General features: G+C 37.6%; 3 protein-coding genes across 3 annotated transcripts; 2 read left to right on the top strand and 1 right to left on the bottom strand.

Moving 5' to 3' along the window:
* The first annotated feature begins 24,775 nt into the window (after positions 1-24,775).
* LOC141634412 (protein WEAK CHLOROPLAST MOVEMENT UNDER BLUE LIGHT 1-like) lies at positions 24,776-29,072 on the top strand. Its single transcript, XM_074446593.1, has 4 exons — positions 24,776-25,185; positions 25,378-25,514; positions 26,050-26,309; positions 26,880-29,072. Exons 1-4 carry the CDS (start codon positions 25,112-25,114, stop codon positions 28,851-28,853), a joined length of 2,445 nt encoding a protein of 814 aa, XP_074302694.1. The 5' UTR covers positions 24,776-25,111; the 3' UTR covers positions 28,854-29,072.
* A 1,293-nt stretch (positions 29,073-30,365) lies between these two features.
* On the bottom strand, positions 30,366-30,613 carry LOC141630023 (uncharacterized). The gene has a single exon (XM_074442916.1). It carries the CDS (start codon positions 30,603-30,605, stop codon positions 30,366-30,368), a length of 240 nt encoding a protein of 79 aa, XP_074299017.1. The 5' UTR covers positions 30,606-30,613.
* Positions 30,614-58,074: 27,461 nt separating this feature from the next.
* Positions 58,075-64,741, top strand: LOC141632045 (polyadenylate-binding protein 2-like). The gene is made up of 6 exons (XM_074444634.1): positions 58,075-58,300; positions 58,427-58,529; positions 59,933-60,000; positions 62,725-62,916; positions 63,115-63,239; positions 64,504-64,741. Exons 1-6 carry the CDS (start codon positions 58,196-58,198, stop codon positions 64,550-64,552), a joined length of 642 nt encoding a protein of 213 aa, XP_074300735.1. The 5' UTR covers positions 58,075-58,195; the 3' UTR covers positions 64,553-64,741.
* Positions 64,742-72,089: the final 7,348 nt, after the last annotated feature.

Below are 72,089 nucleotides of genomic sequence, written 5' to 3'. Positions count from 1 at the left end.
TTGTCTATGCTTCTAGGCAATTGAAACCTTATGAGGAGAACTATCCGACACGTGATATAGAGTTGGGTGCAGTTGTGTTTGCTCTCAAGATTTGGAGGCACTACCTTTATGGAGCGATCTTTAAAGTGTTTTCAGATCACAAGAGTCTCAAGTATATCTTTACTCAAAAGGAGCTGAACATGAGATAAAGGAGGTGGATGGAGCTGATAGGAGACTATGACATGGATATCATATACCATGAAGGAAAAGCAAACGTGGTTGCCGATGCATTGAGCATGAAGAGTGTGCATTCTCTATGCACAGCTATGTCTTCGATGAGGTTGAGATATGAGGTGGGGAAGATGGGGATACATGTGATATAAAAAGGGGATGCTAGAGGGAACTTGACAGTGAAGCCAGACCTTTATGATGATATTCCCATGAAGCAGGCTCTTGACCCTAAGATTGAGGAGTGGAGAGCTGGAGTAGAGAAAGGGACAGTGTCTCGGTTCTCTATTCATACAGATGGGAGTGTTCGGTTTGATGGGAGATGGTGTGTTCCTAGTGATGAGGAGTTGAAAAAGATAACCATGACAGAGGCTTATTGCACACCGTATTCAGTACATCCAGGTGGTGACAAGTTGTATAAAGATTTGAAGAAGACTTTCTGGTGGCCTGGGATAAAGAGGGAAATAGCTGAGTTCATGGCACGATGTTTGACATGTCAGAGAGTTAATGGAGAGCAACGATGACCACAGGGTAAGATTCAGTCTCTTGAGGTACCTGAGTGGAAATGGGAATCCATCTCTATGGACTTTATAGTGGGTTTACCGAGGAGCCAATAGGGTAATAACATGATATGGGTGATAGTCGACCGTTTGACTAAGTCAGCTCACTTTATTCCTATGAAATATACATGGAGTAAGGTTCAGTTGGCTAATGGGTACAGGAAACATGTAGTGAGGTTACATGGAGTCCCTAAGGACATTGTGTCAGATCGGGATACGAGGTTTATTTCTCGGTTTTGGCAAGAGTTGCAGGGGATGATGAGAACTACCTTGAAGATGAGTACTACTTTTCATCCTGCAACAGATAGGCAGACAGAGATAACTATCAAGACCTTGGAGGATATGTTGCGAGCTTGTGTGATGGAGTTTGGTGGTAGCTGGGAGGATAGGTTGGATCTGATCGAGTTTTCTTATAACAACAGCTACCATACGAGTATTGGGATGTCACCGTTTGAGGCTTTGTATGGGAGGAGGTGTAGGAGTCCGATTTGCTGGGATGATAGAGCTAAGGCAGTGGTTTTAGGACCACAGATGGTACAGGAGATAATAGAACCGGTAAAGGTGATTCGACAAAAGATGAAAGCGGCCCCGAATCGACAAAAGAGTTATGCAGACCTACATCGCCGGGACATAGAGTTTCAGGTTGGGGACAAGGTTCTTCTGAAAGTATCTCGTATGCGTGGGGTTATGAGGTTTGGTAAGAAAGGGAAGGTGAGCTAGAAGTTCATCGGACCATATGAGATTTTGGATCGTGTGGGAGAGGTTGCTTACCGGTTAGCGTTACCAGCAGCTTTGGATCGTGTGCATAATATGTTCCATGTGTCTCAGTTACGGAAATATGTGAGTGATCCCTCCCATGTGCTAGAGGTGGAAAACGTAGAGTTGGATGAGTCCTTGTCTTATCTTGAGGTGCCAAAACATATTCTGGATCGCAAGGTTCGGAAAACTAGGTCCGGGGAAACGGTGTTGCTTAAGGTTCTATGGTCTAATCATGAGGTTGAGGAAGCGACCTGGGAGGCGGAAGAGGCTATGAGGGAGCGGTATCCGTCTCTTTTTGATCAGGTATGTGTGGTTACGGGGACGTAACCATGTTTCTTTTAGGGGGGTAGGAGATGGTCGCATAAGGTTTTTGGTATGGTTTATGTTAGTTTTTGGTACAGTTAGTAGTTGCTTTGAGTCGGTCTGAGTTGTGGTTGGGAGTTTTGTCTTGAGTTTTTGGTTGTGTTGTTGTGTCGTGGTTAAGTTAGTATGTTTTGTTTTTTAGTATGGGTTCAACTTCGGGGACGAAGTTCTTTTTAAATAGGGAAGACTGTAATACTACGGTTGTCTATGCTTTTGGGTACTCTATCGAGTGGGGTTTACTTTGTCGAGTAAGTGAGTTTAGACTTCGAAACAGTGTACTGCTGATGGGTACTCGATCGAGTAAGTCGGTTCTACGGGTTATTTCCGCCGGGTTTTGTTAGCAATGCGAGAATGATATATAAAGTATTCCGTAAGTTTCTTTTTTTAGTTTTTATCTTTTCTAAAACGTCACAAGAGAAAAACAAGTTATGTTGCTTTCGTCTTCGCGTTGCTATCAAATCCTAAGGGCTAAAGTTGTCGGATCGTCGTGTTCTTTATGCCGTTGAGTTCGTCGAATTGTGGGTAAGATTCTTGTATAGTTTTTATGCCTTTTCGTTGATTTTGTTTAAAGCCCTAATTGGGTATTTTGGGGGATTTTGGGAGTATGATGTGTATTAGATAGTAATTGTATGGTTATGTGATTATAGAAGGTGGTTTCGTAGAGGAGCATTATTGAATAGCTGATTTGTGACGATTTGGTGAATTGCTTATTCTAGGTAGGGTTTCCCTACTCGGTTATTGATTACATAGTTTGGTTGGTGAATTGTTGTTGGTTGTTTACTGTTGTTGATCTTTATCATATTGGTAATTGTTATTGTATAATGTGGTTGGTTGTGTTTGTCTATGTTTGTCTGTGGTTCGCGAGGCGTGTCCTCGGCTGAGTGGAGTCACTTGCGGGAGTGGCTTCACGCCCTTGATCCGCCCTCTGTGGAACCCGCCACAAAAGGGGATGTCCACATTAATGAACATGGGTTTCGCTCGAATTAGATGAGCGGGGATTTGGTGGGTACGGCTGCGATCCTCCATGGGCGGCGTGGAATATCTGTTGCGATGGGTATTCTGGTAGGACTATACACTTCAGTGTGTAGTCAGGTTTGTGGAGATATAATGAAGTTGGGAGTTGTGTGTGTTGTATCTTGTGTATCTTGTTTTATGTAATCAGTAACTGACCCCGTTTAAATGTTTTGAAAATTGTGGTGATCCATTCGGGGATGGTGAGCAGTTATTGAGCAGTTATGAGATGGCTTGCGCGAGGGATAGCTGGGATGGAGTCATCACTTGTCACTAGAGTCTTCCGCTGTGTCTTGAACTTAGATTTCTTTTCAGCTGGTTTGGTTTTGGAACATTTGTATTTACTTTATAGTTTTGGTTTTGGAATTGTAATCACTTAAACTCATTTAATTAATTAAGTACATTTCTTTATGGTCTATTTGATATACATTGCCTCAGGTAACCGAGATGGTAGCACTTTCATGCATTAGGTGGTCTTGGTAATACACCTGGGGTGTTACAGCGAGAGCCTGTTAGAAGTATTCTAGGGCGAGTAGCGATCCGAGAGGACCTTTTCACTACCCTTCAGACTTATAATTGAGACTGACATATGACCCTGCCTTTGACCCGTAATAATCCATGGTGAACCGACAATCCTAGTTTTTCCTCTCTATATTTTCACATCATATATCTCTCTCTTTTAATCTTTTATTTTAATTGTTTTAGTTAGTACATCAAAACAAACAAACCCCAATTGTTACTTAGACGGACTTGATTTAGCAGATAGAACACATTTCAGTCTCCCTGTGGATACGATCCCAACTTCCGTAGCTATATTAGTTAGAGATCAGTTGGTTATTTTTGATAGGGTTGCGACAGCCGTGTCATATGAATCGTTTGACTCGAAAATTTGTGAAAAGGTAGGATAACTACTCAACTCGTTTTTTTGTGTGGAATTGGATGGATTAATGGATGTGGAATTATTATTGTTGAATTATTATTGGATGGGATCATTTATATTAGCATGTTATTTTATTGGTTATCCTCAGTCTCAGACTGGGACGACAATGAGTTATGAGATATCCTAAGTCTCGGACTGGGACGACATTTGTGTTTATCCTCTGGCCAAGAGTTGCGGGACGACGGTGTGGTGGAGCCTCGTTCAGGGACCGGGACGACTATACGCTATTGATGGATGGTTGATGATGGTACTTATTCCACATAATTGCATTTGCTATTTTTTTATGTTATTGCTGCATAGTTATTCTACTAAACCGTTTGGTTGACAGTGTATTATGTAAACACTTGTGACTGACATGTACTTGAGATTAGCTGACTTGGGAGCATTGGGACGTAAGCCAGACCTGGACTGTAACTGTTGTCTAGATCACTTTAGTTTGACTTAACATTGTTTATGTAATTTTATTTATTTCCGCTGCATAGTAAATTGTATTATTATAGTTTAATTTAATCAGTTTGACAATTGTAATATGACCTTTTATGGTTATTTTACATAAAGTACTTTGGTTTGTTATCTTTGTTATTCACTGCCTCGGGAAACCGAGATGATAATTGTCCAATTTATTTGGGAATGTCTTGCTAAAGGCTCACGAATAAATTGGGGTGTTACATCATGAGTATTGCCGTTCATGACATTGGTTTAATTATATTTATTTCTATTTTGCTTAAAATGTTAAACACAAATGCTTAATTGAGATACTTGTATATCATTATTTCTTGCTTAAGACCGTCTTAAGTAAGACAGTTCTCACGCCTACTTAAATAGAGGAAAATAAATGGAGGATGTGAAAGGTCGTAAGTTAAGACAATTTTAAACACACTAACTGCATCTGTATATCATACTATATAATCTATTTTATAAATCAAAAATTATTATGGAAGGTCGCCTTACACAAGAATTTTTGTAAAACGGGTTTTGTAATCGCTTGTTAAGAGTGTGATTTTCTTAAGCTAATATAATACTTCTTCCATTTTTTTAACTTTCCATTTGCTTTTTGAAGCTCAAAGTTTAAGAATTTTGATCGTAAATATGTTGAAGAATAAAAAATAAAAATTTTAAAAAATAAAATATTTACGCTTATTATCAAAATATCTTTTGCAAAAGATTCTTTTCGAAAAAAAAATAACATATAGATGTCGGATACTATGGTCAAAGTTCCGTATTGGAGACTCCAATAAAGGAAATGAGAAGATAAAAAGAATGTAGAGGAAGTAATTTATTTTTCACAATATTAGTAAAAAATCACCTTCCAAGACTAATTATTTATAAATAATAATGAATTTAGACATTTGTTCGTGGTTGTATATAAAATGGCAAATTTTTATTTAGAACGGTATATTTGTCTTAAGTTTAAGACGGGTTAAATATGTCATGTGAGATGAATAAGACAAAAGCACATAAGGAAAAGTAAAAAAATTTGTCTTGTATGTCCATATGAGATACTCCCTCCATTTAACTCCAAATGGTACATTTCTTTTTTCACATTTGCCAATGCACGTTTTACATCGTAAATATCTTTAGCTACACTGTTTTAAAAATTATAAAAATTTGATATTTTTAATGTACTCATAAAGACGAATAAAACAAGATCCCACATGAATATATTTTATCTTATATATTGGGAGGAAATGAGAAGATTCTTCTTACTTGTGAATAGTGTACAAAAGAAAAACATATCATTTGTGTTGGACCTTTAGTCCTAATTAATTGTTTTGATAATGACAATAATGAGTTGTATGTGAACTTAATATTATAAACATATGCGTGTAATTGTGTGCTCAAGTCTTAATATAGAAAGGAACAATTACAAAGACGCAAGCTTGAAGTTTGGACCAAGGAGGTTCAACTTCAAAGACACTTGATCGTTGTATTCAAGCAAGATCAAGATCAGAAACCTATCACGAGGCTCAAGATGAGAGACTTGTGAAGAGACGATTCGTGTACTGAAGATCTTCCGAAGATTAGATAGTATAGGTCGTCATCCGGTAATGGTTTTACTTTGTTTGATATAAAGGTTAGTAAAGTTATGAACTCACAGCTATAACTTTACTGCTAGACAAAAATGATGCGTTAATTTTTGGAAAATATATTTTAAATACTTTATCGTGATGAAAGAGTATTTATATAATTGGAATTACTTAATCAGAATTTAAATTGAATGAACTATTAGTTTGTAATACGATATGTATGTCGTCATGCAACCTAGGGTTTCGTTTAAATTCTATCTCGTTTTGTTGTGGGCTATAGAGGCCGAATGGACCCAAGGAAACCCTAGGGTTCGGCCATAGCTACCGTGAGGATCAGCCAAAGCACACGGAAGGTTCTAGAGAACCGTGTCCATCCTATCACAACCAAGAAGGATCTAGAATGTCGTCGAATTGTTGCACAAGTCGTCTAGGGTTTTCACACCTAGAAACCCTAAATCTCTAGCCTATAAATACTCTTCTTCATTCAACATTAAATAAACTTTTTGAGAAAATTATTTATTAAGGAAAAATTCTTTGTGCTTTCATTTTCATTTTATATTTTGCTTAAATAAAAGTTGCGCATCAAGTTTGTCAATCACTCGAAGAAAAATCGTTATAGGATACTAAGTACACAAGGATATTATACTCACTCATTAACGTGAGATTAGTATTTATCGTTGTACTTTTCTTATTAACGTAATAAGCAAAATTAGAGTATTTAGCGATACTCAATCTGAGTTATAATCATAGTGTTGATTATACGAGTGGGCTGATAGTTTTTGTAATCCGTGGAGAGGTACTAAAAATTATTAATCGAGAATAGTGGACGTAGGTTTCGACTTGTGAAACTGAACCACTTCAAAAATTCCGTGTCTCTCTCTATTTTATTGTTTTTGTTATTTTTATAAATTGCTTGAAATAATCAATTAGTTGGTTTTAATTCATAAAATCAAGTAATTAATTATTCATCATTTATTTCGAAAAATAGGGCTAGATTTTCAATTCACCCCCCCCCCCCCCCCTTTTCGTATTCGATCAATAGACTCCATAATTGGTATCAGAGCCTCATGCTCTTGATAACCTAACCGCTAGAGTCTGATCTTTTTTTAAGTCTATTTATCATTTTTCCGCTGCATTTAATTTTTATCAAATGGATTCCAAACACCTTAAGTGTCCTATATTCAATGGGACGAACTATGGTTTATGGAATAATATGATGACCCATTTCATTAAATGCAACGATTGGGAGTGCTAGTTGATTATCAAGAATGGTCCTAATAAGATCTTACTTGCAACTACTAATGGCACTACCGTCGAAAAGAAGGAAGTGGATTATATTGAGGCAGATTATAAAAAGGCTGAGAAGAATTCAAAAGCAATAAATTTGTTGCAAAATGGTATGATTCCAACTGAATTCGATCGTTTCTCAACTAGTTCATCTGCCAAGGAAATATGGGATGGTCTAGAATTAGCCTATGAGGGAGCCGTTGTTGTCAAAAAGCAACGTATGGCATTACTAATGCGAAAATACGAGTTGTTTGCCATGGAGCAAAACGAGTCAGTTGACAGCATGTCCTCTCGCTTTTCTAGTATCTTTAATGATTTAAAGAATTTAGGGAAAACATTTGACTCCGAGGAAATTGCTAGGAAAATTCTTAGAAGTATGTCTCGCAGATGGAGACATAAAGTGTCTGTTATAGAGGAATGTAAGGACCTAACTTCATTATCCTATCAAGAGCTACTCGGAACCCTAATGGCTCACGAGATTACTCTAAATCAGGATGATGAGGATGCTGGTACAAGCAAGAAGATGGCCTTATAAGCTGAGTCTAGCAAAAAGAATGATTCTTCAGATATTGAAGATGAAACTGCGTTGTTTGCCAAACGGTTTAGGAAAAAATTATTTAATCAAAAACAAAATAAGTCAAATAACAAAACTAAGAAAACCCCCAAGAAAACTTCTGAGTCAAAAGGGTCTTTCTCAAATCGTGGATGCTTCAATTGTGGTGATAATGATCACATGATCAAAGATTGCCCTACATGGAAGAAAATTAAAGACAAAAATCAACGTGACAAAACAAATAAGGAGTTCAAGCAAGTCATGATGGCTTATTGTTGGGGAGATTTGGACGCTAAAGATGACGAGTCCGAAGAAGAATAAGAAGTTGCCAATCTTTGCCTAAGCAACGTTAGTCTTGACCTAATCTCCGACAGCGACAATGAAAGTGATAGTTCTAATGCTGAGATGTGTCTTGTTGGAGATTCGGACTCAGATGATGATGAAGAGGTAAGTTTTCTTGAACTCAAAAAGCAAGTTAAGAAACTTTCTAAGAGTGCTTTAATGAAGTATTTTGAACAATCCCTTGATCATTGTCATGAACAAAGTCTAGAATTAAGTGACCTTAAGGAACAAATCCTAGACATTGCTGAGGAAAACCAACTTCTGAAAGCTAAAGCCAAAAAGCTCAAATCTAAAGTTACAAATGCTTCAGCTATAACTTCGGACATGACAAATGTTGAGAAAAACACTCTCGAATCTAAAGTTAAGGCTAGTGATGCTATAACTTCGGAGCTAAAACTCAACATTAAGCATCTTCAAGCTAAAGTTATAGCTAGTGATGCTAGACTTCTGAGCTGAAGAAAGTCAATGAGATTTTAAAATCTGAATTAGATGGCAAAGATAGTGTGGTTTCCGAACACAAGAAAGAAATTACATTTCTTTCTAAACAATTAGAAGAAGCCAAAGACAGTATGTCTAAACTTAAAGAGCAACATGATAATGAAAAACGTATCTTGAATGAACGTTTTGATAAATATCGTGAAGATATTAAGAAAGTTAACTCTTCCAAGGATTCGAGTGTAGATCATTCGAAATGTGAAAAAGAAATCGAGTCCTTGAAAGAATTACTCTTACATGCACGAAAAGTTCATGATAAGTGGGAAGGAAGCACAAAAGTTTTAAACTTCCTTAGCGAACAATCTGATAATAACATGAAGATGGGACTTGGTCATGAATGCTATAGCCATAGAGACCATGATAAATGCAAATCCAATCCTTTTGATCGTGATTTCAGAAAAAGAAAATATGTCAATCTTCCAGAATATTTGATTTGCAATTACTGTGGTTCTACTGGACATATTCAAGTCAATTGTGTCAAACTTGCTTTGGATAAGCAAAAGAATGTCGAATCTGTTGAATCTTGTGATTTCATAGTTGAATATGATGTCTCGACTATAGATGAATCTGACAACAATGAAGAACGTAATAATAAGTTTAGGTGGACTTATGATATGACTTTCGATTACTCATCTCTTTCTCCAAAATCAAACAAAATGAATGAGAAATAAAAACATACATTTAAGTCTAAAGTTCATAACACTAGGACAAAGCCTAGAGTATATCATGTTCTATTTCCTAGACAAAGACGAAGACAACCCTATGTTAAAGCCAAAAGAACAATAAGACAAGTATGGGTTAGAAAGGATCAAATTTACAGAGTCACTAACCATAAAGGACCCAACTTAGCTTGGGTACCTAAAAGCCTTATTTGATTCATATGCAGGAAGTGGTGAAAGAAAATAATCTATAGTATCTCGACAGTGGATGTTCGAGACACGTGACAGGAGACATAAATCTTTTTCTTTCACTAGAGCCCTTTTTTGGTGGCAAGGTCACCTTTGGAGATAACAAGAAGGGCAGAATTATTGGAGTAGGAAAAATTGGAATTTCAACCTCTCAATCAATCGAGAATGTATATCTGGTAAGTTATCTTAAACAAAACTTACTTAGTATTTCTCAATTATGTGACAAAGGTAACAAAGTTATTTTTCATGCCAATGGTTGTCGTATCATAATTGAAGGTACTAGTAATGTTCTGCTTGAGGGTCACCGTAGGAGGAATGTGTATATGATTAACTTAAATGCTGTCAATACAAATTCCTTCTCGTGTATGAAAGTAACCCTAGATGAGTCTTGCTTGTGGCATAAGAGGTTTGCACACATTAGTCCAATTATTTTAAAGAAACTTAAGACTATGGATTTATTTGAAGGCTTGCCCTCAATAAAATCCGAGCAAGAGAAAATGTGTGACTCATGTGCCCGTTGCAAACATGTTAGATTCTCATTCAAACCTAAGAGAGTAGTCAGTACTAAACGACCACTTGAGTTAGTACACATGGATTTATGTGGACCTATGAAAGTTAGAAGCCGTGGTGGATCAAAGTATATATTTGTTCTAGTCGATGATTACTCAAGGTATGTCTGGCCAATCTTTCTTTCCTCTAAAGATGAAACTTTCAACAAATTTGTGGTATTAATGAAGCTTGTTCAAAATAAATATGATAAAAAGCTTATTCCGATTCGGACGGATCACAGCACGGAATTTGATAATCGATCGTTTATAGAATTTTGTAGGGAAAATGGTGTGGGAATAACTTCTCCGCACCACGTACCCCACAACAAAATGGTGTCGTGGAATGTATGAATCAAACCCTAGAGGATATGGCTCGTACTATGTTTTTGTGTAGTGGCCTTCCTAGAAGTTTTTGGGCAGAAGCTGTTAGTAACGCATGCTATGTGCACAATAGAGCTATGATCCGTCCAATTTTAAAAAAGACTCCCTATGAACTTTTAAGAGGGAGAAAACCCAATATATCACATCTCCGTTGTTTCGGGAGCAAATGCTTTGTTCACAATAATGGAAAAGACAATTTAGGAAAATTTGACCCCCGAAGTGACGAAGCTGTTTTTCTGGGATATTCGGATCATATTAAAACTTACAAAGTATTCAATAAGAGAACCTTGCGCATAGAAGAAAGTTTTCATGTTCACTTTGATGAAGATAATGTGTTTGATAAAGTTGAACAGGAAGAAGAGGATCCAGATGAGCCCGATTTCTTTTTAGCCTGAGATGAACCATTAAATGATGATGAGAATATAGAAGGCATTAATGATGAACTAGATAACTCTTCAAACGATCCTAAGAGAAGTGATAAGGCCGTAGTTAATGATACTATCGACCCTTCTCCTAATAAGGAAAAAGATCTTGAAGTTATACCTAATGATGTTATAACTTCCGATCCAAATCATGATAATTCTGATGAAGTTAATAATACTTTTGAAGAAAACTCCGAGTCCAACTCAGGGGTAACAAATCATGATTCTTCGTCTGTAGAAGGTGCGAGTTCATCAAATAATAAGGAACCTAGAGTTCTCAAGAAGTGGAAACATCAAAGTTCCCATCCTTTGGACAAAATCCTAGGAAATCTGAAACAAGGTGTTAAAACTAGAAGGTCCTTGAATAACTTCTGCTCGTTCTTCTCTTTTTTGTCAACCATTGAACCTACCAATATCAAAGAAGCTCTTGCTGAACCCGATTGGATATTAGCTATGCAAGATGAGCTTCAACAATTCGAACGCAATAAGGTATGGTATTTAGTGCCACGACCTAGTGATCGAACTGTTATTGGTACAAGATGGGTGTTCAGAAATAAAATGGACGACGAAAGAATTATTACAAGAAACAAGGCACGACTAGTTGTCAAAGGCTACAATCAACAAGAAGGGATCGAGTACGACGAGACCTTTGCATCCGTAGCAAGACTTGAGGCTATTCGTCTCATTATCGCCTTTGTCGCTCATAAAGGGATGAAATTGTTCCAAATGGATGTTAAGACCGCGTTTCTTAATGGCTATTTGGAAGAAGAAGTTTTTGTTGAACAACCTCCCGGATTTTTAAATAGCAAGTTTCAAAACCATGTTTATAAATTAGACAAAGCCTTATATGGTTTGAAACAAGCTCCCAGAGCATGGTATGACAGGTTATCCAAGTTTTTATTACAAAATGATTTTAAAAGAGGATCTGTTGATAAGACCTTGTTCCTAAAATCCGAAGGTTCTAATTTACTTGTTGTGCAAATTTATGTAGACGATATAATATTCGGCTCTACTAATGAAAAATTGTGCAAGTATTTTTCAGATCTAATGACTTCTGAATTTGAAATGAGCATGATGGGAGAATTGAAATTCTTCCTAGGGTTGCAGATTTAACAAACAAAGGAAGGTATAAAGATTTACCAACAGAAATATATCAAGGAACTGATTCGAAAATTCGGCATGGAAAATGCAAAGTCTTATGATACACCTATGGTACCTGATAAGAAGTTAACTATAGATGAACATGGTAAGTGTGTTGATGAGACTACATATCGAGGTATGATTGGTTCACTTTTATATTTAACTGCAAGTCGTCCAGATATAATATTTAGTGTATGTGTTTGTGCGTGATTCCAATCGTGTCCTAAAGAGTCACATATGATTGCAGTTAAACGTATCTTGAGATATTTAATTGGTACATCGAATTTATACTTATGGTATCCACTTGAGTATAATTTCGATCTAGTAGGATATTCAGATGCAGATTATGCAGGATGCTCGTTAGATAGAAAGAGTACTTCAGGATTTGCTACGTTTGTTGGACCATGCATCATTACTTGGGGTTCAAAGAAGCAAAATTCTATTGCAATGTCTACCGCTGAAGCTGAATATGTATCTGCTGGACTGGTATGTTCTCAATTACTTTGGTTAAAGCAACAACTACGTGATTATGGTGTAAATGTTGGTCGTATGCCTATTATGTGTAATAATACGAGTGCTATAGTAATTTCTAAAAACCCTGCTCAGCATTCGAGGACCAAACACATAGATATTCGACACCATTTTCTACGAGATCATGTAGAGAAAGGCAACATTTCACTTGAATTTTGTAGTACCGAAAGGCAATGGGCTGACATCTTGACTAAGCCGTTAGCTAGAAAACACTTTGAGTTATTGAGATTGGAGATTGGTTTAATTGGCAATAATTGAATCCGTTATAATTATGTCTGGGAACCTGAATGACTGGCTAGGAAAGATGAAATTGTACGATTGTGTCCGTATATTTTGTTGCAAGTTTAATTATGTTAAATAATATTTATTTTACGTGTTATATCTTGCTTATGTGTATGATAATATTTTATATCTTGGATAATCACATATTGCCAAAACAAAATCGACAAAATCTATAATATATGACCTAAATATAATAAAGATATTCTCTATCTTGTTATATTCTTTCACAAATATCTATCCTTGCCATATTCTTGTAACAAACCATTCACAATCCTACCTTAAGACCAACACACAAGATTCTTTCCTTATTTTACAACAAATAGGATAACAAAAAAAAAGGAAAGTACCGGAAAAAAAAAAAAGGAGACGTGCGAAAAAAAAAGGGAAACGTGTGAAAAAAAATGCCGACAAAAAAACGGCAGGTACCAAGAAAAAAAAAGAGTCCAATATTTACCAAAACACAAATTCTCTACTTTTCCCAAAACACAAACTCTTAACCCTATTTATACCCTATTCCCTGCTTCATATTTTCCATCACTTTATTCATCTCTCTCGAGAAACCTTCACAAACCCTAACCATCAACCATGGCACATTGCCCTACAACCCGTGTTCAATCCAAGAAACTCGTTGACATTGGAAAGAAAATAACCCGATCACCAACGCGAACCGCTCGCTCTGTCACGCCACCTAAGTCGACGTCGAGGTCACCACTGCGAGACACGACCACCGACACCTCCACTTTACCTATAATTAGCAAGAAGAGAAGGTTGATTAAAGGTAAGGGAAAATTGGTTTCGGAAACTGGGGTAAGCTCGAAAACTGAGAGCTATATGCTTCAAGATGGTTCTTCACGTGTTCTTTACGCACAGCATATGGATGATTACACTAACACTGGACTGAATAATCTTCGATTAACTCAAGAAGAACGAAGGAATATCAATCAGGTTGCTCAATACCGCATTCACGCAGGACGAGTATATTCGGTTGATTGGTTAAAGCAATATAAAGCACTTGGGTTCTTTAGGAATTTTCTCAAAGATCAAGGTTGGGAGAATATTGTTGTTGTAACTGGTCCAGTCTTTCCTATTGAGGTATATCAATTTTATGCTACTGTTCAATTTAAGGAAGGAAATTTACTTGCTGTGGTTAATGAGACGACTATACGTGTCTCAATTGGTGATTTTTGCGACTTGGGTCGAGTTCCTAGAGAGGGAATCGAAATTAACCCGAGCGTAGAATGGGGAATATGTCGGCTGATGAGAGATTAGTAGTGAAACGGTATTTCAAACAAGATGCGACTTCGTCTGAAACTATTTTAACAAAGAAATTGTCGCCTTCTTTGAAATTCTTTTTGACCTTCATTTGGACTACTATTGTTCCACGCAAAGAAGGTCAAGATAAATTTGGTGTTCATGAGATGCTTATTATGAAGGCTTGGCTTCAAGGAGAAAAGGTTAGCCTACCTATGCTTGTTTTTTATAAAATTATACAAGCTAGTGTAACGGCTAAGATAGACGATCTAGCTTCTACTTTGAGTTTGCCTTATGGAAATTGGATTTCTCGTATTTTAGAGAAGAAAGGAGTTATTGGGAAGCATAGTTATGGAGTTATTGGAAGTGATGAGATGAATGATCTTTATTTAAAATATATGAAGCTTGCTATTCATGGCTTGGAATTGTGTTTTGACTCTAAAGAAGGAGAAAAAAGAAGTACTAGTAATGTGAATTTCGCAATCTTGGATTCTAAGATGGAATCAAATTTTACTAGTGTTCTTGGAAGAATTAATAAGCAAGATAAGAAATTATATGAGTTGTTTGATCTTGTTACAAATGAAAGGAGAGTTGATACTAGTGGACCGAGTGGTGTTAGCCCGGCGTGATTATACACCATGTTGTCGCGGTTAGACACGCAAGTCGAACACGCCCAAAAGGCGGTCGTGCGCACTCACTCCAAATCTACTCGAATGAGGGAAGGAATGGATAGTTTGGTTAAGTATGGAGGTGATATTTTTCAATCGGGAAAGGAAATTAGGCCTGAGATGTATGTAATATATGAAGCAGTCAAAGCTATGGCTTTAAAGATTATTAATTTTGATGCTCGCTTAGCCGCCCAAGTCGAGGTTCTTGACCACCGTCACGCCCGACTTGAAGACCTAGAGTATCGGACCCGTCCGATTTCTCGACCACCAAGCCCACGTAGCCCATGATCACCTCGCCCCAAACCCACCACAATATCCAATCTAGCCTTAGTTTTCTATTTCCTTTGCTCACAATAAAAGTCCACACTTATGGACATTAGCTTTTTCAATTCCGCATTTTATTACTTGTGTGATTGCAGGTTTTGGATATTGTTATGCTAATTAAGAACTAGATTGCATTTAATATAATATGTTTTTCATGATTATTTCTTGTCTCATGATATATTATTCTAGTTGTTTTATGTCTGTTCTCATCTTTTCAATGATGCCAGAGGGAGAATTGTTCTTATGATTTGCGACCGTCTCAAGTTGATTCTCTCAAGGCGTTCAATAGTTATAACTTTGAAAAGATTATTAGTTTCTACGCTCAACTGTTCTATAATTTGGGAAGTATTGTGTTGAGGGGGAACTAGACTTAGACACAAATCATAGGAGACTTGTCATCATCAGAAAGGGGGAATTTGTTGGACCTTTAGTCCTAATTAATTGTTTTGATAATGACATTAATGATTTGTATGTGAACTTAATATTATAAACATATGCGTATTATTGTGTGCTCAAGTCTTAATATAGAAAGGAACAATTACAAAGACGCAAGCTTGAAGTTTGGACCAAGGAGGTACAACTTCAAAGACACTTGATCGTTGTATTCAAGCAAGATCAAGATCATAAACTTATCACGAGACTCAAGATGAGAGACTTGTGAAGAGATGATTCGTGTACTGAAGATCTTCCGAAGATTAGATAGTATAGGTCGTCATCCGGTAATGGTTTTACGTTGTTTGATATAAAGGTTAGTAAAGTTATGACCTCGCAGCTATAACTTTACTGCTAGACAAAAATGATGCGTTAATTTTTGGAAAATATATTTTAAATACTTTATAGTGATGAAAGAGTATTTATATAATTGGAATTATTTAATCATAATTTAAATTGAATGAACTATTGGTTTATAATACGATATGTATGTCGTCATGCAACCTAGGGTTTCGTTTAAATTCTATCTCGTTTTGTTGTGGGCTATGGAGGCCAAATGGACCCAAGGAAACCCTAGGGTTCGGCCATAGCTACCGTGAGGATCGGCCAAAGCACACAGAAGGTTCTAGAGAACCGTGTCCATCCTATCACAACCAAGAAGGATCTAGAATGCCGTCGACTTGTTGCACAAGTCGTCTAGGGTTTTCACACCTAGAAACCCTAAATCTTTAGCCTATAAATACTCTTCCTCTTTCAACATTAAATAAACTTTTTGAGAAAATTATTTATTAAGCAAAAATTCTTTGTGCTTTCATTTTCATTTTATATTTTGCTTAAACAAAAGTTGCGCATCAAGTTTGTCAATCACTCGAAGAAAAATCATTATAGGATACTAAGTACACAAGGATATTATACTCACTCATTAACGTGAGATTAGTATTTATCGTTGAACGATTCTATTAACGTAAGAAGCAAAATTAGAGTATTTAGCGATACTCAATCTGAGTTATAATCATAGGTGGTGATTATACGAGTGGGTTGATAGTTTTTGTAATCCGTGGAGAGGTACTAAAATTTATTAATCGAGAATAGTGGATGTAGGTTTCAACTTGTGAAACTAAACCACTTCAAAAATTCTGTGTCTCTCTCTATTTTATTATTTTTGTTATTTTTATATATTGCTTGAAATAATCAACTAGTTGGTTTTAATTCATAAAATCAAGTAAATAATTATTCATCATTTATTTCGAAAAATAGGGCTAGATTTTCAATACTCAATTCACCCCTCCCCCTCCTTCGTATTCGATCAATAGACTCCACAATTTGGAGCTGAATGGAGGGAGTAATATTTAATCCATCCTTTTAATATTAAGACAATAACTCCGTCTTAAGGTACTGTGATCTCTACCGAATATGTCTTAGTCTAGTGGTTAAAAGAGATGTATTGTGAATAACAAGTCCCAAATTCGAATCCCCCTAGTCTTTTATTGTAAAATATTGTAAATGAATCCGACTGCCGTTACATCCAGAATTCCAGACCAATGAAAACATGATAGGGAAGAGTCAAAAGATAAAGTATAAAGTCTTTGTTTAATCATAAGTAGGTGATTATCATAATGATTTGAATGAACTGTCTTAAATCTAAACTAGTTTTTGAACCCGTGCACTGCACGGGTGGTAACGGAATTATTATTATTAAAAGTAAAAACTTACGTATTCTTTTGGATTACGTAAATTACTAAATTTTAGAAAATGGTCTACCGATATACTTTTGATAAGTTATATTGTTTAATTTTATTTGAAGTACTTTACTATTTTTTTTCCTCGACTTTTTAACTTATGAAATGTGAAATATGAAAAGTACATACAAAATTATTGGATATTTCATACCATATTTATTTACGCAGTATACATTTAATTTTACTCATTGTGGTACACTTTTTATCATAATACCCCTCTTGTTTGTTCTTCTCTCAATTCTCTACCTTTTTTCTCATTTCTTCTCCCACCCACCATCGCCTGGTCGTTTGGAAGCAAGGTTCGGCATCACTGACCGACTACCTCAAGACCCACGAGCAGACCCTCTGCCGCAGTGGTGACCGCACCTCAGACCACGACATCCCTCTTAACCGTTATCTCAATTGCCTCCCTCCCCACAACTATTCACCACCTTGCAATCCATATCCTACGTCCTTCGACTACCCTTCACCCTCTTGCCTCCACCATCCCCCTCTCTCGTACCTCGAGCATAACCACCATCCCGACCCCACCCTATGTGTGACCCCTAACCCTTCTCTTAATCTTATGCGACTTCCTAGTACCCCATCATTACCTACCCATCGCGCCCCCTCCCTTATCACGACCTCCCACCATCAACACTGTCCATTCATTTGCCTTTCAAGTCTCCAAATAATACTTTTTTTATTTCTTTTGTTTATGGAATCATGTTATCACTTGCCTCTCAACATTGTATATCATTTTATCATACAACACATTTAATTTGGAATTTAAAATGAGAAATTGAGCAATAAAATTAAAATGAATAAAGTATTTTTGTTGCTAACACCTTATTTATTCATTATCTTTCAATATCATAATGTTATGCATTAGTTGTTAGAAATTTTTCTAAAGTCACTCTAAAGGCTTGCCTGGAATTCATAGAATAATTACGGAGTAAATTTTATTTGGGTGATAATTAATGGGGAAATTAATTACAGGGGTAATGAGTTCTTTGGTGATATGTTTGACATATAAGAGTAATGATTACTGAGAAGATGTTTTACTCCCTTAATCATTACCCAGGGGGGAGGGTGGGTAATGTATTACCCCTTCATGAAGGTAAAAGATTCAGGAAGTGAATAGTTACTCACTTACTCTCATACAACAACAACAACAACAACAACAACAACAACAACAACAACAACAACAACAACAACAACAACAACAACAACAACAACAACAACAACAACAACAACAACAACAACAACAACAACAACAACAACAACAACAACAACAACAACAACAACAACAACAACAACAACAACAACAACAACAACAACAACAACAACAACAACAACAACAACAACAACAACAACAACAACAACAACAACAACAACAACAACAACAACAACAACAACAACAACAACATCAGAGCCTTAATCCCAAAATGATTTGGGGTCGGCTGACATGAATCATCCTTTCGAACCGTCCATGGGTGAACGCACGCCTCAAAATGCGAATAAAAAAGAGAAGATGAAAAACAAAAAGGAAGAACGAAAATGTAATGGAAAGTCAAGGTAAACTTAAAGGTTTTAAAATCGAATTCCGAATTTCTTTTATAAAAACTTAAAATTTAAATTGAGAGAAAAGATTAGAACGATTTTTAAAAACGGAAATAGAATTAAGGATTCGGAATGAACCAAGTAAAATCTATAAGAAAGTGGTTGGTAAAAAAGTGCAATAAAGGAGAGAAGAATAAATAATTTAATTTCTTGAAATTAAATAAAAAACACTAAATATGTCAAAAACATCAAAAACTAAAAATCCACATGTATCATTTCCCTCCATTGTGCCCTCTCCGTCACCATACTCTCCTCAAGCCCCAGAACTCTCATATCGTGCTCTATCACTTTCAACCATGTCTGTCTCGGTCATCCTCTACCTCTAGGGACCTTTTCTGTTCTTCAAGTCTCCAGCCTCCTAACTGGTGCGTCCATAGGTCTCCTTCTCATATGGCCAAACCATCTTAGTCGGTTTTCCATCATCTTGTCCTCTATTGGCGCCACTTTTACCTTTTCCCTAATCACCTCATTCCTTAACCGATCTTTCCTTGTATGTCCGCACATCCACCTCAACATGCGCATCTCCACCACACTCATCTTTTGAATGTGACAATGCTTCACGGCCCAACACTCGGAGTCGTAAAGTAAAGTAAGCAGAGCCTAATTGTCGTGCGATAAAATTTTCCCTTTAATCTTTGGGGCATATCTTTATCGCATAGAAACCCTGAAGCACTCTTCCATTTCAACCATCCCGCTTTAATTCTGTGAGCCACATCTCCGTCTAACTCCCCATCTTTTTGAATAATAGATCCTAGATATCTGAAGAAATCCAAACCCTCAACAACCTTCCCATCGAAAATAATACTCCCCGCCTCTGTCGATCTCAACCCCGCCACCTTAGTGAACTGACACCTCAAATACTCAGTCTTACTCCTGCTCAGCCTAAACCCACGAGTCTCTAAAGTCTGCCTCCACAATTCCAACTTTCTCTCCACCCCTCTTTTCTCTCATCAATCAACACAATATCATCAACAAACATCATATACCAAGGGATGTCGTCCTTAATTCCCTTGTCACCTCATCCATAACTATAGCAAAGATAAAAGGACTAAGTGCGGAACCTTGATACACCCCGATGGTAATAGGAAATTCTTCCGTTCTCCCAACATTAGTGCGAACACTTGCACTAGCCCCCTCATACATGTCCTTTATGAGGTCAATATATTTTCGCGACACACCCTTTCTCGCCAAAGCCCACCAAAGTACTTCTCTTGGTACCCTATCATATGCCTTTTCCAAGTCAATAAAAACCATATGTAAGTCCTTCTTCTTGTCCCGATGGTATTCCATCAACTGTCTCATGATAAAAATCGCATCCATAGTCGATCTCCCGGGCATAAATCCAAATTGGTTATCTGAGATGTCTACACACCTCCTAAGCCTTTGCTCAATTACCCGCTCCCATAACTTCATCGTATAACTCATAAGTTTAATTCCCCGATAATTGTAACACTCTTGAACATCACCTTTGTTCTTGTACAAAGGGATAAGAGTGCTTCTCCTCCAAACCGATGGCATCTTGTTGCTTCTCCAAATATTGTTGAATAGCATGGTTACCCATTCGATCCCTTTCTCCCCGAAGCACCTCCAAACTTCTATGGGTATACCATCCAGTCCCTCTGCTTTCTTTGACCCCATCTTCCTTAACGCCTTTCTAACTTCACTCTTTTGTATTCTACGCACAAATTCCCGATTAACCATACTTGGTGTTACCTCTACATCCCCAAAACTTTGTTCCTGATGTCCATTGAATAAAGTATCAAAGTAAGAACTTCATCTAGCCTTTGATTCGTTATCTTGAACCAGAACCTTGTCGTCCATATCTTTCACACACCTAACTCTCCCAATATCTCTCGTCTTTCGGTCTCTTATGCGAGCCAGTTTATAGATATCCTTCTCTCCTTCTCTCGTGTCCAACCTGGCATACACTTCTTGGTTAAATTTTGCCCTCGCATCCCGTACGGCTTTTTTAGCGGCTCGTCTAGCCTCCTTGTACTTTTCAAAGTTCTCATCACTCATGCATTTCCCCAGAACCTTATAGCATTCACATTTAGCCTTTATCGCTTGTCTCACCACATCGTTCCACCAAGATGTGTCCTTACTTGATGGTCTATTCCCTTTAGATTCCCCTAACACCTCCCTCGTCAAATTCTTTACAACATGCTCCAATTTATCCCACGTTGCATCAATATCTTTCTCCTCGCAATTCGACCAAATATCGCTACTTCAACCTTATCCAAAAACGCTTGTTGGTTTCCCCCTTGTAGCTTCCACCACTTGATCCGTGCCTCACCGATTATCTTTCTCTTCCTCAAGTCTCTCTTACCCCGAAAATCAAGAACCACTAGTCTATGTTGTGTTGCGGCACTTTCCCCGGGTATGACCTTGCAATCGGTGTACTCTTTCCTCAACACATTCCTTACCAAAAGGAAGTCAATTTGACTAGCATTTCCTCCACTTCTATAAGTCACCAAATGAGAATATGTCTTTTCTCAAACCAAGTGTTCATTACACCCAAGTCATATGCCAAAGCAAAATCTAATATGTCACTTCCTGCTTCATTTCTCTCCCCGAACCCAAAACCCCTATGAATGTTCTCGAAGCCAACTCGACTAGTACCCACATGCCCATTGAGGTCACCACCAATGATCAATTTCTCTCTAATAGGGACTCGTTCTACAACCTCTTCCAAATCTTCCCAGAAGGCTCGTCGAAAAGAAGCATCCAAACTTACTTGAGGTGCGTAAGCACTTATAACAGTCACCACCTCATCCCCGACTACAAGCTTAATGCTCATAATCCTATCACTCTTTCTCGATACTTCTACCACATCATCGATGTAATCTTTATCAATGACAATACCCACTCTATTACGACTTTTGTCTTTACCCGTGTACCAAAGCTTATAACCCCAAGACGCTATCACCCTTGCTTTATCTCCGACCCACTTTGTCTCTTGTAGACACATTATATGCACTCTCCTCCTTTTCATAACCTCCCCTACCTCAGCTAATCTTCATGTCAAAGAGCCAACATTCCAAGTACCAAAACGTAACCTACTACCCTTCCTAAAGTCATGTCCTGATTTCTTTACCCGCTCTTGACCATGCTTCCTAGATCCAAACCTATTTGACACCACACCCATACTTCGAGGTGGCGCGCCGCTTTTGGGCGATGACCTAACAACCCTTGCAAATTTATCACTACACCCGGGTCTAGAAGATGTAGCGCACCCTTGCCTATTTGACACCACCTCCAGATGTAAAGATGGCGCGTCGCTTTCGGGCGACGACCTAGCAACCCTCACATACTTTTCACTACACCCGGGTCTAAGAAGTGCAGCGCGTCGCTTATGAGGAGACGTCCCAACGATGTTCAAATTCCGATTCATGTCCGTAAAATGTGACTAGGTTTTTATGCTGGCTGCCACAGACCTACCGCAACCCTCCTCCTTTATCCGGGCTTGGGACCGGCAGTGAATGCCCAAAGACACTCACTTACTCTAATACCAAACATGAAAAATGCACCTCACATATCACTCCCATATTTATTCCCCCCTTTTACCCTCAATCCAAGCAAGCCCTAACTTATCCAAATTGAAAATAATACTAATTATCTAAATTGATTTTTTTATAACGATATATTATCTATTACTCATGATCTGATATATTTTATGGAGTTACTTGAGAAATTTTAGTTAATTTATATTTATTTTTATATTTTTCCTAAAACCTAATAGCAGAATAAAGTAAGATATTTTCAAGGTAATGAAATATTGTCCTCCGCTTGTTTCGTTAAATGACACACTTTAATTTTAAAAAAGAATCAAAATTTGTGATTAGTAGCAAACTTACTTGTTGTAGTAGTTTATGATATGCAATTTTGACAGCGACTCATTAGTTTGTAAGGAAAGACTGATTGCCTTTTTTTAAAAAAAAAATCTTGATTTAAAACTTAAGTATGTTAATATTAAAATTAATAATATGACAACGATTAGTACTAACTCAAATATTAAATATGTCAATTTCTCATTCTTATAACACCTGACACTCGTATGACTAACAGATTTCAGTTTTACTATAATATATGATAATAACACGACTACAATTAGTTCTAAATGAAATTTTAAATACGTCAATTTCTTATGATTATGACACTTGACACTCGTATGAATTACCTGTCCGATTTCAGCTTTAATATAATAATATATGATGACTAACGGATATTAGTTTTACTATAATATATAATAACATGATTATAATTAGTTCTAAATGAAATTTTAAATATGTCAATTTATAATGATTATGACACTTGACACTCGTATGAACTACCGATCCGATTTCAGCTTTAATATAATATATGATACATAGTACTCTCTCTGACTTAAGAAAATATTTACATTTTTATTATTTGTGAGGAGTACTAAAATCAAAGGTAAACAATTTTTTTTGGTACATAAAGGTAAACAATTTTCATTAACTGTTACCAACTGTTTAAATTTTCCAACCCCCTTCACAGTTAGTTTTCACTATCATCTTTTCTACTCCCATTTTATCAATCTATGCTGGTTGATTATTTGTTTTAAAAAATCACAATGTTGTACTCGTTAATTTATCGTAGCTATTAATTTGATTCACCACTACTTTTAGGACCTTCATTTTGGTTGATGTTATGCATTTCATCTTCACTTATTCTTCTAAAGGTAATTTCATCCTATTACAACTGTAAGTAAATGGGATCGACTTAATGTATGTCAATTAACTCAAATTAATCGTCTTTATTCAGTCTCCCAGTTTACATAGAAAATGGAAAAAATGAAATAGCATCTGATGTAATGGTTGTAATAATGGTTGGCAGTCTTACAAAGAATCTTAATAATAGGACATAATTAAGGAAATATTGCTATTAATAATAATTCTGCTTACCATAATATTTTCCGAACACGCCCCCTTATTATGTCTTCCTAACATCACGCCACCTTCAAATCTGTTGCTATTAGGATTTTTAGTAGATAAAGTGCATTGAGGATTAAAACTATGTATGTGACCTTAATATGTTACTATTTCAAGATTTTATGTAGAAATGTATAAATTATGTGTATATATAGCGAGATTTTGGGTTGATTTCATTCATTCATGCCCATATAATGTAACCCAAATGAATTACGTTAGACGTACATGATTTTTTCCAATTATTTAAAATTTTTCTTAATGGATTGGAAATTCATTTGCCAAACATGTATAGATAATTAAATTATTCAAAATATATTGCAATTGTATTTTTGGATAATACTAATATAGTTTTGTGGTGATTGATTTCACCTTACATAACTACTTTATTGACTTAAATAAAGATAACAGATTAATAGGCAAGTTATTTATATTATGTAGAAAATCTTTTCATTTTCTTATTGTTTAGAAAACAGTTTTTTTAGATATCAAATCTCGGAAATATTGATTAGCATAAGTTAATGATGTTGCCTTTTTTACAATAAGGTACCAAAATTATAGGACTTGATTTAGGTGATTATATTAGTAATTTATATTTTATAATAATTTAGTAATTAGTAATTTATTTAGTAATGTGTAAATGATGCTGAAATTGATACGTGGCAGAAGCCATCTGCCGATGATACGTGGCAGATAATTTCTGCTTTAATATAATATATGATATGATTATTTGATATATGATACACATTATTTTAATGCATTTAATTTCAATAAATATATCATTGAAATTAGCTGGACTTTTTATCTTTCCTGGTTGTCAACCTAATAACTTTTCTTATTACATACTACCTCCTATTTTACATAACCGTCTCATTGTGAAAATGGCACAAGAATTAAGAAAGTGAGTTTAGACTACACAAAACGGACAATGAGACAATTATGTGAATAGACGGAAATGGAATTGAATTTGGACCACACAACACTTACCAAAAATAGACAATGAGACACTTAACCGACTAATCGAAAATGGACAATGGGACGATTATCTGGAATTGGAGGGAGTACATACATTCATCATCATCTCTCTATCTTCTCCTCTCATTTCTAATTTCAACATTTTTACCCTTAATTTTTTCTGGGTTTAATTCTTACATTAACATTTCCTAAATAATAAAGTTTTAATCTTTGTTATATTTTCTTAAGCCCCAAGTTTGTTTTTTTTTTTTTTTGACAATGTTCATGTGAGGGAAGCTTGGTTAACAAGACACATGAAGTTGGGTGTTCATTGTTTTGATTGTTATGTAAAAAGTTTGACCTTGGAAACATAAATAATCTTGGATTATTTGATTTTTAAAGGTCAAAATTTTGGGGTGAATTAATATTTAGTTTAATGGGTACTGAAATAGAAGTTCAACATATTCCAATGGTTCAATCTGAGGAAGAATCCAGCACTAAATCTCCAAGGTGATTCATTCAACTTGTAGTTATTTAATCCCTTCGTTCTCGTCTGGCTTATTTGTTTACCTTTTTATTCCTTGTGAGTGGTATTTTGATAAAACGTAAACAAATGATTCGGATAGACGGAGGAAATACCTTCTTTGTATTTGTATTGTGTGTAATGATATAATGATACAATGGTGGTAATTGGTGAATCAGTGAAATTTCTGGTACAACAAATGGCATAAAAGAGCATGAAAAATTGGTAGATGAATCATCTCAGCAAGGTTTGAAGGAAGATAGCAGTTTATCACAACCTTATTCTGATGGACTATTGGATGATCACATTGATTCAGGTATTGTCAGAATTAGTCATTTACTCGTGCTTTTTTTTTTATGTATAGGAATATATTAGACAAGATGTTTGGTATTAAACTAGATCAATACATGACAGTGACACCTCAATACATACTCATCTCTTCATCAACCGCCCATGACGTGTTGAAGACTTCAACTTAGAATGATGTTGAATGTTAGAAGTTGTGTTTTGCATGATCTTATCTGTGTGAAGAAGCAAATTGTGACATGTCTCCAAACATTATATGGGATTATTTATAAGGAACTATATAATTTATTCTAAACGGGTTTCATTTACGGTTTAGTAGCATGGAGAAGGGACTAGTTTCCAGTTATATCGGGGTTTATATGAAGAAGGGATAGTTTTCTGGGACCTGAAATCTGTATTAAGTTTCACAATATTCTATACGAAGTAATAAATTTTCATCCTAAATGTGATGCCATATTAGAAATGAAATTTCAGATGGACTTTATCTAGATCGGTCATTTGTCCCTTTTTAAACAGCTTTCTAATCTAGATTATGATAACATTAGGTTCTGGAATGGAAGCTTCTATGCATGATGCTACGACAGGCAATAAAGTTTCCAATCAGGGAGATGCAGCCACCAATGTCCAGGTTGCGCGGATTATAATTGGCACTGGAGATCCTGTTAGCCCCTCAAACCTCACTTCAGAATACGACTTAGACAGGATTCTTATTGATACAACTGCACCATTTGAATCTGTCAAAGAAGCTGTTTCCAAGTTTGGTGGCATTATTGATTGGAAGGCTCATAAAGTTCAGACTGTTGAGGTGATGTACAATACACTTTTGCCACCAATCTGTTCAAGAGTATTAGGCATCCGATTCAGCCATTGTCTGATTGTTGGTCTCATGACCTGGGTTCGAACCCTGTCAACATCAAAAATGTCCTGAGTTCTGACTCCTACGTACAAAAAAATGGATATCCCATGCACCCCTTTGTTTTCCATGTTCTGTAACCCTATGTTATAAAATCATCTATACACCCATAAAGACAATGACTAGTTCGTAAAATAACTTTACCATAACTGATACGAAAGCAATAACTCTGGTCTTTATAATGTTAAAGTTTGGTCATGAAAAGATGCTTCCTGGTAAGTAAACAAATGATTATGTTGATAAATCAAGAAATGGATGATTAATCAATCAAAAGTTCTAAATGTAATATATATGACAAGGGCGATTTGAGTATTCAGGCTGTTTGAATAACTTCTCATTGTGTTTAGGTATATTAGACCTTTTAAGAAAAAAAAAAACTGAGGGTTACATGTGAGAATCGGAAAAATACTAGGGTACACCATTGGACTACCCAAAACCACATCTAATATCTTGAATCTGCAGAGGCGCAAAATCATTGAACGAGAACTCGTGAAGGTGCAGCAGGAGATCCCTCTGTATAAAGAACAGTCGGAGAAAGCTGAGCAATCAAAGATCCAAACCCTTCAGGATTTGGAAAACACTAAGAGACTTATTGAAGATTTGAAGCTAAACTTGGAAAGAGCACAAACAGAAGAGCGTCAAGCAAAACAAGATTCTGAGCTTGCCCATCTTAGAGTGGAAGAGATGGAACAAGGGATTGCTCATGAGGCTAGTGTGGCTGCTAAAACACAGCTTGAAGTGGCTAAAGCCCGGCATGAAGCTGCCATTGCTGATCTAAAAGCTGTCAAAGATGAGTTGCAAAAACTACGAGATGATCATGCAATTTTATTGACCGAGAAAGATGATGCTGTAAAGAAAGCTAAAGATGCTGTTAATGAATCCAAGGAGGATGAGAAGACTGTCGAGAACCTTACAGTAGAATTAATTTCTACCAAAGAATTGTTGGAGTCAGCTCATGCTGCCCATTTGGAAGCTGAGGAACACCGAATTGGAGCAATTATGGCGAAGGACCAAGATAAGCTCACTAGGGAAAAGGAACTGACGCAGGCAGAAGAGGATTTGGCAAAATTAAATATGCAAATAGAATCAGCCAAGGATCTAAAATCAAAACTAAACACGGCATCTACTTTGCTTGCTGACTTAAAAGCTGAGCTGGCAGCTTACATGGAATCAAAAATCATTCAAGAAGTCACTGGTGACAAAACTCATGCCGGGTTGCAGTCAGCAGTTGCTGCTGCCAATAAAGAGCTTGAAGAGGTGAAGGTTCACATTGAAAAAGCAACTGATGAAGTGAACTGCTTGAAGTTGGCAGCCACATCATTAAAGTTGGAACTCGAGAAGGAAAAGTTGGAGCTGGACAACTTAAGACAAAGAGAAGGTATGGCTTCAATTGCAATTTCATCTCTTGAAGCCGAGTTAGAAAGGATAAAGTCAGAAATAGGTGTAGTTCAGGCAATCGAAAAGGAAGCTAGAGGGGAAATGATGGAGTTGCCTAAGCAATTGCAGCTTGCATCTGAAGAAGCCAATGTGGCCAAATCGGCTGTTGAATTGGCTCGTGAAGAGTTGAGGAAGGCGAAGGAGGAGGCCGAGCAAGCTAAAGCTGGGGCGAACACGATGGAGAGCCGGCTGCTTGCAGCTCAAAAGGAAATAGATGCTGCTAAAGCTTCAGAGAGGCTAGCCATGGCTGCAATTAAAGCATTACAAGAAAGTGGAGCAACCCAAATTGTTAGTAATGATGAGGATACTTCTCTTGGGGTCACACTTTCCTTAGAAGAATATTATGCACTGAGCAAATGCGCCCATGAGGCTGAGGATGAAGCTAACATGAAGGTGACGGCCGCAATGTCTCAAATTGATGTAGCAAAAGCATCCGAATTGAGATCCTTGACCCAATTAGAAGAGGCAAATCGAGAGGTGGAAGAAAGAAAAGAAGCTCTGAAGATTGCCGAGGAGAAAGCTGAAAAGACCACGGAAGGGAAACTGGGTGTGGAACTAGAGTTGAGGAAATGGAGGGCAGAAAACGGGCAAAGGCGGAAAGCAGGTGAGTTGGGTCCAAGCTCCGTGAATAGCCCGAGAAAGAGTATTGAAGAAGGACAAGGAGTGAAGGGCATTAAAAGATTGTCAGATTCTTCCATATATGGGCAGGAAATTAAGATCGAGAGGGTTGTCGATTCTAATTCTCCTCATGTTCCCTTTGGACAAGGTCTTGGATTGAAGAACTTAGCTCAGATAGCTAATCCCACCGGGTCTAGCCAACAGTCAACAACGCCAACATCATTCTCAGACGAGAGTGTAAATAGTCCAAAGGGGACATTTGGGAATAGTACAAAGGGGACATTTGGGCAAAGTAACACGATGAAGAAGAAGAGAAGGTCATTGTTTCCGAGGTTCTTCATGTTCTTGGCTAGAAGAAAATCGTCATCCAAGAATTCATAAGCTCCTCGCCTCTAAATTCAGTGGCGTTTTTGGCGGGGGTGCAGGGGGTTCATCTGCACCCCCTTTCCCGAAAAATAATTACAGTATTCTTTAGTAAAGGAGCACATTAGTTACGTTGGTCTAGTGGTTATTAAGACTATTTCTTAGTTAGAGGTCATGGGTTCTATCCTTATATTGAACAATTTTTATTTAATGTTATATATCATACATTTTGTCCAACTAAACAATTTTTTTTTTCATATAACTCGATATTTTCATTGTTAAAAAATTTTACGCACCCCCTTCCATCAAATCCTAGAACCACCTCTACCTCAAATGGTTACCGATCAAAAGTGTTTATGCTCCTTATTTCCGGTTTTTTGCTTCGTATATTTGTGCTTTACTTTCATTCTTATGTACATGACGAAAGATTTTTTTTTGAAGGCATTAATGATACCTAGTTTTGGAGCTTACTATAGTGCAGATTCTGTGAGAGGAATCCCATCATTCCCATGTATAGGTGAAACTGTAGAATGGGACACTAACAAAAGTGGAAGTTGAATTAAATGTGGGCTCATTTTTACAATATCTTTTTCTGCATGATTTATATCCCAGATTTCTGTTTTTTAACTTGTTCCATATTTCCAATGGAGCCAAAGATTCAATAACTCTAGGGTTTTGGATCATGATGGAATAAATCAAAACGGCTCACTAAAGTAGTTGTGCTTCTTGCTCTTGTAAAGTAGCGGTCCTTCAATGCAATTCTTGACGAAAATGTTGAATGTACAAAATTCATTAGGTACAAAATTCAGAGCCAGAAATAAGAAATTATTGGAGAACATCGGTGATTTTGTTGGCATTTCATTATCTCACCTAATCCTTAGAGGGTAAATCTGGGTAAGATCACCGAAAACAGGACAGGTAAATAATAAGGTTTGAGTTAGAAAAGACAATTTCGGAAACCTGACAAAGGTAAACATTAAATTTCTCAACATTTTGGCAGAAACATGAGCAATTGTCAAATTTCTGGCTTGGGAAGCGAGCTTTCGTTGCTCAATCTCCCTATGCCAATAAGCTGACATGCGCACATGGCGCGGCTTCTTGTGCATAGCACCAAGGTGCGAATCACTTTCCAGTCCTTGTTGTACATAAACTTCAGCCCTTTCAAAAGGCTTGCCATTTTCATCTTACCAAACAACTCATAAACCTGATTACAAGCAGTCCAGTCCGTTTGATTCAGCACGAGTCTATGCACCTTGTCAGTCGCCTAGAGCCTATCATGCATTGTCTGATGGGTTACTCACAGAAACTGATCAAGTAAATATGGAAGCAAAAACTGCACCTTAGTTGCAAAATCCCATTATAAAAACCTGTGTTACACGGTTATCACTTATATGTGAATACAATCAGTTTATAGATGGGATATTCCTCATTTCATAAGAGGGATTATTGAATTGGTTGTATGTATACAAGTATACAACCTTCTAATACAAGATCAACTCAATCAACATAGTTTTGAATTCAAATTCATTATTAGCCATTAAAACCCTCTGCCCGTAGGCATTGTTTATGAGCCTCGATCAACTTGGAACATGCACCCTCACCATGCTCGACTATACATTCGTCACGTAGTTTCTTTGTATCTGGGCATGCACAGCATATCTTCTTCTTTGGTTTTTCATTTTGCTCAGACTTCGTGACAGATTCCCGGTTCACTTCAGTTGCTGAGGGACTTACCGTGGAAGATGCTGTTGATGTCAGCAAGCCTCCCATGATTAACTATATCCCTGATTAAGGAATATGACATGATTCTTATATAAGTTAAATCATTTTAGAAGAAACTAAACAGCATTTTTACAATTACAGCAAAACAGAGCCATTTTCAAAAGAATTTGAGGTCAGCTAATGTGTTTTCATCATGATGAATTGTATGAACAAATATAACGGAGACAAGAATGAGGAAAACAACGCTTCTTTTAATCAGAAACAAAAAGAAAGTCGTACGTGTAGCACATCTCTTCAATCATGGCGTAAATCTAACAAATAGAAAAGACGAAGAAGAATCAAACAAAACAACATTACATATGTGATGTGCAAAAGTCTCAATCTGTTAACAAGTATCAACTACAAGACCATTTTTATGTCTCTGGCGGAGGAACTTCTGTCAGAATCATAGGTGAACAACACTGGGGAACTTCAGTTAAATCCATAGGATCAACACCCAAGTGACCATGTCCTCTATTCAACTGAAAGATCAACAACTTGCTCAGTACCTACAGCTTTAACTTGATAACCACTAGAATTTTTGTCCAAAACCCTCTATCCAGTATCCACACAACGGGTAGGATAACATTCGATCACAAACTCATCTACGAGACTATGTTATGCTATAAGCTGATACAATTCTGATGGCACTACTAATTAAATTAATTTAGTGGAGTGATAGGGATCGAACACGGATTCGAATTAGTGCTAGTTAGGACGGAATAAAACTAATCAAAAGATTAGATTTTATTAGTTAGATTATTATCTCTTAGTTGTCAGATTAATATATTGTTTTCTATTTCATTTAGGAGTCTTTTATTATTGGCAAGTTAGGGCTATTAAAGCTAGAGTTGTACGTTATTCTAAATCATTATTGAAAGTTAATAAAAATTCCAGAAAAACGATCGAGATTGATCAGAAATTCCAGATTTGAGACGGTACTTCAAATCTTTGATTTAAGTTAAATAGGTCTTTAACTTAAGCACCCATTGTTCGAGATATAGGTCTATTTCGGGCAAATATCTCATTGACTCAAGTCTAGGTGACTTCTAGCCAAATATCCCTACGGAATCAAACTTGTCTCTTGGTCTTACGAGTCACGAGTTCGATCCCTAGCACAAAAATCGTCTTTTTATTTTATTCGCTTCCGCATTCGTATCATATGGTATCAGAGCTTCGGCTCTTGATTTCCCTAAATCTAGACGGTCCTAGGCGTGTCAAACCAAGTTGTTAGTTGAATTTCTGATTGCGATTGGAGTTCAAGGGTTAAACTTGAGCAGGTAGTTTGAGGGTTAATCGGTTTTGATTACTTATCTCGGAGCGATTCTAGTAACTTGTTCGAGGCGTGACAAAGAAAAAAAAAAAAAAAAAATACTATTCACGTGTCTGTTCATCCCTAAAAAAAAATTTATGTCGGCGGTGTTCTCGTTTGAAAGCTCCTATGAGGAGAAGGTTAAGTTTGATCCGAAATTACCTCCTATGTTTGATGATTATAATGATGAGGAAATCGTTGAGGTTAATGAGGAAATTATTCTCGTGCAAGGAGGGTGGAGGGTGGAAGGCACGAGTGGAGACGAGTCGACGCGACACAAGAGGGTTATAAATGATTACTATGGTTGCAAGATCATGGAGATTGAAGATGATGAGTTGAAGAGGAAATTAATGGTTTGCTCACATAACTTCTCGTTCTTCTTCATCAATTTTGCATCTGAATTTGCTAGGATTGTATTCGATCCCGGGGGATTCTAGGGTTCTAAGAATCGGGACGATTCTTTTGAAGAAAGGGAGTATGATACAATTCTGATGGCACTACTAATTAAATTAATTTAGTGGAGTGATAGGGATCGAACACGGGTTCGAATTAGTGTTAGTTAGGATTTTAATAAAACTAATCAAAAGATTAGATTTTATTAGTTAGATTATTATCTCTTAGTTGTCAGATTAATATATTGTTTTCTATTTCATTTAGGAGTCTTTTATTATTGGCAAGTTAGGGCTATTAAAGCTAGAGTTGTACGTTATTCTAAATCATTATTGAAAGTTAATAAAAATTCCAGAAAAACGATCAAGGTTGATCAGAAATTCCAGATTTGAGACGGTACTTCAAATCTTTGATTTAAGTTAAATAGGTCTTTAACTTAAGCACCTATTGTTCGAGATATAGGTCTATTTCGGGCAAATATCCCATTGACTCGAAGTCTAGGCTGACTTCTAGCCAAATATCCCTACGGAATCAAACTTGTCTCTTGGTCTTACGAGTCACGAGTTCGATCCCTAGCACAAAAATCGTCTTTTTATTTTATTCGCTTCCGCATTCGTATCATAAGCCCTCGTTAACCAACTAAAAAATAAATATGATACAAAAATTTTAACTCTTCATCCTCTCACCTCTTACTAAGCTACTTAGACCATCCCCAAGCAAGGTCACGAGGGAGGTCGCGACCTTGTTGGGTCGCCTTAACCAACAATTAAGCATGAGATTAGCGTGACCTTTTGGTTGCTCTTGACCTTATAAGGTCAATTTGTGACCTCTTTGGTTGCTCTTGACCTTATTAGGTCAATTGGTGACCCAATAGGTGTCAAATTATCATAGGTCGTAAACAAAACAAAAAGGGTTGGAAGGTAAAAAATGATTGGGTTGATGACCTAGGTCGCGACCTTCTGCTTGGGACGTAAAAATGGGTCAAGGTTAATAAGGTGAGATTAAGAGTAAAATCGAGTCGCGACCTAATTAGAGCGACCACTGCTTGGAGATGGTCTTATATAGGTCACTGCCACCAAACACAGTTGGACACGCCTGTCACTGTCATGTGCCACCACCAGAACTCGGAGACATCATCATTAGGGCTGTAATTCGTAGAAGAAGTCGCCTCGGTCATTTCATCTTGACCATTACCCAGGACAACAATATCTAACATAGTATTCAAATACCTTTGTAAAACTAAAATCCTAATTTAACCCTTTTTCCAACCAGGGTTAACTAATCCCCTCCTCAAATAAATTTCTATCTACAGCAGCACCCAAGCAGCTTGGAAAAGGTTTAAAAATCAAAATAAAATGCTTGACAAGGGTTAACTAATCACCTCTATGATATCTCTTTATACTTAGGCATCACCCCTTGGAGTCCCTTAATTAATATTATATGTTATAAAAAAATAGAGTAAATTATCAATTACACCCACGCCAAATACACATTTTTACATTTACTCCCACGTCAATTTTTTTTTTTAAATTACACCCAAATTAATATCTTAAAGGTACAGCTGATTTTGGGTTATCTTATTGTGGATATCCTCCAGTTTTGGAGAGATATTGTGATGCTAACTGGATCTCGGAGAGTAAGGATATACACTCTACCAATGGTTATGTTTTTACTTTAGCAGGAGCAGCTGTATCTTGGAGATCATCCAAGCAAACGTGTATTGCGAGATCCACAATGGAATCGGAATTTATAGCTCTCGAATTGGCTGGTCGAGAAGCAGAATGGTTGAGAAGTTTGGTAGCGGACATTCCTCTTTGGCCAAAGCCCGTGCCATCCGTGCCGCTACATTGTGACTCGCAATCTGCCATTCATGTAGCCTAGAATAAGGCTTATAATGGCAAGAGTAGACATATACGCCTAAGACATAATATAGTTTGTAACTTGATCAAGTTTGGTGTCATATCTTTAGATTATGTGAGGTCGGAAAGTAATATTGCCGATCCATTGACAAAGGCCTTAAACAGGAAACTCAGAAACTGCTAAAAATATGGGATTGAGCCCACCTACGTAGTGCTTTTACGATGGATACCCAATCTGGATTACCAGATTCAATGAGGTCAAACGAAATCGTCGAGCATTGCTTGTATTCTTTTATTTTGATGAATAAAGGAGGTTATTCATTTATACCCTTTTAGCATGTTTATTTACTGGAGGGTTAGGTTGGACAGGTGGTAGTCCTTAATGAATTCCATACCTCACGGTTTGAGTGGTGTGTGCAGTACACACTTGATGGACTCACCTACGTGATTGTGGAGTGTTGGCCGCCTCCTATGAGAATAGATGTGGGCTATTCTCTAATGCAATCATGAGACAGCGTTTTTCATGGGGCCATATGTTACTCGAGGGAGCATTCTCATTTCTCTCTATTTTTCAGGTTCAAGACTACGTTCACCTGATTATAGCCATTTTCTTACATTCCTTCTCTTATTTCTTAAGTTTGGACCAAGTGGGGGATTGTTGGAGTTAGTTGCTCCAAAACTTAAGTAAGACAACATTTATCCCACATTGGAAGAATAGTGGGGGAATGTATTTATATATGAAGTGGGTTAACTAAGTGTTAACTAGACTATAAGGGATGGACTATAGTCTCCCCACGCGCGCGCCGCCGCCGCCGTCCGTCCGGCTCGTGTTTGTGACACGTGTGTGGTGGGGCCCCTTTTTGCTACTGGTCTAAACTTTTTACATCGAATTCTTTTCTAGTTGTTGTGTTTTTATTACACAATCAATTCCGCATTCTTTGTCCGATTTTATGGCCATTAATCTCAGAATCTTCACCATTACTTTTCTGACTGTTGGAGGAGCCTCTTGTATACTATAAAAACTCTCTTCCTCCTCAGATTACACACACAACAAATATTACAAATCATCTTCTTCTCTTCTCTCCCTCTATTATATTTTTGCAGTTTGAGAACAGTGCCCACTTCCGTCTTTGGTGTGCAACATTGCGCGGAAGGAGGCGTTAACCCTGGAATCGGTGACCACAGAACCCAAGGAGCACCTGTGTGAGGGTCTTACTGATTTAGGGCAGTGTCTTACACAGCGTCTCGATTAAGGGTACTTTTGATCAGCTAAGTTCATATTTCTTTCAATCTAAATCAGTAAGAGAACTTTTCTGATCTTTCTTATTGTCTACTGCTTTATTTAATTTCAAACAATGACAAACCAATCTGGAAATTCTGACGATACTAATATCAATCGAGAAATTGTTCCACCACTCCTAATACTCCTGTCAATCATTTCACTATGCCACACAAAATTAGCCCAGACCTTAGTAAGATGGAACTTTTAGATGGAAAAAATTATAGGAGATGGTCCGAAAAAATTCTGTTTTATTTCTCGCAATATGAGATTGAATATGTGTTATTTCAAGAACCACAATCCACTGAAGAGTCTAGTTCGTCTGAAATTGTCAAACCCGACCCCAAAGCTGTAAAAACACGGTTAGAGGTGTCATGTTACACTACATGGTCGATAATCTGTTTGACATCTACAGCAAAACTAAGACCGCTAAAGGAATTTGGGATGCTCTGGAAACTAAGTATGGTACTGATGATTTTGGTACTAAGAAATATGCTGTAGCAAGATGGTTAAAAATTCAGGTTACTGATGGTAAACCTATTATGGATCAAATACATGAATATGAAAATATGGTTTCTGAAATTCTTGGTGAAGGGATGGTGTTGTGCGAGTATATGCAGGCTAATGCTCTTATTGAGAAGTTGTCTTCTCCTAGTTGGGATGAGTATAAGAAACATCTGGGGCATAAGAAGAAAGATATGAAGTTGTAGGAGCTGATTGGTCATATCATTGAGGATGCCACAAGGAGCCAGGATCGTGCCAGGACTAATGTTACTAACACTGTTAAGGCTAATGTTGTTGAGTACAGGAATACAGGTACAAACAAGAGGAGCTATGATCAATACAACAAACCACATTTAAAATGCTGATAAATCAATAAAGACAATGACAGGAAATTGCTGGTGGTGTGACAAGCCTAGTCATCCCGCTTTCAAGTGCAAGGCCAAGAAAGCTTATGAAGAAAGACAACAAAATCAAGGGAATCGCAACAATGCACATGGTGGAAGTTGCAAAAGAAAGACAACAATCAACGTGGTGGCTACAAAAATTACAAATCCAACAAGCCACCAGCTAATGTTGTCGAAGGCTCAAGTGAGGGTGATGATATAATTGCTGCAATGGTGTCCAAAATTAATCTGGTTGGAAGCTTGGTGGAATGGATTGTTGACACAGGAGCTACACGCCATATTTGCACCAACAATGATGAGAAATAGGTAGTGTATGTTGGCAACTCCAGCAAGGTTCCAGTCCTCGGCATTGGCAAGGTGCACCTGAAACTCACTTCTGGCAAAGTTTTAGCTCTTGAAAATGTGCTCTATGTGCCTGATATGCGTAGAAACTTAATTTCTGGTGCTTTACTTAATAAGGCTGGTCTTAAACTTACTTTTGAGTCTGATAAGTTAGTCATGTCTAAGAATGGTCAGTTTGTTGGCAAAGGTTTTTGTAATGGTGGTCTGTTTGTTCTTGATGTTGAAATGAATGCAATTACTTCTTCTGCTTATATCGTTGAGTCCATTGATATTTGGCATTCTAGACTTGGACATGTTAACACTAAATCCATTAAACGCATGAAAACAATGAACTTGTTGCCTAATCTGATTTCTTATGACATGGATAAATGTCAAGTATGCGTGGAAGCAAAACACTCTAAGAAACCTTTTAAGGAAGTGACCAATAGGCAAACTGAATTGTTAGAGCTTATCCATACCGACTTGGTTGATTATAAGAATTGTGAAAGTAAAGGAGGTAAAAGATATTATATAACCTTTGTGGATGATTGTTCAAGATATACTAAGGTTTATTTGTTAAGGAATAAAAATGAGGCTGAGGATATGTTTATTATTTATAAGGCTGAGGTTGAAAACCAACTTGATAGGAAGATTAAGCGTGTGAGGTCTGATCATGGTGGAGAATACAAATCTGATTTTTTGGTGGAATTTTGTCAGAAAAATGGTATTATACATGAGTTTTCTTCCCCTTATACCCCCGAACAAAATGGTGTAGCTGAAAGGAAAAACAGAACTTTAAAGGATATGATGAATGCTATGTTACTATCTTCTGGGTTATCTGATTTTATGTGGGGGGAAGCTATCCTATCTGCCTGTCATGTTTTAAACCGTGTACCTCATAAGAAACTTGATGTGACACCTTATGAGATTTGGAAGGGTTATCCACCTAATTTGAGGTTTCTTAAGGTTTGGGGTTGTCTAGCCAAAGTTACCTTACCTACTTTTAAAAGAGACAAAATAGGACCTAAAATCATTGACTCGATTTTTGTGGGTTATGCTTCTAATAGTGCTGCCTATAGGTTCATGACCAAGGATGCAAGTTTGGGTTTTTATGGTAATATTATTGAATCTAGAGATGTTGTTTTCTTTGAGGATCTTTTTCCTTTGAAACCTTCTTTAGGGCAGGACTTGACCTTTGATGATTCTTCCCATGAGGATAATAATGGTAACTCCCCGACCCATGTTGACACGTCTAGTGAACTACCAATGGAACCAAGAAGGAGTAAGAGACCTAGAGTTGAGAAATCTTTTGGGCCTGATTTTCTTATGGAGGAGGATGGTAGATATCTAGATGATGAGTTGGTTGATATGTATATTGTGGAGGAGGATCCTAAGACCTATGATGAGGCTATGAGATCAGTTGATGCTTCTTTGTGGAAAGAGGCTATTGACAGTGAGATTGAGTCTATTATGTCTAATCATACTTGGGAGATTGTTGACTTGCCTCGTGGTTGTAAGCCTATAGGGTGTAAATGGGTGTTTAGGAAGAAACTCAAAGCTGATGGGACTATTGATAAATTTAAAGCCAGGTTGGTGGCTAAGGGTTTCACCCAAAAGACTGGTTTAGACTATTTTAACACCTATTCCCCGGTCACTAAGATTGCTTCCATTAGAGTGATGTTTGCTATTGCTTCCATGTATAACTTGCTTGTTCATCAGATGGATGTGAAAACTGCGTTTTTAAATGGTGATCTCGATGAAGAGATTTATATGGATCAACCTAATGGTTTTATAGTGTCTGGTCAAGAACATAAAGTTTGTAAACTTGTTAAATCTTTGTATGGACTTAAACAGGCACCGAAACAATGGTATGAAAAGTTTCATAGTGTGATTGTTTCTCTTGGTTTTAGAGCTAGTGATGCTGATACATGTATCTATATGAAGTCCAATGCTAGTAGTAGTGTTATTATAACACTTTATGTGGATGATTTACTTATCTTTGGCACTTCATTAGATGTTATTGATTCTACTAAAAGCATGCTTAAAACTTCTTTTGAAATGAAAGACATGGGTGAGGTTGATGTCATTCTTGGTTTAGGAGTTTTAAAGACTAGTAAAGGTTATTGTCTTAGTCAAGCTCACTACGTTGTGAAAATTTTAAAGAAGTTTGGTTATTTTGATGTTGAGCCTGCTAGAACACCTTTTGATTCTAGTGTGCACTTAAAAAAGAATCTATCTGAAAGTGTGGATCAAGCTGGTTATGCTAAGATTCTTGGTAGTGTCATGTATCTTATGTGTTCATCTCGTCCTGATATTGCATATTCTGTTGGGAGATTGAGTAGATATACTCATAATCCCGGTCATGATCATTGGAGTGCATTAGTTCGTTTACTTAAATATCTTAAAGGTACAGCTGATTTTGGGTTATCTTATTGTGGATATCCTCCAGTTTTGGAGGGATATTGTGATGCTAACTGGATCTCGGAGAGTAAGGATATACACTCTACCAATGGTTATGTTTTTACTTTAGCAGGAGCAGCTGTATCTTGGAGATCATCCAAGCAAACGTGTATTGCGAGATCCACAATGGAATCGGAATTTATAGCTCTCGAATTGGCTGGTCGAGAAGCAGAATGGTTGAGAAGTTTGGTAGCGGACATTCCTCTTTGGCCAAAGCCCGTGCCATCCGTGCCGCTACTTTGTGACTCGCAATCTGCCATTCATGTAGCCTAGAATAAGGCTTATAATGGCAAGAGTAGGCATATACGCCTAAGACATAATATAGTTTGTAACTTGATCAAGTTTGGTGTCATATCTTTAGATTATGTGAGGTCGGAAAGTAATATTGCCGATCCATTGACAAAGGCCTTAAACAGGAAACTCAGAAACTGCTAAAAATATGGGATTGAGCCCACCTACGTAGTGCTTTTACGATGGATACCCAATCTGGATTACCAGATTCAATGAGGTCAAACGAAATCGTCGAGCATTGCTTGTATTCTTTTTATTTTGATGAATAAAGGAGGTTATTCAGTTTATACCCTTTTAGCATGTTTATTTACTGGAGGGTTAGGTTGGACAGGTGGTAGTCCTTAATGAATTCCATACCTCACGGTTTGAGTGGTGTGTGCAGTACACACTTGATGGACTCACCTACGTGATTGTGGAGTGTTGGCCGCCTCCTATGAGAATAGATGTGGGCTATTCTCTAATGCAATCATGAGACAGCGTTTTTTCATGGGGCCATATGTTACTCGAGGGAGCTGTTCTCATTTCTCTCTATTTTTCAGGTTCAAGACTACGTTCACCTGATTATAGCCATTTTCTTACATTCCTTCTCTTATTTCTTAAGTTTGGACCAAGTGGGGGATTGTTGGAGTTAGTTGCTCCAAAACTTAAGTAAGACAACATTTATCCCACATTGGAAGAATAGTGGGGGAATGTATTTATATATGAAGTGGGTTAACTAAGTGTTAACTAGACTATAAGGGATGGACTATAGTCTCCCCACGCGCGCGCCGCCGCCGCCGTCCGTCCGGCTCGTGTTTGTGACACGTGTGTGGTGGGGCCCCTTTTTGCTACTGGTCTAAACTTTTTACATCGAATTCTTTTCTAGTTGTTGTGTTTTTATTACACAATCAATTCCGCATTCTTTGTCCGATTTTATGGCCATTAATCTCAGAATCTTCACCATTACTTTTCTGACTGTTGGAGGAGCCTCTTGTATACTATAAAAACTCTCTTCCTCCTCAGTTTACACACACAACAAATATTACAAATCATCTTCTTCTCTTCTCTCCCTCTATTATATTTTCGCAGTTTGAGAACAGTGCCCACTTCCGTCTTTGGTGTGCAACATTGCGCGGAAGGGGGCGTTAACCCTGGAATCGGTGACCACGGAACCCAAGGAACACCTGTGTGGGGGTCTTACTGATTTAGGGCAGTGTCTTATACGGCGTCTCGATTAAGGGTACTTTTGATCAGCTAAGTTCATATTTCTTTCATAAAGAGGGAAGAGGCTCTTGCTCAAAGTAAGGGTTGTACGACTTGTACCCGGCTTATTCCTAGCAATGATAAAGGGTTTGTTCCCAAGACACATTTAAACCTACAATGTCAGGAGTTAAATGGGGAGCGACAGTCCGACACAACCAGAAATCACTGTTCTTGTTCAAAGTTCAAACAGACATATACATGATACATCTATGATCTATCTATGGCTTGTTTTTAAATCTTATACCCTCCGTCTCAATAATTTGTTTACCTGTAATTAATATATCTCTCACGAAGAATAAAAAGTTAAACAAATGATTGAGACGGACGGAGTAACCTATGAAGCGCTCATACAACAATACATTACATTCCAGCAAATTGATTGTATAGATACCCTTTTCTCCAAGTCATGAAATAATTAGTCAAACAAACTGAAAACATGAGAAAACCAAATGTTCGAATATCTGAAATATTTTATTAGTTAATTAATTAGTAAATAATTAAATTCAGTTTTCAGATAATTAAGTGGTCCATTTTATGTGGGAAGTTACCCATGATCAAGGTAACAACCCATGATCCTCTCCTATTCTACAGCCACCACCACCCACTTCTTTAGTCACTTAGAAACTGTTTTTTTGATGGGAAAAACAGTATAAAAGAAACGTGATAACATCTGGTAAAGGTCACCAAACCTACTCTCCCTTAAGATAATATACACCATCTAAATCAGTGAGAAGGAGGGTTCGGAACCGAAATCAGAATAAGAAAGAGACAGGCGTGCAGACACACAGACGAGGAATCGGAAAGACGGAAACGGGTTTATTTCTTTATTCGGGTTTAAAAGCTATTCAGGAATACCGATAAGCAATGGCTGGAGGTTTTAATTCTCGATCTTTATTTATCGCTTCCGCAATTTAGTTTATTGTATGTTTATTTAAGTAATTAAACATGCATATAGAAGATTAAATATCTTACATTTGGTATCAGAGCGAGTATATCGCCTCTGTCTTGCTTGTTGAATTTCCGTCTTCAGTTTTGCATCCTTGATATGATGGATCTGTTGTGTTGATTTTTTCGTTTTTCCAGACGGAAACTCCCTTGATAATTGTTTTTGATAGCTTCGTCTTCATTCTGATTCGTTTTTATAATGAAATCTGGAATTTTTTGTGTTTATTTATGTTCTAGGTTTTTTTGTTTTAATGGAGGAAGACGGGAGGTAGGGGATGAAGTTTTGCCCAATTTTTGTTTCGTCTGTGTTTATAGTATAAAGTACTAAAGTAGGGACTAGGGAGTATTGTGCTTATTTATATAGTACTCCGTAGCAGAATGCTTCTTTTGACCCTTAGTTTGTTTGTCAGTTTGTTTGTCGCTTTTAACATGTGACTTTTCTGACAATTGCCAAATGGAGTGCCTTTGATTTAAATGTATAATAATAATATTGAAGATATTTATGTCTTGTTAGTCAAATTGGTGCTTTTGTCTGGTTCTTGCTCACCATGTGATTTTTTGTGCTTTACTCTTGAACATGTACTTACGTAGTACATGTTTATGTTCGTACTGTTTGAGACTCTTATAATCACATGTCATTTTATTATACATATAGTGTTAGTGTAATCTGATTGTATTTATATACATGTTTAATATTGGCACTACTGAAATGGGCAGACCAATTGAATTTCTTGTTCATATGTTTTTTTTGTATATACATTGAACTTAATGTTTAAAATGTCAAGCAATTTTAAGTTTATTAGTTAGGGAGTAGCCACAGCATCTCTAATTGATTAAATTTTATTCGAAATCGCATATGGAAACTAGACATTTTATTGTAATTAATTATACGTAATGTGATGAGACTTACCCACAGGAATCTTATTATATTTGTGTGATTAATTAGGATGTTATATTGAATTATGTTTCTTAATATACCCACAGGAGTTGAGAAATGAATATAATTTGATAGTTTCATCATAAAGTTTATTTTTTATGCATCTAATTTGAGTAGACTTTAGCCCACAGGCAAGTTTATGTCACTAGATTCATATGAGCATAATTTACATTGGTAAGTTGTGATAAAGTTAAGTCTCAAATTTTTGTTACTAAGCATGTATATTTAAAATTTGCAGCAAGTTTACCTGGAAGTTCCTATGATATCAAAATAGACGTTCCTGAATTAACTGGTGATAATTTTAAGGTGTGGAAGGAAAGAGTTCTATTGCATTTAGGGTTCACGCGTTTCGATTATGCTATACAACATGATGAACCGGCTAAGATAAAGGAAACTAGCACACCAGATGAAGTAGACCATCGTGAAAAGTGGGAGAAATCAAACTATATTTGCACGATGTTCATAAAGACAAAACTGTGTGCTAGTATCCGAGGGTTCCGTCGAAAGAACATACTAAAGTTCGAGACCTTCTTAAAGCAATAGATGAACAGTTCGAAACTTCTGATAAGGCTTTGGCAAGCACCTTAATTATGAAATTTACTTCTTTGAAGCTCAATGCCACTAATGGAGTGCGTGATTTCATCATGCGCATGAGGGATATTGCAGCCCAACTTAAGGTATTGGAAGTTACTATGTCTGACTCTTTCCTGGTACATTTCATTTTGTGTTCTCTCCCAAAGACAATATGCCCCATTTAAGATCTCTTACAACACACATAAGGACAAATGGTCTCTTAATGAATTAATGACCATGTGTGTTCAGGAGGAGGGGAGATTGTTGTTGGGGGAGGGCGAAAAGGTGAACCTAACCACTAGTACTAATAAAGAATCATCTAGTACTAAGAAGGGTCACCATAAGGATAAGGGAAAGGGTAAGATGTCTGTTGAGCCGACCATTAAGAAGGACTCTTCATGTTTCTTCTGTAAAAAGAAGGGACATATGAAGAAAGAATGCATAAAGTTCAAGGCTTAGCTTAAAAAGAAAGGTAATTTTCATGCGTTTGTTTGTTATGAATCTAATATGGTTAATGTTATTCATAATACTTGGTGGATTGACTCTGGTACTACAATCCATGTTTCGAATACCTTGCAGGGTATGACAAACCTGCGGAAACCAGTGGCAAGTGAAAGCTCTATCTATTCAGGAAACCAGATAGGCTCGAACGTGGAGGCCGTAGGGACATGCAGTTTAGTTTTGAGTAGTGGTTTTGTTTGGTTTTGGAAAAGACATTTTATGTTCCGAATTTTGCTCGGAATTTAATTTCAATTTCAAGGCTTGTACCGTTTGGATTTACCTTTAATTTTTCGAATTCTGGTTTCGATGTTTTAAAATTCTAAAGTTATTGGTCATGGTACTTTGTCTGATAATTTATATCGTCTTTATTTACAAAATGATACCACTCAAAATACTATGCATGTTAATACTGGTTTAAAAAGAAGTATTATGAATGAGGAGTCCTCTATGTTATGGCACCGGAGATTGGGACACATCTCCATTGAGAGGGTTAAGAGATTGGTAAAGGAAGGGGTACTTGGTACTTTAGCCTTTACCGATTTTGATACTTGTGTTAGTTGCATTAAGGGAAAGCAAACTAACAAATCTAAGAAAGGTGCTAAGAGGAGTTCTGACCTATTAGAAATCATACACACGGATATTTGTTGTCCGGACATGAACGCTAATGATCCGAAATACTTTATTACCTTTATTGACGATTATTCACGATATATGTACATCTACTTACTTCGTTCCAAGGACGAGGCTTTTGATGCGTTTAAATTGTTTAAGGTCAAGTAGAGAAACAATGTGGTAAGCACATTAAAATCGTGAGATCGATAGAGGTGGTGAGTACTATGGTAGATATATACAAGATGGACAAGCACCTGGTCCTTTTGCTAAATTCCTTCAAGAGCATGGGATTGTTGCCCAATACACTATGCCCTAGTTCTCCTGGATCGAATGGTGTAGCGAGAAAGAAGGAATCGGACATTAATTGAAATGGTGCGTAGTATGCGAAGTAATATTAAACTTCCTTCATTTTTGTGGGTAGATGCACTAAAGACGGCAGCGTATATATTAAATCGGGTTCCTTCCAAGGCCGTCTCAAAGACGCCTTTTGAGTTATTCAAAGGTTGGAAACCGAGTTTGCAACATATACGCGTTTGGGGATGTCCGTCTGAGGTGAGAATTTACAACCCACAAGAAAATAAACTAGACCCAAGGACTATTAGTGGGCATTTCATTGGATATGCCGAAAAGTCCAAAGGCTATAGGTTCTATTGTCCGTCTCATAGTACCAGGATTGTGGAATCTAGAAATGCAAAATTTCTAGAGAATGACTTAATCAGTGGGAGTACTATAGAAGTTGAACCTGAAAAGGATCAACATGAAGCTTCACCTTCTGTTTTAAGTGACAGGTTGGTTATTGTTCACGGTCCTGAAGATCGACCGCAAGTTCAACAACCAAATACAGAAATTCCACAAAATGTCGATCAAAATAGGGTGGATCATAATGAGTGATACCCGTCGTTGTGAGTACCAAAAATAAGATTTATAATTTCCTATTAAGACTAACCTACGCTAGTGGTAACAGGGTCGAACCACAAGGAGGCAGACGTAATTTCTAGCTGTCTAATTCTAGTCTAAAGTAACGAGTGTGGGGGTTGAGTTAAATTGGTCTATAACTAAGAATAAATAAAGACAATAAACTAAAAAGACGGCTTAAACAGATAAAGAAGGGGTACTAGGATGGTCGGTTCATTAAAGCTTCAAAGGCAAAGATACTAAGTCTGTCTCAATCAAACACAAGTGAGGCGGGAAACAAGAGGTCCTCTCGGTCCACTCTTAACAAATAACATCTTTCGATCTCGCTATAGGTCCCTAATATCACTAATACTAACTCTCGTCCTGAAAAGTGACTAACGGTCTAAACTATACCTATCTTTCGATCTCAGCACAGTTTAGTCATCTTAATCGGTGATCAAACAACTTTCCCTATCTTTCAATCTAATGGGTCAGTCATAAATTAAGCATCTAACTGGTCGCATGCATTCGATTCGTTAAATACATCATTAAAATCAATTAAAACGAAAGGTAACCTCACGAGGTCGATCGATCGACCAAGTATGTCACGATCGATCGACACGCGAATCTGATCCAATTTAATACTTTGCCGCCTACGCCATAATTCGCCTACATCCTAGCACAAACTATTTAGCTACTCATGCTGAAAGTGATAACAACAATAATACTAGGGCAATAAAGTATTGAATTCATGATTAAAGCGGTAATTAACATACAACAATAATACGGTTTCGGGAATCTAACTTAGCAATTCTATACTAATAACGAAATAGAACGAACTGAAAGTAGAACAGGAAGAATACCGAAAATCGCAGGAGAACGGTAACGGAATGATTAGGAGTATGAATAAAAATCCGATGCAATCAATATCCAAAACCCTAACTATGATATTCTAAAATTGAATGTGAAACTTAGATAAAAACTTGATGTAAAAACTGAATGCTAAACTGATGTTTCTAGGTTACGTTATATAGCAACTAACGTAGCTTTATTTCCTAAACCTAACATAACTTTGGGCTTCAAGATTCACGATCTTTTAATTCTCGTCCTGGAATAGCAATTGGGTCGATCGATCGCGAATCGGTCGATCGACGGTCTTCGAAATGTAGCTTCGAACCCGATGGTTGGTCGATCGATTGATGACCTCGGTCGATCGACTGCTTGAGCTGCTATTGACTTCTATAAACTCGTGGACTTGTCATTTGGGCCTTGAATTGCGCACCAAGCTCGTTCCTCGAGTGAATACTTCACGTCACATGAAATGCAGGATACTCGGGGACGGATTTAGCTCGATTTCCGCTGGATTCTTCACATTTCTGCAATAATGTACAAAAATACGGAAGTAGACGGAAATAGGGAGAAATGTAGCATAAACTACATGAATGAGCTCTGAAATGCGTGTAAAATGGGATGTAAAACATCATATAAAAGACACGCATCAATGAGGAAGAAGATCACCGTGAAGTTGAACAAATTCCATTAAGAAGATCTATTCGAGAAAGGAGATCGGCTATTCCTGACGACTATGAAATATATCTACAAGAATCGGATTGCAATGTTGGAGCTGATAATGATCCTATGTCATTTTCACAAGCCATAAATTCTACAGATTCAAACTTATGGATGAATGCTATGAAAGATGAGATGAACTCTATGGCGTCTAATCGAGTTTGGCATCTCGTCGAGTTGCCTGATGGTGTAAAAACCATCGGATATAAATGGGTCTTTAAGACTAAAAGAGACTCACTTGGCAACATCGAGAGACATAAAGCAAGGCTCGTTGCTAAAGGGTTCACTCAAAAGGAAGGAATCGACTACACGGAGACATTTTCTCCTGTATCAAAGAAAGATTCTCTTCGAGTGGTCATGGCATTAGTAGCTCCTTTTGACTTCGAGCTACATCAGATGGATGTGAAAACGACATTTCTTAATGGCAATTTAGAGGAAGAGGTTTACATGAAACAACCTGAAGGATTCTCCTCTAAAGATGGTGAGCATTTGGTTTGCAAGCTAAATAAATCCATATATGGTTTGAAACAAGCCTCCCGTCAATGGTATAAGAAGTTCCATGAAGTTATTTCTTCGTTCGGTTTTGAAGAAAATATCATGGACCAATGCATATACCTTAAGGTCAGTGGGAGTAAGATTTGTTTCCTTGTGTTATACGTGGATGACATTTTGCTAGCAACCAATGATAAGGGGTTACTATATGAGGTGAAACAATTTCTTTCAAATAACTTTGATATGAAAGATATGGGTGAGGCATCTTATGTCATTGGCATTAAGATCCATAGAGATAGATCCCGAGGCATTTTAGGCTTGTCTCAGGAGGCCTATATCAACAAAGTGCTTGAAAGGTTCAGAATGAAAGATTGTTCACCAAGTGTAGCACCTATTGTGAAAGGTGACCGATTCAGTTTAGACCAAAGTCCCAGAACGATTTAGAAAGGAACAAATGAAAAATGTTCCATATGCTTCAAATTGCTGGTAGCATTATGTATGCTCAAGTATGTACCGACCGACATTGCATATGCTGTTGGAGTATTAGGTGATATCGAAAGAACCCGTGTTCGATCACCGGAAGGCCGCAAAGAAAGTGTTGAGGTACCTTCGAGGTACCAAAGACTACATGCTTATGTATAGACGGATCGATAGTCTTGAAGTGATGGGGTACTCCGACTCGGACTTTGCTTTGTTGCATTGATTCACGAAAATCCACATCGGGATATGTGTTTATGCTAGGCGACGAGTCGTATCCTGGAGGAGTACTAAGCGTACATTAACAGACCACTTCTACTATGGAGGCCGAGTTCGTTTCTTGCTTTGAGGCTACCTCACATGGTGTATGGTGAAAGGTTTCATATTCGGGCTAAGAGTCGTTGACTCTATTAGTCGGCCAATTCGAATGTATTGTGATAATTCAAATTGCGGTATTTATGGCTAAGAATAATAGAAGTGGAAGTCGAAGTAAACACATCGACATTAAGTATTTGGCCATAAAAGAGCGTGTTCAGGAAAAGAAAGTGATCATAGAACACATTAGCACTGAATTAATGATTGCTGATCCCTTGACTAAAGGCATGCCACCTAAAGGTTTCAAGGGTCATGTAGTGAATATGGGACTTGGTCCCATAATGTGATACATTTATTTATTGTATTGAAATTTTTCATTTAGTTGGATATTTTCTCATTTTGGATTATGTACGTACATACTTTGGTTATTTATTTTTATTGAGAAATATCATTATATTTTGACCTAGAGTAAACATATGGTTTATTCATTAAGTTAAGTGTGAGTGGTGAGAGACTAAGTGTATCGTAATACATGGAAGATTAATTTTCGCTCAAGAGAATTCGTCGCTATGATCCGTACATGAAGTTTCTATTTTAAATGGACCAAGTGGGAGAATGTTAGAATATCTGAAATATTTTATTAGTTAATTAATTAGTAAATAATTAAATTCAGTTTTCAGATAATTAAGTGGTCCATTTTATGTGGGAAGTTACCCATGATCAAGGTAACAACCCATGATCCTCTCCTATTCTACAGCCACCACCACCCACTTCTTTAGTCACTTAGAAACTGTTTTTTTGATGAGAAAAACAGTATAAAAGAAACGTGATAATATCTGGTAAAGGTCACCAAACCTACTCTCCCTTAAGATAATATACACCATCTAAATCAGTGAGAAGAAGGGTTCGGAACCGAAATCAGAGTAAGAAAGAGACAGACGTGCAGACACACAGACGAGGAATCGGAAAGACGGAAACGGGTTTATTTCTTTATTCGGGTTTAAAAGCTATTCAGGAATACCGATAAGCAATGGCTGGAGGTTTTAATTCTCGATCTTTATTTATCGCTTCCGCAATTTAGTTTATTGTATGTTTATTTAAGTAATTAAACATGCATATAGAAGATTAAATATCTTACACCAAAAACCCATGAAAAGGAGAAAAGAGATAGAGATAGAGATAGAGAAAGACTTACGAAGAAGGATGAAGATTAGAAGAAGGGCGAAGGTTTTGAGAAAGTAAGGAAAAGTAGGCGGCACTGCAGCTGTTGTTTCTCAATCTCCTATTCTTGTGTTCTTCACGGCCCTCGTGGAGAGTTTTAGAGACGGTCGTTTCTTGCTACCGTTTTTACAATGGCTAGAATTGTTGTACGTGATAATGAGCCATTGCCATTGAGAGTCATATACTCCCTCCTATCCACTCTTTTCTTCCTTATTTACTAAAACGGATTATTCAGGTTTTCTTCCCTTTCCTTTTTGAGAAATTTTTTATTAATATTATACTCCTAACTCTCTCCACTCATCAAACCCCACTATATCCTTTATTAATATTTAATTCTAATTATTTCTACCCCTCTCCAATAACCAAACCCCACTCATCTCCTTTATTAATATTTAATCATAATTATTCATAACTCTCTTCAATTACCAAACCCCACTTATATCTTTATCAATATTATACTCCTCACCCTTAATCTCCGTGTCCACTTCAAATGAGAAGAAAAGAGTGGATGGAAAGGAGTATAAACTAAACTACATAACCTTTGTTTGATAACATTACAATAGGTTTCTTATATCGGCTTTCCGATATGATACATTTGCTTAGTCTTATTATTTTTGATGATAGGTCACGTACTCACGTACTCACGTACTACTCCCTCCATTCAACTCTACATTACCACTTTCTATTTTACACACTATTCATAATTAAGCATATAATTTCAATTTTCTCTCAATACGTAAGCAGAAATATATTCATGTGGAATCTTGTTTGATTCGTCTTTACGAGTACATTAAAAATATGTAACTTTTATATTTTTTTGCAAATACATAGCTAACGATATTTAGCGCGTAAAAGACGCGTTGGCAAACGTGAAAAAAGAAAGTGGTAGTGTGGAGTTGAATGGAGGGAGTATATTTTATCCAACTACTCCTACTATATGAATAGAATTAATCTGTGGTTAATTAGTATGAGGGATAGTAGCGTAGGAACAACCCCTAAAGGGAGGAACTAATTACAAATCTTATGTACAATTCATGAAGATTTTTTACACTATTACACACATGGCCTTCATTAAAATAATCTTAACCACACATGTCTTCATTAAAACATAATCTTCATGGCTTTTAAAAACTAAAGTTCCCTTAGTACACACATGGCCTTCATTAAGCTTCGTTACGGTTGGATAAGATGTTTACGCTTATCATGAAAATAGGTACGAAATTAAAGAGTCACTTAAGGTCACGATCAATAATAAAAAAAGGGTCACAAAAAATATAAATAAGGGTACAGAAAAAACGTTATCTCAAAAAAATTAGTGAAAGACCGTCTTTCCTATGTTTTGGAAAAAAAAACGAAGTACTACTCAATTTATCGCCTAAATAGCTAAAAGGCTTTCTTAGTGTGACGATCCGCACACTTGAACCCTTAGATTTATTTTATGCTTATGTAATTTCATTTTCCTTGTACATTTGTAGTAAGTATTTTCTTAGTAGTTTTAGAATAGGTTTCCATAAATAGGTATATCGATATTCTGAACTAAACTTGTAAAATCAATGTTTCCTGCTACCAGGATGTAAATATCAAATTTCCCTCTTTAGGGAGTACTAGTGAATGAAAATCTACTTCCTACCTTGTGCCTTCGTATTGCTTGTTGTTGCTTTGTTGTGAACGACTCTTTGCCTTCACTTTACTAACAAGTCGTGTTTGTGGGATCGACACTAGGATCCCGACTCACACCCCGAGACCCGAGTATCGTGCTAGTGGGCGATCCCTCACTAGTACGAAGATCCTTGTCGCTTGCATCTTGCCTTGAGACGGGCAAGGGTGCGCGCCGCGGTCCGGCAAAAGTAGCGGACCGTGACATTTGGTATCAGAGCCCGGTCTTCGGACGGGTTTCTGCACGCCGCATTTGTTCATCGAGATCGAGAAAATGGGGGAAACAATCGAGGACCGAGTGGATGCCTTAGAGGACGCAATCGACGTCAAGCTTCCCAAACTCGAGGACATCGTTATGCGGATGGCTGCGAGCCTCGAGGAGTTACAAAAGACGGTTTGTGACCTTGAGACGAAGGTGGACGGGATGGAAACCCGCATCCTAGCGATCAGTGGTGCGATCCCCGACGATCGGGAGGAAGAGTTCAATCATATGCATCGAAAAGTCGAGATGTTAGAGAATACTTGCGCCACGCTCGTGAAAGCGGTGGCCAATGACAGGAAATCTGTGGGGAGCCATATGGTGAAGGCACCTCCACCTCGTGCCTACGATGGGGCGAGGGATTCGAAAGCGGTCGATAACTTTATCTTCGATATGGAGCAATACTTCCGAGTAAGTGGGCTCGACGAAGACGCGGAAGTTGTCACTGCAAGCATGTATCTAGTCGACGATGCCAAGATGTGGTGGAGGGCTAGGTACAAGGAAATCGATGCGGGCACGATTACGGTGACATCGTGGGCCGACTTCAAGAAGATCTTGAAGGATCACTTCTACCCCGAGAACACGGAGTTTGTTGCTCGGAAGAAGCTGAAGGAAATCAAGCACACCAAATCAATCCGGGAATATGTGAGGGAATTCTCAGCGTGCATGCTCGAGATTACCGAAATGTCCGAGACGGATAGGACATTCGAATTCATTGACGGGTTGAAGAGGTGGGCACAACAAGAGGTCATGAGGCAGAATCCCAAAACTCTGTCTTCGGCCATATCGGCTGCGGAGCGCCTACTCGACTTTCACGGAGAGCGAGAGGCACCAAGAGTTGTGGCACCAACGGGGAATATGGGTGCATCACAAAGTGGGTACAATGGACAAAGGCCACAAAACAACGCCATTTCAGTTGGGAACAGTCGGTTCCGCTCACAAGGAAGTCAAGCCCAATCGGCGAGCACTACAAACTCGCCCTCAAGCTCGTCTTCGAAGGCGGGAAACTCTACTGCTTTCACAACGAAGAGACCGTTCGCGTGTGTTTGTGTGCAAGGGTCCTCACAAGATGGCTGATTGTCCGAACCAAGCGGAGTTCAATGCCATGTTCAAGAAGATACCGAAAGGGGCTCAAGAACGCCTTGATGGGGCGTTGGCCGACTATCACCAAGAGTGTAACGAAGACTCGAGTGATGGTGAAGACCAACCACGGATGGGCTCACTCCAACGGATCAGCGCGATGGGGAAATACGAAGAGTCCTCCGCCAAGAAATCCAACGGGCTCATGTACGTGGACTTGATGGTGAATGGGAAGCAAGCACGAGCCTTGATCGACTCGGGCGCCTCCCATAACTTTGTTACGAAAGAGGAAGCGGATCGGTTGGGGCTAGTTACGCGGGATGCTAACAATGTTGCAAGGCTTCTGGTCAATGGGAAAATGAGAAGCGTCCAAGGAGTGGCTAAGAAGGTCGCGGTCCAAGTGGGTGAGTGGGCGGGGAGCTCGACTTCACCACCGTTCGCCGGATGACTTCAAGTTAGTACTCGGGATGCGCTCTTTCGAAAAGCATTGGTGGTATTGAAACCGAGCGACGGATCGATGCTACTAATGGGGTCTATCGTAGTGAAGACGGTAGACAACGACGAAGACAAGGGGCAGCATCGAATTTCGGCTATGAGGGTGATACCGACGCCGAAACAAGTGATGCGACCTTGGAGAATGCCTAAAGGTTCGGTGGAGCCGAGGGCGAACAAGACCCAGGCTAACTACGATGCTAAGTGGCCTGGGGGACGAAAGAAGAGTCTACCCCCTCACCGAGGAGTAGACAATGAGGGCCGAGATGCCCAAAGAAGTAGGCCTCGTACCATCAGGGGGGCCGCGTCGATGTCTTGAATCGACGTCCTGGTTTGCGGTCGTCGACCCAGGAGATAAGGCCTCGTACCATCAGTGGAGCCGCGTCGATGTCTTTGAATCGACGTCCTGGTTTGCGGTCGGGCCGACCCAAGAAAGAAGGCCTCGTACCATCGGGGGGCCGCGCCGAAATGCCGATTCAGCGTCCGGAGATCTCACATTCCCTTGAATGCGAGTCTCAAGTGACGAGAGACAAGATGAAGGTCCGTTGGGGCCAGTGCTTGAAGGAATCCCGAGAGAGGACTTTTCAAGCAGCGGCAAAGTGAACGTGCCCAAGAGACAAGGAGCACGTGGTGAACTTGGAGAACATGATGTTCGGCAGCTTCTATGTCAAGGAACTCCAGCCTATCCTTGAGGGGACGAAGAGGCCGACATTGTTTGGGACGAAGCGCACATTCAAGCCGAGTTGTACAAGCCAATCCCCAACACCGCATGGACAAAATCGAGCTCACCGAGGATGTCTCACCAAGCACCATTCAATATTTTTGTGTTGCCGAGGGCGGCAACAGATTAGGTGGGGGAGAGTGTGACGATCCGCACACTTGAACCCTTAGATTTATTTTATGCTTATGTAATTTCATTTTCCTTGTACATTTGTAGTAAGTATTTTCTTAGTAGTTTTAGAATAGGTTTCCATAAATAGGTATATCGCTATTCTGAACTAAACTTGTAAAATCAATGTTTCCTGCTACCAGGATGTAAATATCAAATTTCCTTCTTTAGGGAGTACTAGTGAATGAAAATCTACTTCCTACCTTGTGCCTTCGTATTGCTTGTTGTTGCTTTGTTGTGAACGACTCTTTGCCTTCACTTTACTAACAAGCCGTGTTTGTGGGATCGACACTAGGATCCCGACTCACACCCCGAGACCCGAGTATCGTGCTAGTGGGCGATCCCTCACTAGTACGAAGATCCTTGTCGCTTGCATCTTGCCTTGAGACGGGCAAGGGTGCGCGCCGCGGTCCGGCAAAAGTAGCGGACCGTGACACTTAGCATGCATTTGATAAAATTCTAGTGATATTTTTTACAAGGTCACCTAAAAACATAATATTATTTGATTATCCGTGTAACGCACGGGCATGAAATCTAGTAGATACAAAACACTATTTATTTTTCCATGCTACTAGCAACAAGTCCAATTATTACTTTTGCCAATCACTTACTCCCTTCAAAATATAAATTTTTAATTATTTGGAAAAATTAATGAGAATAAACCATACTATCGGTCGTATTTCATTAATAATCCAAATTTTATTTAATCCGACAATAAACCCAACGAACTACTCTCTCATTAAAGGCTAAACCAGTTGGAAGGGCTACCTATCCAACCGGTTAATTAAAGACTTTATTTTCTTAGTTTATCTTCTTCTTCTTCATGCTCCACCCTTCTCTCCTGTTGTTCAATCTAAATCAATTCTTCAGTTTTCCTTATATTTTCTTAATCAAAACAACTTGCCATTAATATAATTGTCATCAAGATTAATGGTTTTACCAGACTCACACACACGCTCCACACCATTAGAAGACCTTCACACCACTGCCACCATCCTTGTCTTATTGCTAATCGTCAATCTCTCGCTCCACACATAACAATACCCGTAAAATAACAAGGATTAACAAAACAGCATGTCTTAAGCTCATAACCAAATAATTCGTAACCAATCACCTCCTCTTACACTCCATCAATCTCATTCATTTGTTTTCTTTCGATCAAAATACCGTCACAAAGAATAAAAAGATTTGAACAAATCAAATACAACCCTACCTAACAATTACAAGCACAGTTATTATCCATAACAAAATACAACATCTGGGTAATGTATAAAGCTAACAACTTATCAAAGTTCATGACTTTCACATCCCTATGCACCGCCATTACCAATTTGGCACCATCTCTGTGTCACCACCACCATTATTCCAAACCATGAATTCATCTTCACATAAAGTTAAAAACATTTGATTGAAGTAATTACAATTAGTTTGGGTCAATTTTTTGGAGGTGGGTATTTTACTATAGGAAGCAAGTCAAGCTAGGGGAGAAAGGGAAGTGAGGGTGTGGTATAAATGGTGGTGATTTGATTTTGTAAAATTAGAAGGAGTTAATTTGATAAAGGAGAAAGAAGGGAAAAAAAAGAATGGAGTGGGAAGCAGGATGAAGATTAGAGAAAGAAAGATGAAGATGTGATTTTAATTAACAATAATGGGCTCCATGTCTTTTAACCGGAAACAACGGGTGAAAAAAGGACTAACATTAGTCTGAAATAAGTTGGGTAAAGGTTAGGTTTATCGTGGGATTAAATAAAAATTGGATTATTAGTGGAATACGACCAATAATATGGATTATTCTCATTAATTTTTCCTAATTATTTTACTCCTCTAAAAATCTACTTTCTTCGTCAGGCACTCACACCATTTGTAGTTGTAGTAATGAATGACAAGTGGACAATAGTCTAATTATATACTCCCTCTTATTGTATGTAAACCTCCTCGTTCATATTAGCACAAAGATTAAGAGAGTGAATAGGACACGCAAACACACTACCTCATATAACCACACAAAACTTCCCAAATAGAGAAATAGGGAAGATAACCCGAATTTGACGAAAAAGGAAATTGGGAGGTTTACTTGAAATAGGAGGGAGTATAAAATTACTCACAAAAAGTCTTCCCATATAAAAAGGTAAACAAATGAATGAGATAATCTAAAATGAAATAGGTAAACAAACGACCGGGACAGAAAGAGTATAAAGTTTATAACTAGTATAACAATGGCCTCCAAACAATACATAGACTTAACCAACCGCGCGGGCTGGTTCGGCGAACCGGTTCGATGGTGTCGTTGTTCTTACAGCTCGTGCGGGACGTGCAAGCCTGTCCGAATTTTTGTTGGTCCAGTGTCCAAAATGTCCAACCTACCAAATGCAAAGCCAACCCAGCCTGACTAGTACCACCTAGCTTTCTAGGTAGGCCAGTTGAAGACAATACTAGTGGAAGACGGCCCACTTTGGACTGGCCCAACCCTAACACTCTGCCTCGTGGCCAAGTCTACAACACGTCAACACTTAACGGTCCCAAAGAAGAGTTGTTAATTGCAAACAATTTAACGACAACTCTCATATAAGACCGTCCTATATTATAGGACGGGCCCAATAGAATAAGTTAGCCCAACAAAAACAATTAAGGAAGAAAAAAAAAAGAGAGAACATAGAACTCTCACGAAATCTTCTACATCAGTCACCTCCATCATCACGAAATCACGATCCCGCCTCCCACCACCTCTACAACACCCGACTCGCCATCATTGCCGTCCCCGCTCACTCCCCACAACTTTCATTCTGTTGCATCTTTCCACTACCGCAAATCAGTTAAAACATAATGAGGAGAATGTCGACATAAATGGTGACCCAAAGACTTAGCTTGACTAGCTTTAATTTCAAAACTTACAATTGTAATTTGAAAATTTTGAAAGATTTTATGAAAAACCAACTCTTTATTGTTTCTCGGCTTTCTTTTGGTGGTTTAATTTTGTAAACTAGAATGATTAGTTAAATTTGTAACAACTTTATTTTCAAAACTTCTAATTTTAATTTGGAGCTTTTACAAGATTTTCATGAAGTAATGTCCGTCTTTATCATGCCTCCTTTTGATTTTGTAATCAGTAACTTTGGTTTGACAATGTAGTATTTTAAGAGTATTGCTTTGTTTTTGTAAAGTACTGCAAGAACTTTACGCGGTTGTAGTTTGACAACTTATCGTTTTAAGTTAAAAACTCGTAACTTAGAGACGAATATCTCCGGAGAGGAGCTGTGCAGAATCGAATCATCGGTTGCGTGAGGAGAATGGGGCTTTGAGGGTAGTGTGTGTGGTGTGGAGTGACCATGGAGGCGTAGCAGAGCGAAAAGAAAAGGTTTAGATGGGGTGAAAAAATGTCAAAGGGAGTTTGCCTAGTTGTTTATGGACTGGTCATATATCATAAGACTGTCCTATATTTTGTGTATTAACTAACTAATACGGAGTATCGTTTTGGGCTATTTCTACTTACGTACGGTCGTGTTAAATATCGTCGACACTTTTACTAATTATTGTCGACTATTAACACATCTTTCCAACATTGCCTCCCATTAACTCCCCCTTCTCTCTCTCTCTCTCTCTCTCTCTCAAATCTTTCAAAAACAAAAAAAGACGGTTTTTCGGAAAAAAAATCGTAATTTAATTTACGAAATTTTCGATTAAAACAGTTTTAAACATATCGACTGATGACAGTAACAACGATCAAGTTAGTAACGATGTTCAAGAGATATGTTTACGTTTCAAGTTTATGATTTGACGAACGGATTATACTAGAACGGATTAACGATTATCGATCCCCGCCCAAAACTAATCTAAGACGGAAATAAATAATTTTAAAAAAAAATATGTCGAAAAAGGGCCTGGACGAAGAAATTTTTCGTCCAAACAGAAAAAATTTCGTCCAGGCGGAAAATTTCTTAGACCAGACCTAGGTCTAGACCAAAAAAAATTTCGTCCGTGAGAAAAAAAAATTTCTTTAAAAAACAAACATTTTTTTTTTAATTTCCGGACAAATTTTTTTTCCGTCTAGACCTAGGTTTGGACGAAAAAAAATTTCGTATGAAAAATTTTGAAAAAAAAAAAATCATGTTCCGACTTAGATTAATTTTTGGCGCGGTAATCGATAATCGCTAATCCATTCTAACAATAACGATTCTATTCTAAACAACCTAAATCTAGTAACTAATTACAAATTTTTAAAAAATTAAACTAGTTAAGATTACTCACGTCGTCGATTCCTTAAATTTGGTAGCGGAATTGAAACGGTGGTGACGGAAATGTCGTACTAATGTTAATATATGGGGGTTTAGAGTGAAAGGTAGATTAGGAAAGTCATTACAAATTGTGGACGATATTAGCAGGTTATTGTACGTCAAAAATTCTACCATCCTCGGGAGGACGGTACTCCTCACACACAAACACAATTGACCCAAGTGAAATATTATAATGGTTTGTGTGTGAGAGGAGGACGGTAGAATTATTACTCGTTGTACACTTGTACGTAACCCATAAATAGCACTCCTCCTACCCAATCCTCTAAATTCATAGGGTTTGCGTTTCGTACTTCCATCACTAATTTTCCCCCAAATCAATTTCTCACAATCATCATGGATGAAGAAGAACACGAGGTTTACGGAGCTGATATCCCCGTCGAAGGTGACCTTGACGCCGACGTCGACATGTCCACCGCTGACGATAATCCAGCCGTCAAGGTACCCCTTTTTCGATTTTGGAAACCCTAGATTTTATTTTTTGAAAATTTTAAAACCCTAGATTTACTTATATGTGTTGATGGAGCTAATTAAAGTGTTTTGATTTTAATTTATGGTAATAAAAAGGAGTTGGATGAGATGAAGAAGAGATTGAAAGAGATGGAGGAAGAAGCTGCTGCTCTTCGTGAGATGCAAGCTAAAGTTGAGAAGGAGATGGGCGCTGTTCAAGGTTTGTAATTGAATTATAGTGTTCTTGATTTATTTGCGTTGTTCTTGATTAATCTAATTAGGTTTTTTTATTATCATTATCGTATCAAAAGTAATTGATCAAATTGTTTAGTTTATCTATTGTTTTGTTTAGTATTTGATGTTTTTGACAGATTTAGTGTTTTTTTATTCATTTAATTTAAAGAAATTAATTTATTTATTTTTCTCTCCTTTATTACACACTTTTTCAACAACCACTTTCTTATAGTTTTGACCTGGTTCATTCCGGATCCTTAACTCTATTTCGGTTTTTAAAAATCGCTTTAATCTTTTCTCTCGATTTAAATTTTAAGTTTTTATAAAAGAAAGACGGAATTCGATTTTAAAACCTCTAAGTTCACCTTGACTTTCCATTACATTTTCGTTCTCCCTTTTTGTTTTTCATCTTCCCTTTTTATTCGCATTTTGAGGCGTGCGTTCACCCATGGACAGTTCGAAAGGATGATTCATGTCAGCCGACCCCAAATCATTTTGGGATTAAGGCTCTGATGTTGTTGTTGTATCTATTGATTTTGTTGAATACTATTTTTTTTCGTGTGTATTTTTTAGATGGAATAGTTTGGTATCCATAGAGGTAACCGTGAAATTTTTATATCGGTCTAGGTGGGTATTGTCATGTTAATGTAGCTCAATTTGGTTTGGGGTATTAGGATTCTGATTTAATGGATTGGACGATGAATTTGCGTACGGTTTGAATGATTGCCAAGGTTGATCTTTGGGAAGTCGCCTGCTGCTATTTCTATTGTTCTGTAGTAGTTATTAGTTAACATTGCGAATTTCAGTAGGTTGTCAATCCAATCACAGTATATTTTGGCAGCCGGCATTTCATGAATACATCTATATTTCCCTTAGGTTGGTTATCTGTTTCTGTGATGTGCCAATATGGTGTATACTTCACGTTTTATGTTAATGCTATATTTCTAACTATCTTGGTTTTGTGATGTATTACTCGAACCTAAAAGCCTATCTCAGGAACTCTTTGCTAGTAGTTTGAACTTTGAAGTTTTATTGTTACATATGATTGTTCTATAGTTGGTGTCAAGTGTTCCATTCTCACTAGGATTGGAACTTTTTTCTGTTTCATGACAGCTTTAGTATTTCACTCATCTTCCCTTTGTGTCCTTTCATACATGGGTGTCAAAACTGTCAATCATTGGTATCCTTTATTCGACGTTCTCTGTTACTTGTTACAAAGATAAGCATGTAAAATATCTTGTCCTGTTAGGCTGTTTATTCGTCAATAAGTTGAGGTCCAAAGACAATTTAGTTTCCATGCAACCTTGTACATATTGCTACTGAATCTGATAGCTATTGCCTTTCTTTTGCTGCTTTATATGTCTTGATTGCTTGTTATTTTGATTACAGATCCAGCTAGCGCTGCTGACTTGGCAAATAAAGAAGAGGTTGATGCACGTTCCGTTTTTGTTGGCAATGTAAGTTTTGAAGTCCTTGTATAGCCAATCTATAGTGTATACTGTATCTATATGGGCCTTCATCACTTGTTATCCTTGACTGGTTATGTTTTTAGTGGTTTGGTTTGTTTGATCTTTCCCATGTTTGAACACCCTCATTATTAATTCGTGGAATCTGAAAACTTGAAACTTGTACTGAGGATACTAATATTGATTAGATTACTGTATCATTACTATTAGGTTATCCTGTCAAGTGTCTTTTATCTCCTTTCCTCTTTGTCATTCACATGTAGTTCTCTTGCGTTATTTCTAAAGCTTTGGGTTAAGTAATGAGGTGCCATAATAAAAGCATCGTGGAGCTTTATGTATTTTTACTTTATTACTATTATGATTTCAGGAGGTGCATTCTTCCTGATATAGAGTAGAGTAGTAGACTCAAGTTTTGTTTGCACTTGTATTTGAATATTCATTATCCTCCTCTTTAGATGCGTTGCAGCAGTGTCTTCTAGTCTGCATCACTTAACGAAGGAAATAATAGTGTATGTGGTTTTTGCACAGCACACTGTGTCTATGACTCTATGTATCATAATTGTGACAGATATGAGGTTGGGCTCTTGTGGTGGTTTGGTAGACTCGACGTGAAAGATTGTGTAGTTGCCATTTAGTTAATACTGTATAGGTGCGTAACTGATTGTTGACCTACTTTAGAGACATGTGTGCTTGGATAAACTTACTGATGTGAGCAACATTATAGATTACTGCTGAACTGTGAGGCTATTTTCTAGTTTAATATTAGTGATTGCATGTTTAAATAGCATCTTTCCCATTTGTTTGGTCCTACGCTTTATGGATGTGAAGATGTCTATTTTCGTTGTTGTGATCTTTGCTGTGTTGTGCTAGCCAACTCTGTAAATATTACTCCTGTCATTTTTTTTCATGTATCCCTATATATCAAATATCACCTCCAAAAAATAATCGATTCTGAATAGAAAAAGAGAGGGAGTATGTTTGTATGTTTCATGTTTCTTTGTTATGTTTCTATGGTGCCTTAACTTCATTGGATGGTCTACGGTGCACTGGTAGAGCGTTGGATTTTTTTTTTCTTCTGAAGCTGTTGCTAATTTTCCCGAATCCATATTCTGCTTTCATTTAATCATGGTTCGACTTAAATGTCTTGCTATGATCGCAGGGTCTTCCTTCTTCATCAAGGTCCTTGTGTCTTAGTGCCGGATTTGTTACTGAATATATTGGGAGATGGACTGATGTTGGATATAGGTGTATAATAGATTTGTTTCTAGTAGTTGAATGACAGTTTCATGTTCATTTATTTAAGAATTGGCAAAAAAAAAAAGTGAATAAAAAAAATGAAAAAAAAAAAACGAAAAAAAAAGATGAAACCAGTGTCCAAAAAGATTGAAAAAACGAAAAAAAAAAAACGAGGACCATAAAAATTTATGGTAAAAAAGGGACACTGGTGGATGTAAAGTGCTTGTCTGTGTTGGTGGAGAGATTCATACAAGTTTAGCTGCTCTTAGCTTGATAGCTGCATCCAATTTGAAGCTAGTTGCGCGGCTATGCTGAGCACTGATACCTGGTTCAAACCATTTTGCACAGGTGTGATGATTGGTGCTTTGAGAACTTTTGCGTTATAATTTTAATGCTGTTGTTCTTGTTCGTATTGCCACTGTTGACTTGGGTATATTGATGATGGAAGGAAAGCAAGGTTGCGTAATTCATATGAATATGCCACATACTATACGTGAATGATATATAGAATTAAATAACAGTATGCTAACACTTGAGCTGATGTACGATTTGCTAGTGGTTGAGTGAATCTGGTAACCCTGAAGAAAAGTAATCTCTTTTTACTGTCTTTTAAAAGAAATGGGAAGAAGAGAAAAGTAAAAGATTTTCTATTATTGAAGTACAAACTTTATGCGAAATAAAAGAATGCCTTTCTACTTGACGAGGTTTATGAAATGAGATGGTTCAGGATTTGAAGTAATTCATACAGGCAAAGGGAATTATATGGGTGTTGGTTTATGGGTGTTGGTTTTTGTTGTTGCTGTGGTTTTTCTGGGGAAGTAAATAAAGAAAAAGAATCAGGAAGGGGTGAAGAGAACATGATATCATCCCCCTTTTCTGGCACTCAGTCAGGTTCAGTGTGTTGGTTTATGGGTGTTGGTTTTTGTTGTTGTTGTGGTTTTTCTGGGGAAGTAAATAAAGAAAAAGAATCAGGAAGGGGTGAAGAGAACATGATATCATCCCCCTTTTCTGGCACTCAGTCAGGTTCAGTGTGTTGCAACCTGTGCTTTAAGGAATTCTCGGTCTCTTACTGCTTTTTGTTCTCTAACTGATTGGGATTGATATTTCCTTTTTGCTGTCTTTATTCTTGCACCATTTTTAATCCTTGGATTGGACTAAGTTGTAAAGATGCTGACGGGCGACTACAAGGTTTAACTTTTGAGGACTTGATGTCCATGTTTCTCTAAAGCTTCTGTTTCCTACTAGTACTCTATAATTTAGTTGTTCTACTCATATTCATCCAAGGCTTTTACATTTTAGTGGTGAGGTAGATCTCCTGAGAGAAGTGTTGTTGATCATTTGTGACTGAGTGGGAAATTTGGTTGATTGCAGTACATCTAGTTGGACGTAGTGTTAATTGTTGTACATCTTTTTTTTTTTTGCTCTACAATTACACTTCTCTTTTTACGTGTATAATCTGGATGTCATCATTACTTTCAGGTTGATTATGCTTGCACCCCGGAAGAAGTCCAGCAACATTTTCAGTCTTGTGGAATTGTGAATAGAGTGACAATTTTGACAGACAAATTTGGGCAGCCAAAGGGTTTTGCATACGTAGAGTTTGTCGAGCAAGAGGCTGTGCAACAGGCTCTCCTCCTTAATGAATCGGAATTGCATGGCCGTCAATTGAAGGTATATTTTTAAGATAATGGTTGTGGATGATTCATGTCAGCTGACCCCAAATCATTTTGGGATTAAGGCTCTGATGTTGTTGTATAATGGTTGTGGATGTCAACTCTGATTTGCTACCTACACCTTATTTTTTATGGAAATATTACACATTTTGCCATAAATTTGCTAAATTTAATTGCTTTTGTGTTACATTTTCAGGTCTCGCCCAAAAGGACAAATGTGCCTGGCTTGAAGCAGTTCAGGGGAAGGCGCTTTAATCCTTATATGCCTTTCCGTCCCCGCAGGCCTTTTCCTTCACCATACTTTAATCCTTATGGCTATGGGTACGTTGTAATAATTTTAAACTCCTCACATTTGCACTGCGTTCTGTAGTCCTCTACCTTTTCTCTTTTGTTTGCTCTTATGTGCTTCTCTTACAACATGCCTTCTTTCTTTCTTTCTTTCTTTCTTTCTTTCTTTCTTTCTCGTAGACTCTTATACTATGTGTTTATATGCCCGTTGGCATTGCAACCACACTCTTCGTTCTGCCAGACCACCACTAGCACCACTAGGGCTGTAAATGTAAATGATTTGAGCTGGCTCGTTGAGCCCTCGGAATCGGCTCGGTCAAAGCTCAGCTCGTGCTCGGCTAAATACGAGCCGAGCCCGAGCTCAGCAAGGCTTAGCTCGGAACCTCGTTTGGGCTCGTTAATAGTTTTTTTGTATAATTTCTATACTGTAATATTAAATTTATTTCAAATTATATGTTATTTAGGCATTTATAAGTATATTATAATATAATATTTTTTTTGTATTTTATCAACGAGCCGAGCTCGACGTCAGATTGGCTCGTTAACAGCCCTAAGCACCACCATGTTCATCCTATTTGCAGCTACTTTGGTCACTTTGCATCCGAGATTCCTGACAAATACTATGTTGACCATGGTTTTTTACTTGGGTTATTTAAAATAGTATATCTGAGTTTGCAAGGTGGGAAAAGGGATATAGTTTGGGGGGTGGAAGGTCAGGAGCTGGGAAGGAAATGATTTGTAGATGCTGACAAGAGGACGGGGAAGAATATTGTGAAATTACTAAAAAATGGATGGGAGAAGAACGTTGTGAAATGGATGGGTTTAGATATAGATTATCATGATTCTGAAACCATGAAGCATGACTGTTTCTTTCATTGAAGTAGAGCGTACCCGTTATGTGGGCTATTTTTTAAAGCGATTTTGTTAGTTCACTGCTGCTAGTTCCATTTCCAATATGTTGGGAAGCTGAGAACCCCGCCTTTAAACTCCTTTTCAGACTGTCAACGATTTCAAACACACTAATGGACTATAATGAGCTGAATAGTCTAGCAATCTTCCCCGACTCTTTTCTTCCTTCACTTTGATTAGTGAAAATGCACCAGATTTCCCCCGACACGGTGTCCGAATGTTGGATACAGTTATTTTCTGCAAAGTTGTCAATTTTTTGGTCTAAAATGGAGTGTTGAAGTGTCGTATCTTGTCTTGCACTTGAACCAACGTGAAGTGTCGGAGTAACATAGATGTTCTCTAAACCTTTATGCTTTACTTAACCGTCATTTTTCTGACCTGGTTGCAGGAAGGTTCCTAGGTTCAGAAGGCCAAACCGTTACATGCCCTATTACTAGTCACAAATATTGCGATTTCTACTGTGGACTGCTAACATTTCGCATATGTGCTGCTTTCTGAGTCATAATTATGTTCGATTTCCTTGACGATGTTGCGTTGCCCTTTCAGATGTATTGGATATGTACTATGACTTTCAAACAACTGATATGCTCCCCATCTTGTATTTTTACTGTCTCGTTCTGCCGCAAGGTGTTTTTCGTGTTTTGGAATGCTTTTTTAGTTTGGGTGAGATTTTTAGAACTTAGTGCCTTGTAAACTCTGTTTTTGAACTTATTAGTTTTACCACCGAAACCGCTTCTGATCAAAAATTGATACCTTCGTGATTTCTGTCAAAACAAAATGGAATATACCAACCTCTCAACCCTTGCCGTAGCCCCCTCTCTCGCACTAGCACCCCACTAGTCATATCAACAACCGGGATTCCTTCCGCTGACCCCATAAGGCTATAACACCCAGTACCCACACCTCCCCAGTCCCCACTAAACTCCACACCTTCCAACACACCGCCACCCTTCCTCACTCCTCAGTGCCTTCCTCCCCCGCTGCTCCACAAGTGACCCCTCCATACACACACCACCACCCTCCCCCAATCACACCCTCCACTGCCGCTCTATATGTGATCCCACCACCCTTCGGCAAACCTAATTGCTCACCCTTGACCATGGAACCCATGCCAGCCATTAACGATTTTCACCGTTCCCCACACAAGTTGGGCTGGATATTAGTTGAGATCTCTAAACACGAACTTGACGTGTATCAATTCGTTGAGTTTCAATCAGTTTGGTTATATCCAATTCAGATATTCAGGTTTAGGTATGATTCGATTATTATTGAATTCAATTCAGTTCGGTTCGATTCAGATTGAGTCGGGTTTCGGGTAGTATTTCAGTTGCCCATATCGGATGTTCGATCGATTATCAATTCAGATATAATTCGCTCGATTTTCGAATTCGGATTTATTTTGCCAGGTCGAATTTTTACCCTTACCCACATATTTATTTAGACCTAACAAACATTGACAAGCTCGGGAATACGACATGAATCCGATATTAAATTATCGGTCTTGAGTTTTGCCTTCATTACCCATCTCCTATATATAAAATGGGAGTCTTTTAGGCTCTTCTAGCAAGTTTTGCCTTCATTACCCATCTCCTATATATAAAATGGGGGTCTTTTAGGCTCTTCTAGCTGGTTCTTTAAATCTAGGAATTTACAATAGACTTTTCTTACCCCTACCCCACCACTAAAAGCCTTCAGTTTATTTCTTTTTATTTCCTGTAAAACTACTTAATTAAGTATGCACGAATTCTCACTTTAGACGGACACTATCCGGCTAAAGCTGTAGACGGACACTATCCGTCTAAAGCTGTAGACGGATGGTGTCCGTCTCACAAAATGAGAGTGGATAGTGCAAGTGGGTGGGAAATGGATACCCCCACTTGCCCTTCCACTTGCATTTTGTGAGATGACCATTATCTGTTTACAGCTTTAGACTACAATGAGACGGATTGTTAAGTATGCCTTAAAATTTACATTATATAATGTCTTTTATATGGTTTGATTATTTTATTATCTCCATATATAAAATTACAAAATATAATTAAAAATTACTAGATTAACAAAAATAGTTTATTACTTGAATAATTAAATATTAAAAATTACAGTATTAATATGTAGTGATATTAGAAAAATAATAAAAACTAACATTACCATGATATAATCCATTAAGAATTTATTCAATCTTACAACATAATAATATACATGGCGAAAACCATTAAAATTAGAACGTTTGCTACGGAAATAAAAATAATAAAAGTTGTACAAATATAAAAAATCTCATACATGAAATTACCAACAACAACAACAACATCAGAGCCTTAATCCCAAAATGATTTGGGGTCGATTGACATGAGTCATCCTTTGGAGCTGTCTATGGGTAAACGCACACCTCAATGCGAAAAAAAGAAGTGAAAACCAAAAGGGGAGTGGTAAACTTATAGGTTTTAAAATCGAAGTCCGGATTTCTTTTATAAAAACTTAGAATTTAAATTGAGAAGAAAGATTAAAACGATTTTGAAAACCAAAGTAAAAACTTAAGGGTCCGGAATACCTTAAAAGTGAACTAGGTATTAATATATAAGAAAATTGTTGGTAAAAAGGTGTAATAAATCCGAAAAGACAAATAATTTTTTTTTTTTAAATTAATAAAAACATTAAATATCTCAAATAACATTAAATACTAAAAATCCACATGTATCATCGCCCTCCATTGTGCCCTCTCCGTCACCATTCCCTCATCCAGCCCGAGAAATCTCATATCATGCTGTATCACTTTTAGCCATGTCTGTTTTGGTCTCCTTCTACCCCTATCAGCCTTTTCTGTTACCCAGGTCTCCAGCCTCCTAACAGGTGCATCCATAGGTCTCCTTCTCACATGGCCAAACCATCTTAGTCGGTTTTCCATCATCTTGTCCTCTATTGACGCCACTTTCACCTTTTCCCTAATCACTTCATTCCTTAATCGATCTTTCCTTGTATATGGCCGCACATCTATCTCAACATATGCGTCTCCGCCACATTCATCTTTTGAATGTGACAATGTTTCACGGCCCAACACTCGGAGCCGTAAAGTAAGGCATGCCTAATCGCTGTGCGGTAAAATTTTCCCTTTAATCCTTGGGGCATATCTTTATTGCATAAAAACCCTGTAGTACTTTTCCATTTCAACCATCCCGCTTTAATCCTGTGAGCCTTATCTTCGTCTAACTCCCCATCTTTTTGAATAATAGATCCTAGATATCTAAAGAAATCTGACCCGTCAACAACATTTCCATCGAAAATAGTACTCCCAGCCTATGTCGATCTCGACCCCGTCACGTTCCTGAACTTACACCTCAAATACTCGGTCTTACTCTTGCTTAACCTAAACCCACGAGTCTCCAATGTATGCCTCCACATTTTCAACTTTCTCTCGATCCCCTCTTTCGTCTCATCAATCAACACAATATCATCCGCAAACATCATACACCAAGGGATGCCGTCCTGAATATCCCTTGTCAACTCATCCATAACTATATCAAAGAGAAATGGGCTAAGTGCGGAACCTTGATGCACCCCAATGGTAATGGGAAATTCTTCCGTTCTCCCAACATTAGGGCAAACACTTGCACTAGCACCCTCATACATGTCCTTTATGAAGTCAATATATTTTTGAGACACACCCTTTCTCGCCAAAGCCCACCAAAGTACTTCTCTCGGTACCCTATCATATGCTTTTTCCAAGTCAATAAAAACCATGTGCAAATCTTTCTTCTTGTCCCGATGGTGTTCCATCAACTGTCTCATGATAAAAATCGCATCCATAGTCGATCTCCCATGCATAAATCCAAATTAGTTATCCGAGATGTCTACACCTTTCCTAAGCCTTTGCTCGATTATCTGCTCCCATAACTTCATCGTATGACTCATAAGTTTAATTCCCCTATAATTGGAACACTCTTAAACATCACCTTTATTCTTATACAAAGTGACAAGAGTGCTTTTACTCCAAGCTGATGGCATCTTGTTGCTCCTCCAATTCTTGTTTAAGAGCATGGTTACCCCTTCGATTCCTTTCTCCCCCAGGCACCTCCAAACTTCTATGGGTATGTCATCCGGTCCCTCTGCTTTCTTCGACCCCATCTGCTTTAACGCCTTTCGAACTTCACTCCACTACGCCAAATCTGGCAATCAATAAGGAGTGTATCACAACGGTTTAATGCATTTAATAACGACACTTAGATTATCTTTTTCCAATTATTGGCAGAAACCTAGACCGCGATAATGAGAATAACGGTTTCCCACGAAAACCGTTGTTATTATAATGGGACAACGGCTACTTAACAAACCGTTATAAAAAAACGTTTTTAACGGTTTCCAAAAGCTCGTTATAAAATCTCTCTTATCAACGGTTGTTAGACAACCGTTACCAGTTTGAGAAAACGACATTTCAAAAACCGTTACTAAATTAGCACCAGCAACGGTTTGTGGTACCCGTTGTTATGTTATAGATACGGGTTTCTTATAACCGTTATCATTTTCAATTATGAAAGAACGGTTTTTCAATTCAACCGTTGTCACTATTTGATTAGATTTCTCAGTTTGACCACTGCATGCAAAACTTTATCAGAACTTTAATAAATATTCAATTTGACCAATAATATTCAATTTGACCAAAAATAATTCTATAAATATGTCTTCATAATGTTTTAGGTCAAAATCTAAATTATCAAACATTTACTCTTTAATTTCTCTCTAAAAAAATATGGCTGGTGTATCGGAGCTACAATCACGTTATCGTTACGCACGGCCTTTTACTTGCATTTCCATAATCTCCCGGTTCGTTATGATGGGAATGGAAAGGGTTTAAACCCTAATTTTGGGTGGTTGACACAAATGCTTCATGACTCCGGTTTCACTGCGGTTTAAAAAGTGTACCCTGTGTCTACAAACAAGCAAGGTTTTGTACGAAGCCAACTGCCATGATAGTTTTCGTCAGGCAAGAAAATTAGGGGCTAGATTTGCGGGGAAAGATGATTTTTATTCGGATGCTAGACAAAAGGGCCCTTATCTATGGATTGCGACCCATGTTGATCATCATCTGCTGACACATTACATGAGGCATCACATTCCTTCCACCGTGCCTATGTCATGGGAGAAAGAGGCCATTCCACCCGCGCTGCCCGTTGATGATGAAGAGTCGATCTACGACTTGATCTATGCTGAAATTGGGCATGAAGACTATCCTAATACTTCATCAGATTCTAATTAAGTCTTTAATTATTATCTGACATTATGAGTTGTATTTTGATTATGGTGGTTATTTGAATTAAAGTTTAATTATTTATGTTATTTGTTACGTTTTAATTAAGTCCTTACACTCAAAGGCAATCCACCAAATAAAATATTATAATGACTAACTTTCTGCTTATAATAATAAAAAAGAATGGAAATGGCATAATAAGATACTCCCTCCGACCCAGACCAAAGGTAACAGTTACCTAAAATGGACGAACCATACCAAAGGTAACATACTATAAATGGCATATTTTTGGACAATATAATCCTTATACCCTCCTCATATTTACACAAATGCCATCATGTAGCCCACCCACTAACTCCTTATTTAACTCACCTAAACCCATTTAATAATACCCACTACTCATGTGGCCCACTCACCAATCTTTCCATCTTTGCCCCTCCTTTTTACCTCTTTTCTTAAATAACCCATTTTTCACCATGTTACCTTTCGTCTGGATCGGAGGGAGTAATAAGAATTGGAACCGTTATAATAATAATAAGACAAAATGATAACGGTTCTTTGTTAAGCCGTTATCATATTACATATATCCACAACGGTTATGTTAAAGCCGTTGTCATATTACACCAATTAACAACGGTGTTTCTTGAAACCGTTGTAAAAACAGATCCACTGTGAAAACTGAAAAGTTTGTGATTTTAGTTTACCAATGCATGTCCTATTATTATTGGTTGTTTGACCATTATTCACCTCATGCATGCATGCACAATTACAACGGTTCTTATAAGAACCGTCTTAGATTATGCAACTCTAAAAATAAATGAAATTTCAAAGGTATTAATAATAGAATGACTGATGGTGAACAAGTCATCTTTGCCGTCGTCGCCGTCATTAACCTTTATAGCTTAAAAAAGGTAATCTCTTTTTTCATAGCTACTGGCTTATATATGGGTCGTACTTGGATGATTGATGGTGAAATTGGTGATCCCATTTATAATGATGGAATTGCTGAATTTTACAATTTCGTTAGTGAAAATTTTCATCTCCACTCATCAATCCCATGCTCTTGTAATAGATGTGGTAATATTAGGGTTTTGTCTATCCCAGATGTCAAAGTACACTTAGAAAAGAATAGTTTCAGTAGAGATTATAGGCGTTGGATTTTTCATGGAGAATTAGAGGATGAGGATGGGAAATCTGATGTAGAGGTAAATAATCATACACCTGAAGCTGCTGGTTTAGATATAAGGGATATGGCATATGATGTGTGTGTAAATGATGTGGCTAAAGTCGTATCACCAAACCAAAGTAAATCTATCTCAGGACTAACAAGAATAGCTAGCAGCAAGACAGGTATCGAATCCACAGGGAGGCGGTGAAAGCTAAGTCTGTAAATATTTAAGCTGTCTAAGGTAACCAATTTCGGAGGGTTTTGTTTTGAGTTGATTCTAATAGACTAATTGCAAGTAATTAAATGAAGGTTTAACAATATTATTAAAAGTCTAGGAATTAGGTTCACTAGGTCAATCAGTCGGGGATTATCAATCAATTACTAAATCTATCAAGTTGTTTAAGGTCATAAGATCGGTCGACTCCATTATGCCCTTTAGATCGATTCTAACATGCGGTCGCTATGATTAGATACTCTCTATTTGATTATCGCAACCTATATCAATTCTAACCCGGTCGGCGATAGGATCGATTCGCTACACTAATTAATAACTCAGGCCTCAAGTTGATTAACTAAAAGAATTACAATAATCAAACAACAACTTTAATGATATCAATAGCAACTAATTGATTTTCCCTTTTTAATTAACCTAGATCCCCTTCATCCTAGATGAGGGGATTAGCTACTCATGATTATAATAACAACAACAAGTATGATTAAAGATGAAAACATAATTGCAAGATGAAAACAATAATTGAAGAACATAAAACAATAATGCTTAATTAACGAGGAAAGATTAGTACCATACAAGGGAAAGATTAGGGTTCTAGAGAGTTTTCCAGCAATATCCAAGCAAAATATAACGTAGTCCAACAATAAAACACGAGTCTTTAATTTATAACAAAAGATTAACGTTTTAGGAAATTCCGGAAATAAACCCGCCAGAGAGGATCCTCGATCGAGTCAGAGGTGACTCGATCGAGGGCACCGCCGATCGAGTCGAGTCGAAGATGACTCGATCGAGGAACTTGCTTCACAGGTTCTTTCTTCTCTTCTTTCACTTCTAGTCTTCGTGATTCCTCGTTTCCCGTGCCATGCTTCGTGTACTCTACCGTGCCGTCTCTGCTTATGCTAATCTCGACTTGATCACACTCATATTGAGTCATTTCGCATCAAAACTCAAAATAGCGGCAGATTTACAATTCATTGAAATAAAGCATATAAATGATATAATAGGCACGAAACGGTATGAAATATGATGTAAAGGGAGCTATAAAAGTATATATGAAAGTGATACATCAAACTCCCCAAACCAAACCTTTGCTTGTCCTCAAGCAAAGCAATCGAAACAAAACAAAGGACAACAAACATATGGTGAATGAATAACTCAGAGCAAATGTCTAGGCACATACAAGACTCAGCTGTCCATATCTATAACAAAGTAATGACCGAAGTTGTGCTAATAAAACAAATTCAAAAGCACGGGTAATAGACTAACGCAGCTCTTACTCAAGATGTGACATGATACCGAGACTCAGCCGAATACTTTTCAACCTTGCAAGACAAT

This window comes from Silene latifolia, chromosome Y (assembly GCF_048544455.1).
Source record: "Silene latifolia isolate original U9 population chromosome Y, ASM4854445v1, whole genome shotgun sequence".
Classification (NCBI taxonomy): Eukaryota; Viridiplantae; Streptophyta; class Magnoliopsida; order Caryophyllales; family Caryophyllaceae; genus Silene; species Silene latifolia.
The sequence above is the reverse complement of the archived record's forward strand: the minus strand, read 5'-3'. Positions and strand labels throughout refer to the sequence as shown.

Excerpts from the sequence above, each read along its gene's own strand:
- LOC141634412 (XM_074446593.1), top strand. The coding sequence starts at position 25,112 with ATGGGTACTGAAATAGAAGTTCAACATATTCCAATGGTTCAATCTGAG. Across the intron at positions 25,515-26,049 it reads GGATGATCACATTGATTCAG|GTTCTGGAATGGAAGCTTCT; the intron begins GTATTGTCAGAA and ends TGATAACATTAG. Across the intron at positions 26,310-26,879 it reads ATAAAGTTCAGACTGTTGAG|AGGCGCAAAATCATTGAACG; the intron begins GTGATGTACAAT and ends TTGAATCTGCAG.
- LOC141630023 (XM_074442916.1), bottom strand. The coding sequence starts at position 30,605 with ATGGGAGGCTTGCTGACATCAACAGCATCTTCCACGGTAAGTCCCTCA.
- LOC141632045 (XM_074444634.1), top strand. The coding sequence starts at position 58,196 with ATGGATGAAGAAGAACACGAGGTTTACGGAGCTGATATCCCCGTCGAA. Across the intron at positions 58,530-59,932 it reads GGAGATGGGCGCTGTTCAAG|ATCCAGCTAGCGCTGCTGAC; the intron begins GTTTGTAATTGA and ends TTTTGATTACAG. Across the intron at positions 60,001-62,724 it reads GTTCCGTTTTTGTTGGCAAT|GTTGATTATGCTTGCACCCC; the intron begins GTAAGTTTTGAA and ends CATTACTTTCAG.